The sequence below is a fragment of the Solanum lycopersicum genome, chromosome 11 (assembly GCF_036512215.1).
Source record: "Solanum lycopersicum chromosome 11, SLM_r2.1".
NCBI classification, from domain to species: domain Eukaryota; kingdom Viridiplantae; phylum Streptophyta; class Magnoliopsida; order Solanales; family Solanaceae; genus Solanum; species Solanum lycopersicum.
This window is the reverse complement of record NC_090810.1, coordinates 43,873,193-43,945,281: the sequence shown is the minus strand read 5'-3', so window position 1 is coordinate 43,945,281 and position 72,089 is coordinate 43,873,193. Positions and strand designations below refer to the sequence as shown.

Below are 72,089 nucleotides of genomic sequence, written 5' to 3'. Positions count from 1 at the left end.
ACTTCATTAGTTGAAATAAAATATTTTCCAACAGGAAGCAAGTGTGGTGCTTACTGGATATGAAACTAGCTCTGTCTATTACTATGCTGGAGTCAGGGGTCACCTTCAGTTGAATTATCTAAAAGAAAGAAAGAATGAGTCGGGTTATTCAACCGAGTGAGTGAGTAACAATGGAAGCCAGCCTTGTACTTGGGACATACATATGTACAAAAGAGTGTGTAAACCATAAATCACCATCCAGAACTTCCTAAAACAAATATATTTATTAATGTATGAGAATTATGTTTAAAATATTTTGATAATAAGATCCATCATTTATTTGGGGGATGTAATGCCAGTATCGAGTATACTTTTGACAATACAGATTTACCGTAGATATCTAACCACCCTATCAGGTAGGTTCCCTTCGAGAGGGTGGATGTACCACATTAGTTTTCCTATAACGTCACCCAGGTTTCACGATCCCGAAGTTAGAAAACAATGATATTGACAAAGTTAGCTTTCTGAAAACAGTTTTCTAGAATGCAACATACATTCATGTTCTACTTGTATCAAATTTGAATGCCACCACATATAATAACTCATAAATTCAAGAGTAATAGGTATATAACTCATGATAGAAATTATTCAATACATTTTTAAATACTTGATCATACTACCGCTTCTCTGCGCACAATACATCAATTTTAGATAATTCATTCAGAGCAAGAAAACAAATTCAAAATACAGAATAGTAGAAAATAATCTATGGAAGAATTATCACTCACTATACTCTTGCCAGATAACTTCAATTTGCTCCCAATGATTCCTCCTTTGACGTACAATTATTTAATAAGTCAAGAATGGAGAAAAACAATTGGGTCTTCTATAATATTAGTTTGTTTTAGGTCTTGGAGATGGAACCCTTTACGTGGTGCTGGAATTTGTTGTTGGTTTACTTTCTCCTTAGCTTTTTCCTTCTTTCTATGTTGTCTTTAGCTTTATGATTACTTTTTTTTCTTTTACAAAAGCTGGCGCTCCACTGCTATAAGCTGAAACCAGCACACCTATTTTTAAACCCCTCCCACCTCCTCTTTTATAATTTTATTTACTAATTACCTATTAAAAAGGCAGGTTAAATTAAAAGATAGGGAATAAGTAGCCAATGAGATGGACTAGGTAAATTATTATTTACTTATTCTAAATTAGCCAAGCTCAAAATTTGAAGTCCTCGTTCTCTCCCCCTTAAGAAAATTCAGTTTCCAAATTTTTTAACATATACCAACCTAGAAATGTAAACAACTGAGGATATTTTGCTCACATAACCTCCTCATCTCCCCATGTCGCCTCCTCGCTGGAATGATTTTTCCATACTACTTTTGCTGTCTCCATCTCTTTTAACGTAGCTTTCTTACTTGTCGGTCTATTATAACCATTGGCTCCTCTTCATAAGTTAGGTTCTTGTCCAATTGAACGCTTGATGATTCCAGCACATGTGAGAGGTATGGTATGTATTTCCATAACATATACATATGTAATATTCAATGTATGGAGGATAACTCTAAATGATATGCGATAAGACCAACTGTATCAAGTATCTCATATGGTCGAGTGTATCTCGGACTCAACTTTCCTTTCTTCCCGAATCTTAAAACACCTTTCATTACTGATACACATAAAAAAAAAGATCCCCCACTAAAAACTCCAACTCTCAATCTCTTTTATTAGCATAAGCCTTTTGTCTACTTTCGGTTGATAGCAATCTTTGCTTAGTTAATTGAACATTTGATATCACTGAATTCACCAAATATGGACCCAATACCTTAGACTCACCAACCTCAAACCACCCAATCATAGATCGACACTACCTTCCATATAACACTTTGTAAGGTACCATCTGTATACTTACTTAGAAACTATTGTTGTAGGCAAACTCTATCAATGGTAAACATTTGTCACAACTACCAACAAAATCAAGAACACAAGATCAAAACCTTTCTTCGAATGTCAAAATGGTTCTTTCTAACTTTCCAGTGGTCTACAGATGGAATGTCATACTCAATTCCACTTGCATTCCTAATTCCCCTAGGAATGCTTTCGAGAAGTGAGAAGTGAACTAGGATCCCCTGTCTGATATGAAAGAAATTGGAACTATGTACAACCTAACAATTTCATCAATATTAATTTGTACATGGTGTGCCATTATAGGTAGTTTTGATCGGTAGAAAGTATTCTAAATTTGTTAATCGTTCACTATAACCCATATAGAATCATAACCCTTAAGAGTTCATCGTAATCTGGTGGTAAAATCCATAGTAATTCACTCTCATTTCCGTTTTGGTATCACAAGTTGTAGCATTAATCCTGCAGGTCATTGATGTTTTGTTTTAACTTTTTGAAAAGTCAAACATTGAGTGACATGATTTGCAATGTGTTTCTTCAGACCCTCCCACCAGTACAACTGAGAAGATCTTGGTACATCTTTGTGGATCTAAGACTAACTGAGCACTTGGAGCAATGTGCTTCTTTAAGTAATATTTGTCTCAAACCATTGACATCTGGTACACAAACACGATTGCCAAGTTGTAATACCCCATGACTATTCAGGATGAAATCTTTTTTTTTGTTGAGAACAATGTCATCTCTTATTTTGCACAATCGCATGTCTTGGTATTGGTTTTGCTTTATATCCTCCATTAATGATTTATTCTCTTGAACACACACCTTAATAAATTGGCATGCTTATAATGCCTCAGAATTAGTAGTCTAATATAGAGATAAGTATGAGAGTAAGAGTCAAGGCAAAAGGTCAAGGGCCAAGGGAGTAGGCTAGGGTAGCTAACCTTGGCGTAGACACTACTCCGCCTACCATTCTCACCACCACGGCTCATAATGATGACCACAACCCTTAGTGTGGGTCGTCGTGGGTAGGTAATAGCCTCTCCAAAGCTGCTAAAAACCCCCATCTACATGAGCCACTCCACGGCTAGAACTGAATATCAAGGCTCATGGGAAGGCTCATGGAGGGTTACTTTTATGGGTTAGGAGAAAGTATCTTAGCCACTCTTTTGTAGACACGAGAGGAACCACGGCTCGTGGTTAACACCAAGACTCATAAATCCCTTCATCAATATGTCTCAGAGTTTAGGGTCTTTGAGATGGGGCTGCCTAGCTACTGTCCCATGGTCCAAAGAGGGTACCATGTATCGTGGTTAAGACCACAGCTCATGGTACATTAAGTGGTCCTTGGGTAGTGCACTATAAGTTTTGGGCTAATTAGTGTTTTCCAGTTTTGATCCAACTAATGCTGGGGTTTTGTCTAAGTCTAGGACCACTAAAATAAGTCATTATAACTCTACAACTCACTCAATTAAGCCATATCTTCCAAAACCCAAAATAAATCCTCAAAGTTCATCCTCTCAAATATTTCATTCTAGAAAACTTAAAGTACAATAAGATAAAAAAGAAGAAGGGGATTCAACCTAGAGTTTCAAGAACAAGATTTAATACATCAATTTCTATGGATTTCGATAGTAAGGTACGATATCTTTTATCCATGGAGTTCCTTAAAAATCATCAATTTCAAAAAGATAGAAATCCTCAATTGTTATGGTTTAATTCAAAAGTCATGAGTTCCTTTAAAACTTGATTTAATTGATTGAGTTGAGTTATATTAAGTATAAATTGATTATTTCCTATGATTTTTATAATGTTTGCCCCTGAACCCATGTAATTCCCACATTTCTTAAAGTTGATGATATGATATGGGTCTTTGTTGATGAAAGAGGAATTTATGAATAAATGTATAAAGTGATAAAATCATATGAATTATGATTAAATCCATATCTAGTGCTTGAATTCTAGATGTAGTGGATGAAAGTAGGTTTTAAACCTCAAGGAGGTGAAGTATGAGATTTTTTTATGAAATCTATGTAATTCTTTCGAGGATACTTTTTGAGTAAAGTACTAATGTTGTTGTTGTTGAATTGTGAAAGGACATTCTCACATATCAAGGATTCCTAGGACAAAAGGCTTTCTCATCTAATTGAATCAATGGCTAAAGATCCATTATAAATAGATTATGCATGGTGATAGTTGCCCACATGGTCTAAAAACCTATTTTAAGAAAGTTAAGTCAAGAATTAATACCTATCTTGTAAAATTTATGCTTAACAACGAGTGGATATTGAATATGAGATGGAGGATTTTACGTATTTCCTTCCAAATGTGAACCTTTTACACTACTAGAGTCTGGGTTTCCCAAGTATATCTCATGAGATTGAAACCTTTTATTTAGTGGAGTCCGGTCTTCTAGTAAAAATACCCTTATCCCATAACTATATTACCACATAGGTTGATAAGCTAGTGCATCCACATAAGCTAAGATATACCGGTTCTACCTTAGGTAAGTATAGCAACCTTTTTGGTGTAGGAGACACCAGGGGATCATGTGATAGCTCACATGGTCTCAATGTCAGTTAAGTCATATTTACACAACATTATTAATAATCAATTAAGACTTTCTTAAAAAAAGAATCTCGTAGTGTTCAAAGGCTTTAAAGATGATGCTAATTTTCATTGAAGATGATATTATGATTTATGTTTTTTGACTTTATCATATGATGTTTTAATTTGGTGATTACATGTTATGAAATAAAATGTCCCTTTAAGCATGTTTTAATTGCTCATGTATAGTTATTATTTTTAGTGCATTTTTTGCTAATGCATACTCTTGCCTACATTTTTCCCAAATGTAGGGTCCGATATTCGAGGTAGTCAATTTTGTGGCAGATCTTGGATTTGATTATTTCCTGAGCTTGGTGAGTCCTCGTGGTTCAAGGAAGGATATTCTATGTTTACTTTCTTTCATGTACTTTCCCTTCTCTAGATATTGTATGGGTAAGGCCATATTTCATTCGGTATTATAATAGATGGCTATGATGAGACAAAGTATATAGACTTCCGCTCTCTTTTATGAAAAAACTCTTTAGACTTGGAATGTGTCTTACTTTTATTATTCTTTTTCTTATGTTTTGAGGGATAAGTGGCTTTTATGGAGTCCTTCGGGGTTCTATACACCATGTTACATCTAGGCATACCACTGGATCGTGACAAACTTGGTAATCAGACCACAAGGTTTAGAATGGTCCTAGGATGATGTCTCATTAGTCACAACTAGTAGAGTCTTGTTCATGAGTGTTAATCGCTCCACATTTATGAATGAGAATCTACAATATGTTTAGGAAATCCCACTTATTTCATTACTCTTAAGTCGTGCAATAGAGTTTAACTCTATAAGGTCTCTCTCTTAATCGTTGCACAATTGTATACATGATATGACTACTCGAAGGGCTTTCACTATAAGGAATGAGGAAGATAATGTGAATCAAGGAGCTCCTCCTCAAGATACTAAAGCCCTCCAAGCTCTAGCTCATCTTTTGGATAAGAAAGTAACAACAACGGAGTTTTAGGTTGTTTTTAAATTGTTGGCTCAAGCCATGACAGCTTAAGTCAATAGAGAGATTGTAACTCCCATGAACCGAAATATGGGTACCGCGTATTCAAGAGTGAGGTACTTTTCAAGGATGAACCCTCTGGAATTTTATGGCTCCAAAGTTGAGGGAGATATTCCAGAGTTTATTTATGTGGTCTACAAGGTACTTGCTATAAAATTGAAAGATGTTGGTCAAGTGTGGTATAACCAATGTAAGGAAGGGAGGCCGGTGGGAGAGGGTCCAATAGAGTGAGAAATGTTTAAATCTTCTTTTCTTTATATATAGGTTCTTTCCCCTTGAAATGAGGGAAGTAAAGGTGAAATGAGGGAGTATGAGTATGAGGGAGTATGTTATAAAGTTCACCCAATCGTCCAAAAATGCTCCAAAAATGGATGCATACTCAAGGGATAGGATGAGTAAGTTTATGAAGGGTGTGGCCAAAATGGTGGATACAAAGTGCCACACCCTATGTTAATTAATGACATGGACATCTCTCGTTTTATGTTCCATGCACAATAAATTGATAAGGAGAAACACAAGAAAAATTCAAAGGAGGCAAAAAGGTCTAGGATCAATGATGGATATTTCTCTAATACAAGGTTTGATGGATAAGGTCGACCTACATTTCAATTAAGGTTTTCCGGTCAAGGTTCCTCCAATGCTCCCCCTAAGTTCAACAAAGATAGGGTGTCTGACCTTAAGACTCAATGAGGGAATGCTGGTGGATCTTCATAGCCTATGACTAATTGCATTAGGAGTGGAAGGAAACAAGATGGAAAGTGACTATCCGACATGAATAATTGTTATGTTTGTGGAAAGATTGGTCACAAAATGAGGGATTACCCGATGCTTAAGGTTAAAGAAGAGAGGGAAATCCAGCTCCTCCTATTGGTTCAAATTTCAATGCTTCTAAGTAAAACCGCTTCTAAGCTCTCCAAAATTGAGGTGAACAAGAGAGTTCTCAGGACATGGTCACCAGTATGTTAAAAGTATTACATATAGATGTGTATGCCTTGATTGATACCGGTGCTACTTTTTCCATTGTAACGTCATATGTGGCAATGAGATTTGATGTTCTCCCTGATGTATTGTTAGAACCTTTTTTTGTCTCTACTCTGATTGGTGATTATATGGTGTCTAAGAAGGTCGATAATAGATGTATTATTTCCCTACCCCATAGAGTTACTCTTGTTGATTTGGTAGAGCCTGATTTGTTGTATTTTAATGTGATTCTTGGTATAGATTGGTTGCACTATTGTTATGCTTCTATTGGTTGTACAACTCATGTGGCCAACTTTCAGTTCCTGAATGATCCTTTCCTTGAGTGGAAGGCAGGAAATTCAATGCCTAAGGGTCATTTCGTCTCATGTAGTAAATCTTGAAAAATGATCTCTAAGGGATGTATTTGCCATCTTGTTAGTGTGAGTGATGTAGGTTTTGAAAACCTACTCTTAAGTCGATCCCCATTGTCAATGAGTTTTGGAAGTGTTCGCAAATGATCTACAAGGATTCCGCCTCAACGGGAAATAAACTTTGGTATTGACCTTTTCCCAGATGCGCAGCCCATTTCTATACCTCCTTATAGAATGGCCCTGGTTGAGTTAAAAGAGTTTAAGGACTTGTTGGATAAGGTCTTCATCATATCGAGTATCTCTCCAAGAGGTGCTCTAATTTTGTTCGTTAGAGAGAAAGTTGGGTCTCCCATATTTGTATTAATTATCTCTAGTTGAACATAGTGAGCATTAAGAATAAGTATCCTCTTCCAAAGATAGATGATTTGTTTGACCAACTATATGGGGCAAGTTACTTCTCTAAAATTGACCTTAGGTAGGGTTATCACCAATTGAGTATGACGGGTGTTGATATTCTAAAGTAGTACTTTTAAAACACAATATGATCATTATGAATTCTTGCTGATGTTATTTGGGTTGACTAATGCTCTGATGGCGTTTATGAATTTGATGAATATGGTGTTTAGACAATACCTTGACACATTTGTGATTGTGTTCATTAATGATATTTTGATCTATTCAAGGAGTGAGAATGAGCATGTTGATCATTTGAGGATTTTATTTCAAGTTCTTAAGGCCTATCAATTTTTTTCAAAATTTGGCAAGTGTGAATTTATATTAAGGTCTGTAGGTTTCCTTGGTCATGTCGTATCAAGTAAGGGTATTGAGGTAGATTCTAAAAAGACCAAGAGTTGGCATAGACTTCTATCACCTTAAGACAATAGAAGTTTTTTGGGTTTGGCCAATTATTACTGAAGATTTATTGATAGTTCTCTTCCATTGACCCTCCATTGATGGTTTTGACTCAAAATAAGGCTAAGTTCATTTGGCCGGAAGCTTGTCAGAAAAGCTTCCAAGAGTTGAAAGATAGACTTACTTCTGCTTTGAGGTTGAGTTTACAAGAAGGTGCGGATGTTTTTGTGGTGAGTTGTGATTCCTATAGAGTGGGGTTGGAATGTGTGCTTATGAAAAGTGGTGAAGGGATTGCCTTTGCTTCAATTCAACTTAAAGTCCATGAGAAGAATTATCCTACACGTGACCTTGAGTTAGCGGTGGTTGTCTTTACCTTAAAGATTTGAAGCATTATTAATATAAGGTTCATTTTGATGTGCTTACAGATCACAAGAGTTTGCAGTCAAAATGATTTGAATCTTCACCAAAGGAGGTGGCTTGAATTGTTGAAGGATTATCAGATGAGTGTTCTTTATCACCCTGGTAAGGCAAATATGGTAGAGGATGCTCTTAGTCGATTGTCTATGGGTAGTGTTTCTCATATTAAGGATGAAAAGAAGGATTTGGTTTGAGTTTTCAAAAGTTGGCCCGACTAGGTGTCAATTAGTTGACTCCACCAAGGAAGGCATTATGGTTCACAATGGTTCCGAATCATCTTTTGTGGTAGATGTGAAATATAAGAAAGTTCTTGATCCTATAATGGTTCAGTTATAAGAGGCAGTGCTTAAGAAATTTGTTGAGGCTTTCTCCTAATGGGGAGATGATGTACTTAGATACCAAGGTCATTTATGTGTTCCTAATGTTGTTGACTTGACAGAGTAGATTTTATCAGAAGCTCATAGTTCTCGATATTCCATTCACCTGGGAGCCACCAAGATGTACCATTAATTGAGGAGGTGTATTAGTGGAATGAGATGAATATAAATATTGTGGGATTTGTGTCTAAATGTCCTAATTTCTAAAAAGTTAAAGTTGAGCATCAAAGAGCTGGAGGTTTATCCCAAGAAATTGGTATTCCTACTTTGAAGTGGGAAGAGGTGAACATGGACTTTATTATGGGTTTGCCTCGCACCCGGAGACAACATGACTCTATCTTGTTTATTGTATATCAGATGAAAAAATTGGCTCACTTTATTCCTGTTAAGGTTTTCTATTTGATGGAAGATTATGGTAAATTTTACATAAGAGAAATTGTAAAGTTGCATGGACTGTCTTTATCCATTATTTCTGTTGTGGTGCTCAATTCACTTGTCACTTTTGGAAGTAGTTCCAAAAGGGTCTTGGCACTAAGGTTAATCTTAACACGACTTTTTGTCCTCAAATTGACGAGAAAGCAGAGGGTACCATCCAAACTTTGGAAGATATGTTAAGGGATTGCGTGATTGATTTTAAGGGTTATTATGATGACCATTTGCCATTGATAGAGTTTTCTCAAATAATAGTTATCATTCGAGTATTGGTATGGATCCATTTGAGGCCTTGTATGGTAGAATATTTAGAACTCATGTTGGTTGGTTTAAGGTGGGTTAAGTTTCCCTATTAGGTACCAAATTAGTTTATGAGTCCATTGAGAAAGTTCGACTCATTAGAGAGAGATTGAAAATGACTCAAAGTTAGCAAAAGTCTAATGTTGATGTAAGGATAAGGGATCTAGAGTTTGTTGTTAACGATTGGGTTTATTTGAAAATCTCACCCATGAAGGGTGTGATAATGATTAAGAAGGGTAAGATTAGTCCCTGGTATGTTGGACCATACAAAATCATTAGTTGTATTGGTAAGGTTGCCTATGAGTTAGATTTGCAAAGTGATTTGACATCGGTGCATCTAGTTTTTCCATTGAGGAACATCGAGATAGATTTTGTGAAGGTCTTGTGGAGGACTATACTAGTTGAGGGTGCTACTTGGGAGGCCGAGGTCGATATGTTGTCTAGTTATCCTCATATTTTTCCTTCTACTCCTATCCTAGCTTGACGTAATTAGTTCCTCTTGATTTGTCCTTGTATTGTAAGTCATGTGTTTTTACATGTTTGAATGATTTCCTTATGTGATGCATGTTCATGAGCAACGTACGTTTAAACAAAAAAATTAGTTTATATGATTGATTTTCCTCATGTTATTGTGCATTAAGTATGAGCTACCTACTGACTTAATGAGATGAATTGATGAACATGCTTTTGATATGATTTTTAGAGAAAATTGCATATAGGCTCCATGACATTGTGTTGAGCATTTTTTTAGCTCGGAGAAGGTAGTTCCTCCTTGACCATGAGAAATATTGAAATTTCATGCATAATGGGTTGTTAAATGTAGTTCTTACTTAATTGTGATGCCTTCGAAAAGGGTTTAGAACGTCATTCGAGGATGAATGTTCCCAAGGTGAAGATATTGTAAGGCATCAAAATCTAGTAGGCTAATTTAGAGCTAAGGTGAGGGTAAGAGTCAAGTAAAAAGGGCAAGGGCCAAGGGAGTGAGCTAGGGCATCCTTCCTTAGGGTAGATATTGTCCCACCTACCACGCCTACCACCAGCACTCGTGGTGAGGACCAGAGAATTCGTGTGGAACATGGTGGACTAGTCAGTAGACTCTCCAAAACTGCCCAAAACAACCCCATCTTCCCAAGCCACTTTGGTGAAGACCAAGGATCGTGCGAAGGCTCGTGGATGGAGTTAGATTTAGGGGTTAAAGAGAAGGTCGCTTAGCTACTATTTTGTATTTACGAGAGGGACCACAGCTATTGGAGCCCTCCGTGAAGGTGCCTTAGTGTCTAGGGGCTTTGGGAGGGGCTTCCTAGCTACTGTCCCGTGGTCCACGGGGGGGACCACGACTCGTAGTGAAGACCACGGCTCGTGGGACCTCTCTTGGGTAGTGCACTATAAGTTGAGGGCTAATTGGCCTTTACCAGTTTTAATCGAACCAAATCTAAGTCATTTAGTCTAATTCTAGGTTCACTATATAAGTAATTTTAATTCTATAACTCACCCAATTAAGCCATATTTTCCAAAACCCAAAAGAAATCCCATAAGTTCATCCTCTGAAATAATTCTCTTAAGAAAACTTGAAGAAGGAGATTCAAGCTAGCGTTTCAAGAAAAAGCATTCATACATCAATCTCTTTGGGATTTGATAGTAAGGTACAATAGCTTTCATCCACAGACATTTCATTCATGGATTTACTTCAAAATCTCATATTTCAAAAAGATATAAATCCCTGATTGTTAGGGTTTGATTCAAAAGTCATGGGTTCCTTTCAAACTTGATTTAATTGATTGAATTGATTTATATTAAGCATAAATCTATTATTTCCTGTGATTTTTTATGATATTTTCCCATGAACCCATGTAATTTCCATAATTCTCAAAGTTAATGATATGATGTGGTCTTTGTTGATAAAAGACAAATTTTATAAAGTAATACATGAGGAGATAGAATCACATGAATTATGATGAAATCCATATCTAATGTTTGAATTCAAGATGTGGTGGATGAAAATAGGATTTGAACCTCAAGAATGTAAAGAATGAGATTATGTATTTTCTATGATATTTATGCATTTGTTTTGAGGATGATTTCATAGTAAATGATGAATGTTGTTATTGTTGTTGAATTGTGAAAGGAAATTCTAAGATTGCAAGGATTCCTAGATTAAAAGGCTTTCACACCTAATTGAATCAAGGTCTAAAGAGCCATTATAAATATATCATGGATGGTGATGGTTGCTCATGTGGTCTAAGAAGTTATTTTAAGAAAAGTTAAGTCAAGACCTAATAACTATCTTGTGTAATTTATGCTTAGCAACGATTGGATATTGAATATGAGATGGACGCTTTTATGTAGTAGAGTTCAGCTTCCAAATGGGAACCTTTTAGGCTAGTAGAGTCCGGGTTTGCCAAGTATATCTCATGAGATTGAAACCTTTTACATAGTAGAGTCCAAATTTCTAATAGCAATCTTTTTATTCCATAACTATGTTCCCAGAGGTTGATTAGCTAGTGGATACACCTAAGCTAAGATTTACCGTTTCTACCTTATGCAAGTAGAGTAACCCTTTTCGGTGTGGGAGACACCGGGAAATCATGTGATAGATCACATGGTCTCAATGCCGGTTAAGGCTTATTTCCGCAACAAGATTAATAATGAACTAAGACTTGATTAAAAAAAAATCTAGTAATGTTCAATGGCTTTAAAGATGATGCTAGCTTGAATTGAAGGTGATATTATGAAATATGTTTTCCAACTCTCTCATGTAATGTTTTAACTTGGTAAAATGCATGTTATGAAATGAACTGTACATTTTGACTACATTTTTTTAAATGTTGGGTTCGATATTCAAGGTGGTCAATTTTGTGGCTAGAGCTTGGATTTGATTATTCATTTAGCTTGGTGAGTCCTCATGTTTTGAGGATGGATTTTCAATATTTAGTTTCTTTCATGAAGTTTCCCTTTTGAACTGTTGTATGGTCTAAGATCAATTTCATTTGTTATTGTAATAGATGTCTATGATGAGACAAAGTGTCTAGACTTCCGCTTTATTTTATGAAAAAGTTGTTAGACTTAAATGTGTTTTACTGTTATTGTTATTTTACTTATTTTATGAGAAATAATTGACTTGTATGGATTGCTTAGAATTTTATACTCCATGTTACATCTAGGGATACCCCTGGGTCGTGGAAATTCCTTAAAGTGAAGGTGCTCATTTTTCTTTAAATTTGTGAAGTTCTTTTGCAAGTGGTCTCCTTGTTAAGGTAAGGTGGGCCAAATCCCCGTTGACTTTTGTATCAGCACATCAACAATTACATTTTCGGATGTTACAAAATTGCACATTAATCAATAACTCCACCCATCTTTGTTGTCGAAGGGCAAAATCTTTTTGTTGAAATATATAATGGAGGCTATTGTGATCAGTATATATCTCGCATTTCTCTCCATATAGATAATGTTGCATAATCTTCAAAGAAAAGACAAATACAACCATTTCTAGGTCATGTATTGGATAATTTTTCTCGTGATTTTTCAATTTCTTCGAAGCATAAACTATGACTCGTCTATTTTGCATAAGCACATCAAATCCCACCCAAGAGGCATCACAATAAACTTCATATTTTCCGGTTCTCGATGGAAGTACTATTAGTGGGATAGTTGTCAAACGTTCCATAACTTTTGAAAACTCTATTCCCAAGCCTCAGATCACTGGAATTTCAATTTATTTTTTGTTAGATTTGTCAAAGGTGCAACTATCTTGGACAAATCCTTCACAAAACGCCTATAATACCTTGCAAGGCCCAAAAAGTTTCGTATCTCTCCCACGGTGGTTGGTCTTGGCTATTTCTTTACTTCTTTCACTTTCTTAGAGTGAACTAAGATCTTTCTTCATATACTACATGACCTAGGAAGGAGAATTGGCTCAACCAAAATTCGCACTTGGAGAACTTAAAATATAACTTGTGTTTCGAAAGTGCCAGCAATACCATGCCCAAGTGTTTTTCATGATATTCATATGTCCTTGAATACACAAGGATACAATCGATAAACACAATCACAAATCTATCTAAATAGAGCTTGAACAAGCTATTCATCATGTCCTCAAATGGTGCAGGTGCATTTGTTAGACCAAAACGCATTACTAGAAACTCGTACTGCACTTACCTGGTCTAAAAGGAAGTCTTAAGTGTGTCCTCTCCCATATATATAGTTGATGGTATTTAGAAAATTTCTTTGCACCGTGAAGTTGGTCAAATAGTTCATCAATCCGATGTAAGGGTACTTATTGAGCACTATGACATTATTTAATTGTCAATAATCTAATCTCATGGATCCATCTTTATTCTTTACGAATAAGATTGGTGCACCCCATGGAGAAGTTTTTGGTCTAATGAACCGTTTGTTTAATATGTGTTGCAATTGTTCGTTTAATTCTTTCAGCTACTTCAATGACATTCGATATGGAGGTATCGATATTGGTTGCATTCCAGGTACTAAATCAATTTCTCTAACCGAAGGTAATCCACCACAATCTCCGTATTTTTAAAAAATGCCAAAAAGCCTTTAAAACTTTTGCTTAGCATTCTCTTGGTCGCCTTGTAACATGAAACTAGGATCACCCGTTATGTTGAAGTAACCTATTTTAGAATGGCAATCCATAAGTGTGTGGCATGATGATAACCAGTTCATGCCCATGATTAGATCAAAAATCCACCATACAAAGCTCAAGTAAATCTACTAATGTGCCTTTCCATTGAAGTGTAAGTTGATAAGAATGATACACTCGCTTGACGAGTGAAGATTCTCCAACCGGCGTAGCAACTAAAAAGGGATCGTTCAACAATTTAGGCAACCTATCAAACATCATTGCAAAATATGAGGAGATATACGAATGGGTTAATCCAGGATCAACTAAGAAATAACATCCGATGAACATACTGAAAGTTTACCTGCAATGACAACATTTGATGCCTCAACATCTAGCCTAGAAATAGCAAACAAGGATTGACTTCTTCCAACCACTCCTAATCCTCTCTCTTTAGTATTTTTTTTTCTCTATGTCTCTACAGGCTTCAAAAAATCATACTTATTCGTATAATTGACAAAAAATTATTGATGCACTATTCATTGATATTGATTCCTCTAGAATAACGTGGACAATCCCTCTTGTAATGTCCAATATCTCTCCAACACTGGCCTAAATGAGCCTTGTAACAACTAGGGCATATAGTTGTAGTGCTATTAGTTTGTCCAATAGATGCTACGGGGCTTCTATGCCTTTGTTTTAAGGTGGAAGCATTGTAGGATGACTGGATGATAGAAGCACCTACAGATTCTACGGGGCTTCTATGGCTTCTATTCTTGTACCCATATCCCCTTCAAAGAACCTTGTGGTCCTTGTTATTTTATTTTGTACTTTAACTACTCTTTCATCTCTCCATCTAGACTCTAATTCTTTTGCAACATCTATTGTGGCACTTTATGTCTGCCTTTGCCAAATGTGAGGCAAGTTGTTTGAATAATGGATCAATCAGACCTCGTATGATCTCTTAGCCAGTATAGAATCATTCATCTTATATAACGTGTGTTGGGACAAATGGGTGAGCTGAATGTCATAATAATTTACGAATATATGTGAGGTTTGTCTCAATTCAAACTCTATTGACAAAGCATCCCTCATACTCATGGGAAGAATTGATTAGTAAATGCATTAGAAAACTTTTTCCACACCAAGGGATAAAAATTATTTGGTCGCCTTATCTTAAAAGATTTAAGCCATTCTTCAGCAATATCTTGAAAATAGTAGGAAACCAACTCAACCAACCTCGTACTACAACATTCAAGTGCATCTAAGGCATTCCGAATTCAATCCAAAAACAATAAGGGGTTTTTGGCTTTACTAGCCCCCATAAACATATGAGGATTTAAATCAAGAAACTCTCGAATTGACCCGTGATAAGTCCATAAATTGGACTCATTTAGGGATAGATTTTAATATAAATAGTTTTCTCAAATTCTCATTTTATCTTAATATATGATTAAAAACTCTTAAATTTAATGTATTTGAAGTTTTAGTGGAAGCACGGCCACTTAGGTGCAAAAAGAAACAAAAAAGAATGAAAAGAACGTAAAAGTTGAAGCATGACCTTTGCTGATCGAACTTGGCGAGTCGCCGAAAGAACGAACTTTGCCCTTTGTACTAGTACGACGAAGCTTTAAAGGAAGAAGATCAAAAGGCGATGAAAAGAGCAGTTGGCATATCGCCGATCAGTTCTACAAAGCAAATATATACCGCCCAATGATTAAGAAAACAAATTTGTTGAAAGCAAAGCACAAAAGGCAATGAACTAAAAGAAGGGTGATTCGCCGAGTCGCTCAGCGATTGCGACTAATCTCGCTGAATGGTCCACCACAAAAATTAATCTGAAAGCTATAAATAATAGTTATATGTGTTATTTTTAGAGTATACAAACATTATTGTTAATTTTCACTCTTAGAATATTACTTTTTGTATTTTCCTCTCATGTTTAGACAGGCTTTTGTGGGAGACTTGAAGAAAGCAATTCATCTTCCCTAAGTTGGAAGTGGGTCTTCTATATTCTTATTCCTTTGCTTAAATCAAGGTTTAATTTATTATATCCACTTGATTTCACAATCATTTTAGGTGTAATTTGTTATTATTTGATGTGTGGCTTAAAATCTCCATTCTTAGGGTGTGATTTAGCAAATAAGTGTTGATATATTGTTGGGTCTTGATTGAAGATAGGTTTGATGTATTTTAACTGTGATTTCACCTAGTGGTTATGGTTTAATTTAATGGATTTGTATTGACAAATACAGAACCACCCATGTGTTTTCGACTTGCCCGAGAGCAAGGTTGTGAAACCACCGGTAGACTGATGGCCTAAGGAGTGGGTCAACATAGGGGCGGATCTACGTGGCAAAGTGGGGGTGCCACGGCACCCATTGATCTCGGAAAAAATGTTGAATCTATATTCATATATGTTTATTAATTAAATATGTATTAGTTTTGTCACCCAGTAACCGTACTACAGAAGAGCTCAATTGGCGAAGGAGAGGATCTTCCACCTAGCTAACGCAAGTTAGAACCTGGCCAACAACACTTTATTTTTTGCTTGCTCCTTTTTTTCTTTTCTTTTCTTTTTCTCCATTTATTTTGTTTATTTATTACAATTTTTTATTAATTTGAAATTAACCCATTTTTTTCTTTCCTTTTCTTTTTTTTTCTACATTCATTCTTATTTATGAGTACTATTCTTTATTAATTCAAGTTGACCCCTTTTCATAATTAATTTGTGTTTTTTTAACCTTCTCTTGCACTAATTATTAATATCTTGATATGAGTATAACATGTTTATTTTTTTTATCAATTAGTGAGTACTGAATTATGAGCGTCAAATAAGTATTATTAAAAATATATTTAAATAGTAGTTCTAAAATAACATAAGTTTCAAAACAAAATTAATTTAAAGGTGCTTTCGATCTTAATCGACGTTTTTCATATGTAAGATGACTAGGCTGAAACTACAATTTAATTTCTTTCTCAATTATATATGTCCAACAACACATAAAGTCAATCGAAGATGAATATATTATCTTAATACTATAAGATGGTTTATACAAGCTCAAATTTTAATGTGAATTTTTTTCCTGAATGTTTCAACGAATAAGACATCTAATTCCAAAAAGGAAATAAAAATTGAATTGTTTAGTTATCGCTACTTACATAATATCCAAAAGAAAATATTACTACATGCATATTTGATCGATTTGTTTTAAAAAAAAATTGATAACCTGAATTGCAACCCAAACTTAAAGCAATCGATCCTTTTATCTTACTTGAACGTTGTGGCACCCCTAACCTCCAAATCCTAGATCCTCCCCTGGGTCGACATGAGGTTCAGCCTGAGAGGCTGAACCCTAATCTCATATCCTAACACGTACTTCAAGAGAGTGAGTGGGGTAAGGCGTAGACTGGCCTTTATGCGGCAAAGGGTGTCCGAGAGGAATCCATTTAAAACGGGGTAAGTTGCCCTTGAGGGAACTTATTTACATCTAAAGCTTAGCCTAGTCACTATTATCGTGCAAATTTCCTATTAAAAGCATGTACCCAACTACTTATCTTAACTTGTATTGCGGTCATAACCTAAGAACTTTTCCCCATACTTGATTCCCTTTTGCATTTTTATCCTTTTTACTTTACTTATGGAAAAAACCCCTTTTAATATTTGACACCTTCATGTCACCCCTTTGATTTAATATGTTTTTATTCATAAATCTCTATATCTAAGAATAATTAGAATGAAATTCTAATTAGTCGTAGTCTTTTCACTACCACTCCCTTCGGACACAACCCCTACCCTAGGTTGAGTTACTATATAATCGATGATCGTAGACACTCAAACTGTAGGTTAGTGTGATTGGTCATGATAAGCATCAAAACGGTGCCACTGCCGAGGAGTGGTGTCAAGTAGAAATGTAGTTAAAAAGAGTTTTTGTTCCTTTTTAGTTGTAGTTTTTACTAACTTCATTTTTTAGTTTTGTTACCCTTTAGTAGATTAGTTTAAGTAAACAATGGCTGAAACAAGCAAGCGAATTTCGTTTTAGCTAAACCGAGAAGTTGAGCAGGACTTCTACATAGCCGCACTAGCCACTCAACTTAAAAACTTAGCCACGAAGGTGGCGGAACTGGAAATCAGTTGCATCAACAAGGAGATGTACATACCCGTACGAGAGAACATAGTTTACAGACAATGAAATTAAACGTGTTGAAATATGTTGATGATTATTCTCTGAAAGCTCTACATGCAGTATAGAACCATCGAATAGATGAAGGAGAATGTCGAGGTATTAAAATAGATGGTTGACTCACATTAGAGATCCATCCACCTGATTGAGACACTCTTAGAGCATGTGTTGCCTCATTCCACTCAGCTGTTCGCCTATTAACCCTATATCGCCTTTAATTCCATATCTTTAGTGTTGTGGGTTTCGTAACAATTGGCGTACATAATTATGATTGCCAAAAAATAACGGGGACACACTAATAGTAAATTTAATCACCCATTTTCATCCCCTATTTAACTCCCTTTGTTCTCTGAATTTCGGCAAACAGATACATGATCGCCAAAAATGATCGACAATTCACTGGGTCATGTCACCACCGATTTGCATAAATCTTAAGTCAAACCTTCAGGTGAGGCCGACCTTTCTCACCAAAGAGGTTTGGCAATTTGCAGATTATATCGGCGAGCCTATCTACGATTCGGTGTTTTAATATAATCATTAACTATTCTCTCTACCATTTTGCAGGTATGAAAAACCAACCAACCTGAGGAAAGGAAAAGGGGATCGTATTGAATGATAATGCACCCCTATAAAGGGGAAAAGTCACCGGACATTCAAAAGGCAAAGGAAAGGGCAAAGCTCTCGAATTACCATATGCAAGCTCTGACAATACGGGACCCTACGCTTTTGACGCCATTAATTATAACACAGATTCTGAGAATGAGGAACGCGCAGAGGCACATAGGATAGAGCGAAGGACTAAAAGGCAACACATTTTGTCTCAGATCAAAAACCCTCAATATGCATTATTGACCCCTCCAAATGCTGAGCAAGCAATGGTGTTGGCACCACTAGTACAAGGCCTTCGAACGTAAGTCAACAAATCGATCAATGTCTGAGGGGCTGAGGACGATTATTGAGGAAAAGTTGTTTTCGATAAATGGGGTCATTTATAGATATCCGGAAGTGATGGAATGCCTGAAATATCATAAATTCCAAATCTTCACAAGGCCCCGTCCCCCATACATCTCGAGCTGGTCAGGGAATTCTATGATGCATATAGTGCAATGATACCTCAGAGAAAGAGTATGGTGCCATCTTCTGACCAGTGGGTTACGTGGTAGTCAGAGAAAGAAAGGTAGCTTGCGATAGTGGGGCCATCACTCCAGTACTGGGTTTATCCACCCATACTCATGATAGATATCAAAGCCTAATTAAGAATGAAAAATTGGATGAGATGAAAAAGTGGATAGCTCTATTAGTTTCAAACGATGATATTTTGGAATGACTGGCTGAAAAATGTTCCGATTGAGAAGAAGGAACTAAAAGTGGCTACAAGATACTGGTTCAGATTTATCAGTATAACAATTATGCCTTCTCAGAATTAATCAGTTCTTCGCCATGCTAAAATTTCTTGCCTTGGGTGCATCATGGGTCACAGTAGGACAAATTCGGGGAAGATCATGCTTTAAAAATCAACATGCGAGCAAAAAAGCACCACACATCTCTCCCATTCCTAATTCTGATAACTGAATTGTGCAGAAGAGATAAAGCTCCTACACATGCAAGGAAGGATGTGGATGTAGCTCCCGTGTCCTCTACCGATTTTCGAAAGATTGAAGTTGAGTTCCTCAAGAACAAAGAAGATACGAAGTATAAGGAAGCTACAGACACTTGATTCGTACCTACAGAGATATCATTGCATACTCCGACCCTTGGTCTTTCAGTTACAACTAGATCCACTACCTCTTTCACTAACACCTCAGGTTCTTTCTGATGTTGCACCACTATCCAGACCTACTCTGTACATTATATCATACACTCTTATCACTCCAATTTCTTTGATATGGATGGGACAACATGACAATATGTTAATTGTCAAGCTGCCAACATAGAAAACGCTCTTCCAACCATGATTCAGACTGCCCTAGATGATCTTGTGGCACCCTTAAATGCCACCATTGAGACGTAGCAGTAAGTATTGCAATTTGTGAACAGGACCAACAGAATACAGAGGAGGTCATGGCCCTAAAAGTGGAAATTGAAAGCTGTGAGGTAAGTTATTTGAAGTCCATAGAAATGTCAGAAGTCTTTGGAACTATGAAACTCCCACACGTGCCAAAAATACCTCGGCCTATAACTGTCATGGTGATAGAGGAGAACAGGCATCCAAATCAGAATTACAGGCAAAAACTGATGAAGAATTATACGAAGATACTAAGGAAGCCGCCGAAACAGATTGGGACGAGAGTGAGCCAGTCATCATGGATGGGGCTTTGCAAGCTTCCGGGCACTCGCACCCCCTGTTGGATCTAGTGGAGCTAGTCCTTCTAGTGACCCCTTATTATTTCCCTTTCATTGATTGCACCTTTTGGATAATTCCTTTAATTGTATTTGAGTACAAACACATTTCTTTTGTGGTGGGGTGAGGACCACACACATGGGCGGATATACAAAAAGGTCAGGGGGGTCACCCGAACCCCCTTGTTAGAAAATTACATTGTATATATAAAGGTCAATTTCAATATTATATATATATATATATATAGTAAAATGAACCCCCTCAACACAAGCAAAAATGCTAGCTCAACGGTTATGGGGGTTCAAGAATTTGGCTTGATGTCTTGGTCTCGATTTTGTGCAACAACATTTACTTTTCTTCTTTTTTTTGGAGTAACAAAGTTGATATGGGTTCAACATTTGGGCTCGAATCTCATTCCAGTGAAAAATTTATTATTTTGGGGCTCAAACATAATTATATTTTTTCATTATTTTTTTCCTATATTGTATGGTATTTCTGCATTTCAATTTCAATTGTTCAAATTTACTAGGCGAACTATTTTCATTTTTTTATCTCTAGTGTTCATTTTATTTTAAAGTAACTCTCTTTTTATATAATAATTTAAAGGACCTCTTTCAAAATTGTAAATTGTTCTTAAACTTAAAATTCAGATAGAGATAAAATAATTTAAAGATTGGATAAACTAAATTTAATCGAACGAAGAAATTTGAAAGGAATGATTATTCATGATATTTCTTTCGTATTTTTTCAATTTTATTCTAGTATGTAAATTAAATTTATAACAGTAGTAAATCAACTAGTACACATTTTAAAGAGTAATAAACAATTTTTGAAGTAATTTACGATCGAATGAACAATAATTTAATCATTTCAAAAAATCCAAATGAAGTAGAAAAATACAATATAGAAGAATAAATAATTCATAATTTTTTAAAGAAAAATCACTAAAGTGGGGTAAAAGTAGGAAGATACGCTAAATGCGGTATGATAATGCATGTCCAATTTAGCGGATTAAGGATATTTTTTTTGGGGGGGGGGGGGTTGCTCCTTTTTTTTATTTACTTTTTGTATGTTGAACGGCCTCCACAAAAATCCTAGTTCCGTCACTGCCCACACCTTCTGTGTTGATACCTTTTTGTGTATATAGTTGGGTCGTTGTTTTTAACTTGTGTTTTAAACTGCTTTACGATTGTTTCAGCTTATAGATCTTTTGTATTTTTAAATTGCAAAACAATTTTGACCCTTTCAGAAAATCTTTATTTTTCAATAAGAAAACACCATCTCTTCTGTTGAAAGTGATTATTCTCGTACAAATTTAAGTCTCGATTTTGGTCAATACTAATAATTTAAATAGTGCTCTCAATCGAACAAATATGGATGTACAGTGACGACAAAATCAAATGGAGTTGAACAAAAAATATGTGAACTCTTAGCATCTCGTTGTGATTAGTCATGTATCAAATTAATTTCTCTTGTGATGATCATTGCACATTAGCGAAAGTGTGTAGTCTTGTTTGACTTTAGTATTGATGTCTTGTGTGATGAGCTTACTTTGAACCATGCATGAATAAACCTAGAATTTGCACCCGTTAGTTTGACTGATTTAGTAAGGTGTTCTCTTGAAATGATCTTAGGCAACTTTAAAGAGAGTGATCGAATTTGACATATACCTCTTTTGGGATCTAACTGTGAGCTTGTGAAACTCTTTTGAACACCCCTTGAGCCTAACCCTTCTTTGGAAGAAAAATTGTGAAAATCTAGTCCTTTATTCAACCACCACCTATAATCCTCATGACTTGTGATTTAGTGAATAGCCAACTTAATCCAAAAGCTTAAGTTGGGGGTATGGTGAAAAGGAAAAGGAAAAGTCAAGAAGTTCAAGAAAAATCGCCTCAACTCATGGTGTTGCGTAAAAATGGAAACCCTCCATATAAAAAAGGAAAGAAAAGGAAAAGAAAACAAAAGATTAAAAAAATTCGGTGGAATAAAAGTCCAACAGAAAAGGGATTTTAAAGCAATCCATAGAGTGAATAAGAAGATAACTTTAAAGCTCTTGAAAAGAAACTAATTGAAGAAGGTGAAGAAAAATAAGTGTTGTGATCTCCACAATTCATGAGGATTTTTAGTCACTAAGACTAAAATGACCATACATTTGCACTTAGCCTCATTACAAGCCTTGAAAATACCTTTTTGATCTTGAGCAAGTTGAATTGAAGGTTGAGTGGAAAATAAGGGCAAACCTATGGTTCAAAATATGCATTGTGTTTCTCTTTTCGAGTGTAATCGTTGCATTTGATTATTGATCCTAAATTGATTACCCCCTTTGCATGAATATGGAATCATTCTTTGTGTGAGGGCATTCTGATATTGTTGTTGAGCTTGAACTTGTAATAGTAGCAAGTATTGGAGAGGATTTTGTGGGAGACTTGAAGAAAGTAGATCATCTTCCCTAAGTTGGAACTAAGCCTTATCTATTCTTCTTCCATTTCTTAAATCAAGGTTTAATTTCTCGTACCCACTTGATTTCAAAATTATTTTAGGTATATTTTGTTATTGCTTAATGTGTGGCTAAATGTCACCATTTTTCGGGTGTGATTTATCAAATATGTGTTGATATTATTGTTGTTTCTTGCTTGATGATAGTTTAGATGTATTTTAATGGTGGTTTCACCTAGTGGTTATGGTTTAATGTAATGGGTTTGTAGTTTCAAATACAAAATCACCCATGTATTTTTGGCTTGCCCGAGAGGGAGGTCGTGAAACCACGATCGCTAGACTAGTGGCCTAAGGAGTGGGTCGACATGAGGTTCAGCCTGAGAGGGTGAAACCTAGTCCCATATACTAATACTCATTTTGAGAGAGTGATTAGGGTAAGGCGTAGGTTGGCCTTCATGCGGAAAATGGGTGTCCGAGAGGAACCCCTTTGAAATGGGGTAAGTTACCCGAGAGAAAACTTATTTCCATCTAAAACTTAGCCTAGTCACTATAGTATTGAAAATCTCCTATCGAAAGCATGTACCCAACTATTTATCTCAACTTGTATTGCGGTCACACCCCAAGAACTTTTCCCCGTACTTGATTCCCATTGCTGCAAGCTCGAGGTCATGAGTTGGATAGTTCTTCTCATGCGCCTTAAGCAGCCTAGAGTTATAAGCTATCACCTTACCTCGCTGCATCAACACACAACCTAGGCTAACTCTGGATGCATCACAGTAGATCACATAACCATCTGAACCCTCTGGTAGAGTCAAGACAGGAGTTGTAGTCAATCTAGTTTTCAATTCTGCGAAGCTTTTCTCACAATCATCTGACCATAGGAACTTGACCATCTTCTAAGTCAACCTAGTCAATGGTGAGGCTATGGATGAAAATCATTCCACAAAACTTCTATAATAACCTACTAGGATAGAAGCAGTGAAACATTGGTGCACCCGATGGTGAAATACTAGGTCTAATGAAGCCCTTATCTAGAAGGTCTTTCAACTGCTCTTTCAATTCCTTAAGCTCTATTGGATCCATTTTGTAAGGAAGAATAGAAATAGGTTGGGCATCTGGAAGGTGATCAATTCCAAAGTCGATTTCCCTTTTGGGAGGGACTTCGGAAAGATCTTCTAGAAACACATCTGGAAATTCACAGACTACTAGAACTGAATAAAGAGTTGGGGTTTCAAGTCTAGAATCCTTAACCCGAACTAGATGATAGATATTAACCCATAAAGATCATGTTTCTGGCCTAAAGGTAAGAAATAAATCGACCCATAGGTGCTAAGCTACTACCCTTCCATTCTAAGATTGGTTCGTCTGGAAACTGAAAAGGAACAATCCTAGTTCTATAATCGACTGAGGCATAACATGAGTGTAATCAATCCATACCTAGAATGACATCAAAGTCTACCATTTCTAAATCTACTAGATCTGCTGAGGTGACTTTCTAAGAGACTGTGACAGGGCAATTTCTGTATACCCGTCTAGAGATAACTGGGTCACTGACTGAAGTAGAGATTGAGAAAGTTTCTGAGAGAGTTTCTGGACTGACATTGAATTGGACTGCTATACTGAGTTACAAAATATAAAGTGTCTATTGTCTTTCCATTGAGTGAACCATATGTGAGTCACATCCTTGAGTTTGTAAGATGCCAATATCACCTATCACTACCAGTTACTGACTTCACACCAAATATTTTCTTGACCTCGTCAATGAACTTCTGTGGGTCCTTAAAAACTTGTGACCTTAAAAACTTAGGTGAATTCATCCTAACAAAATCACAAACTCTGGCTGCCACTAATCGGTCATTTCTATTAATAGGAACTAGAAGTTGCTGATTGTTCTGGTTGGTCATACTCTAAGCCAAAAGTTGAATTGGTGTTCTGAAACTCTGCATTTGAACTTCCTTATCTGGTACTAGAGGAACTGCGTTAGCATTGCGTGCATTAGAATTCCATTCTTAAGCTCTACAAGAAGGCATGATCTTAAACGCACAATGTTAAGTTAGAATGGAATTCGATCATACCTTACGCACGATAAGAGTAAAAAGAAAGTGAAGTTTTTCCTATAACACGTTATAGCCTTCCTCTCTTTAGATGTGGTGCACTTCACACCCATGAAAAGGAATCTACTTAGTGCGGCTCTTTTAGACATCCTAGGAATCTTGAACCTAGTGCTCTGATACCACGTTTTGTCACGCCCCGAGCTATCCCTGAGACGCAGACACGAAACCTAGGACCACAAGTGATCCAAAGCTAACTCTGATGGCATGATCATGAGCATACTAAAGATAATAAACTAATGCGGAAGCTAAGTCATAATTAAATCTAAAAAGATGGGAAATATCATATTTCTATAACTGAGATATTTTAAAGCTATGAGTTTAATACAAAGGAAATATTAACTCAATACTAAACTGAATCTAACTATAACTGAAATAAGCCTCTAAACTAGATTAGAAATACTGGGACAAGCCCCCAGCTAAATCTAGTAAAAACTGAAGACACTCATGACTGTTGTCCTCAGAGAATGAGGACTCACCACTGAATCTGCTGAACTGGAGATCGAAAATCGATCTATACGTGATCTGGATGCTGAGAACCTGAATATACATCATGAGAAGATGTAGCACATGTATGCGTCATTACTTGAAAGGTACTAAGCATGTCGGATAGAGTAAAGCTGAAATAAACATAACTGAACGAGCATAAAAACAAGTAAATAATATGACATGATAAACTGAATTATGAGCTAACTGAATGCAATGACCAATTTATTACATGCTGAAACTGAATACTGAATATACTGATAAATAGTCAATGCAGAGAGTCTGACTTATCTGTAGGAGCTACTAATAACCTATAATAAAATCACATGAGCTAAATGTGGAGTCCGGTGTATACGCCCCATCAAGAGGACCCAATATACCTTGCCAAAGGTATAAAGGTTGTTGACGTGACCACTAAACTGATTGCCCACAGAGGGGACTTACTACCTACTTGGCTAGTAGTTCTGGGACTATTGGGTATGCTAAACCCTAGTAGAACTCGGTATTATGCTACTCCCATGAATTCTGTAAATTTACTTATTATGTTTGAGTTTTCATAAATACTGAATAGCTAGAAACTGAACATGCAAACTCAAAATGCAACAATTAATCTGGTAATTATACATTTATAACTAAGGCATGTATATCTAAAGTGTCTAAAATATCTGACCTAACATGTGTATTTTAAGAACTAAAAAAGTACAAAAGTAGGGTTCTTGAAATTTATGCGATAATCTGAGTAATAACATGATAATCTGATTTGGAACATATATTTAATAGGTTCATTATATATGTTCCAAATCAGATTATCAACTTTACGTTTGACTTCTAATTCACCTAATACTTTAGACACTGCCTCAATACCACCTTATAAGCCATTTTAGAACCTTAGACCCTCATGAAAACCATGTTAGGATCTAGTTCACCTAAGTCATTTTTGGGATCTTACACCAACTCATCAAAGAAATAAAAAATCTAAACATAGTCATTTTTAAGGCATGGCTGATATGTTGTGAGGTGGCATGAATAATTTGGCTCAGGCCATTAATCCAATTTCAACTATCCACCTATTTTTGAAAGCGAGATATGAGAAATGATAAAACAGATGAATTTGGAATCTCATATGAACTCAAAGGCTTATAAATTTATTTGTCAAGATGCAAATATGCGTCACACATTGATGGGATGTCCACATGAAGAACACGTCTTTCTTTTGTTGACCTTGATGCTAGCACATTGTCAAATTTAAATTAATCTATTGAATTTTAAGTATTTTTGATTTATAAAACATATAAATATTTTAGTTTTGACAATCATTTTACTATGTATTTTAAGCTACAGATTATTTGAATTATTTTTTTTGTTATGAATATTAATAGCATACATATTATCAGTATAATATAAGTTATGAATCAAGTGATATACATAGTTAGCCATCTACATTGTTGTAAGTTGATGTGGATGATTGATTTAACAATATGTGAGCGAATTAAAATTTATAGTTAACGATTTAGAGTTACACATGGTGAACGAATGAATATATTAATGGAAAAAGGATCAAAATTACCCTTCAACTTTGTTTTATTGGTTGACTTTACCCCTACAGTTAAAAGCAAGTTATTTTTATTCATGTCATCAATAAACTTAACAATATACCTCTCCTTGGATGGAAAAGCCCAAAATTAATTAAAATTACCCAATTTTAAACCGACCCAACTTAGTTAATAATATGACCCATTTTTTTTTATGAATGGTAAAAATTGAGTTTCTTTGATTAATAATGATATGGTAAAACTAAGGTTTGTAATAAAAAGACAATGTGTCTCACAAAGTTGGGATGAACTAGAAAGTATCTTAGATGCACCACTTTACAGTGAAATTAGCTGCAAATAAATTGGTTGATTTATTACTAGTTGTTTGTGTTGTTCTTATTGTACTTCAGGCAATTCACGACTAACATCAAGTTTTTCCATCCACAACAAACCAACACAACCGACATATTGGAAGAAGCAGTCGAATACGTCAAGTTTCTGCTGAGGTAAATTAGGTAATTCATGAATTCACTCTAGTAATTCAATATTCGAAACTCATTGGAAAAAGAAGTGAGTTATCCAAAAGAAATGGATTATATTATTTAGTGGGTCGGATCGGGTTAAATTGGGTTATCTTAATTGAATTAGGCTTTTCCATCCAAGGATGAGTATATTTGTTAAGTTTATTGACAGCGCAGTTAAAAATAACTTGCTTTTAACGACAGGGGTAAAGTCAACCAATAAAACAAAGTTGAGAATAATTTTGACCATTTTCCCTATATTCATTAGTTAATGTACAAAGCAATATCTTCTGACCTTTTCATTCAATTCCAAATTTTCTTAATAAATGTGGTACGTGATAATTTTTAGAATTGAATATTAAGTTTTATTTTATTTTATCAACTTTAGTTAAATCAATCTAGATACAAACATGATAATAATGTTTGATAATATTATTTATGTTATTTTCATATGACATTAAAGAATATGCATAATTGACGAACAATTTTGTTATTTTATTAGTAATTACTGATAAATTTAATATTTAAAATAAAATATAATATAGTATATTATGAAATAATGAGTAATAATGATTCAAACAGAATGTAAGAGACCCGCCTAATTAAAATTTGGGCAACTTTCATATATAGCAAACATAAAATTCATATTTGTATTCTATAGCAAAGTTTGCATAATTACGCTCCATAACAAACTTATATGTGTATAATTCGCTTTACATATACAATTGAAGCGAATTATATAAAACGAGAAAGACAGAAATTATATACAAATTGAATTGTATAAAACGAAAAAGCGAAAAAGGTAGAATTAAATTGTATAAAACGAGAAAGAGAGAATTACATATAATTTGAATTTGTATAAAACGAGAAAAAGAGAAAGGCAAAAAGAGACTTGTGCAGGGAATATACAATTCAATCGAATGATATAAAACTAGAAAGAGAAAAAAGTATGTACAATTTGAATTTGTATAAAACGAGAAAGGCAAAAGAGACTTGGGTAGGGAAATATTTGTATAGGACGAAGATACATGTATTTGAATGCGTTAATACAATTTTCTCTCGCTTTATACAATTAGAAACACAATTTACACAATTCTATTGTATAAAGCGAGAGAGGCGAGCGACAGGAAGCGAGCGAGAGAGGGAGAGTAGCAAGCGAGAATATGAGGGAGAGAGAGAGACTGACAAACAGTTTGCTCTGGAACACAAATAAATCAAAGTATCTACTATATTTATTTGAGTTAATTACTTGGGTGAGTCCCTTTTAATTAATAATTACTATTTTTAGACATATTCTTTAAATATTACCATCTATAGCAATATATAGCAATATTATGTATATTTATTTTATTAGATTTAACTTCTCTTTTGCGTTCTTTCTCCCTTTCTTTCTACCTCTCGCTTCTTCTTCTCTTTATGTTCTTTTTCTCTGCATCGTCTCTCTATATGCTCTTTCTATCTTTCCTTTTCTCCCTGCAACTCTTCTCTCTATGCTCTTCCTTGATCATTTAATGTTATATAAAAAAAAAGTTTTTATCAAAGGAAATATTTATAAAAAAGTTAGGGATTCATAAATCGAATAATTGGGGCTGCTTAGTTTGTAGAAGAAGTCGATTAATTATTTATTTATTGTTTTGGCGTGTCGACAATTTCCATTATAATGAAGATTATATAAATAATTGTGTTCATACTTGATGAGAATTTGTAGATTTTAGTATATATGAAGATATGAAAGTTTAAATAAATGGAGATTTGAAGATATGATGTCATCTTTATGGTCTATACTTCCTCAAATATAAAGATCAATTTGTAAGAGAAAAGTGATATTTAAAGGTATGGTTCATCTTTGTATCAAATGAAGATATATAATAAATAATAAAATGAATTAAACTTGATTTAAGAATATATTACATAAATATTAAAGTTGTATTAGAATAGAATCAAACATGAGTACAAAATCTATCAATCAATAACATGCAAAATGAATTAAACTTGTACTAAAAGTGTATTACACAAATATTAAAGTTGAATTAGAAGAGAGAATTAAGCATGAAAAAAAATCACTAATAAACTAGTTAATGATCTATATAGTGAATTAAACGTATATCAATAATGAATTAAACAAGTAATCTCATAGTAACAAATCAACAAATAAACTACAAAATGAATTAAACTTGTATTACACAAATATTAAAGTTGAATTAGAAGAAAAAATCAAGCATAAATAAAGGACGTAACTAATAAAAGACTACATTGGATATAGAAGTGAATTAAACTTGTATCAACAATGAACTTAACAAGTAATCCAATAGTAACAAATCAACCAATAAACTTCAAAATGAATTAAATTTTCATTAAAAGTGTATTACATAATATTAAAGTTGAATAAGAAGAGAAAATTAAGAAGGATTGAAAATACCGAATTTAACTTATATTATTCATGAATAAAACATGAAGTATATGTGTCTTACAAATTATTTTGATTTGTATCACTACGAACGTGAGTAATGTTTGCAATATGTATTAAAAATGTATCGTTCACGAATAAAATTTATATTATATGTCTTGTAAATTATTTTAATTTATATCATTAAAAAATAAGTGACGACTGCAATAACTATTAAAAATGTATTGTGTGTGTCTTATAAATGTATTAACAGTATGTTACCTAAATTATTTTTGATGGTATCACTAAGAAAGAAGTGAAGTGTGCATATGTATTATAAATGTACTATTCATAATAAAACATGTACTGTATATATTATAAATTATTTTGATTTGTATCACAAAAAAAAAGAGCGATGTATGCAATATTTTGTTACAAATGTATTGTGCCTGTGTTATAAATGTTACTTAAATTATTTTAATGCAAATTTAATACAATTATGAAACATATCTAATACAACTTTAATGCAATTGCCACACAGTTTCGTAAACTTCACCTTTTTCGAGTTTTAATATAATATTTCTTATAAAATCAATTGTATAAACTTAACCAAACCTTGTTAAAATTGAGATAGAAACTCCAAACGTCATTTTCAATTATTTGTAGAACAACCTATCGAAACTATAAATTCGTAAAATTCAAATAATGAATTCAAAATTTGAAACTTTATAATGATCATCAATGGTGAACTCTTTCTGTTGTGATTTTAGAGATTTGAAATTTCTGCTTGAAAATATAATTTTGTATAAATTTTTGGTCTTTCTGTTCCTCTACTCGTCATGATTTTGAAAAAAATAGTGAAATATGAATATAAATTGATTTGAGGAAAGTTCTTTAAATGAAAATTTCAATAAAAAGAAGAAGAGGAGGAGAAAGATAAAGAATGACATAAAGAGAAAAAGAAGAAATAAAATGAAAAGAAATAGAGTAGAAAGAGAAACAAGGGCACACAAGCAAATTGAAAAAAAATATTATAATTAGTTAGAAAAATTATGCTGTCATAAATAATAAATATTTCGTTGAGATAACATATTTATATAATTTACGCTATTTATTTTATATTATCAAATTTTTATTCTATACATTCAATTTAATTTCGACCCTTAATGTCAACTTTATTCAAAATGTCTATTAAGATAAAAGAAAGAAAGTAGAAAAAAAGAAAAGGTTTATCAAGTGGGTATTGAAAAATTGGTGGTTTGTTGTATCTGAGTCGATAATGGCTCTTTCATCACCTTCATTCTTTTGTGGTTTGGCAACTCTTTCCAACAGAAACAGACGCAGTCACAAGTTTCGGTGTTCGACCTCTGTCGTAACTACAAATTGTTGTAAGCAAGGCGAATTTCAGTATGTGCTCACGGATTATGTCTCTCCAAATCAGTTTCCTGCTTCCCGTACTGATAGACAGTCAACAATTCTTCATATTCAGGACTCATCTGACTTGGCTTCTGCTCTTGCAAGGTTTCGAATTAACAAGCTCTAATCCTCAATTATTCGATTCCTTGAAATGGCTATTTTCGAAATTCATGGTTGAAATTGTAGTTGCTTTTAGTATCTAAGTGGTGTTGGTTTTTGTATGTGCTTCGACTCTGAAAGTGGATACCTCATTTTCTGGGTATTTACAACCTTCTTTCGGAACCTTTAGAACATCCATGGTTCATTTGTACTAGCTCCTTTCAGGCATGGTGATACACTTAAAGTACAAGATATGAATGTGATTTTGCGCTATTTTGGGAAGCTAAATAGAAGACCGGAGCTTTGTCAGGTTCTGTCAGCAAACCTATCAAGTTTTTTTTTCTTTGCTAATAATGATGTCCCAATGTACAAGCAGCCAAGGGTGAATTCTTTGTATTTTGTTGTATTAATCAATGTGTGCACAAGATGGTCTGAACATCCCCGTTATAAAAAATGATATTTTATTGTACAATCCGTCTCATGGTTAGGTCATCTAATCAGTAATATCAGCTATTAGCTTTTTTGTTTGCGCATCTTGCAACGTTTCTATCTGATAGGCAGCATTAAAGTGCAGTTGGTATGTGGAATTGTTGGGACACTAGAGAAAAGCTTGAGAAACTTATATCTACCATGTAGGAACTTGATGTCTTGATCACATATATTTGAAGAGTATCGTTCATGATCTCAATCAAAGTATGTCAGTTCATCGATGGTTGGCAAGTATGATGGTCCTAATGATGATCCTGCATGTATTTCGTGAGTATCTCACGATGGATAAACCTCGTGTATCGACTTGGGTTACAAGTGTGGTCTTGACCAATTAGAAACAAAGGTAAATAAAAACATAGGGCAATAATGGAACCCAGGGCCCATATTCTTCTCCAATTTGAGTTCTACTCATATCTCGTATGAATTCAAGAACATATTCAAAGAAAGTCTCACTGCCGCTCGGAATGGTTTGTGGGTTCCGAACAACTATAATGGTCGAACCTAATAAGATAGCAATTACAACCCAAGAGGTAACAAGTACTTGGTCATTGTACTTGGAAACCCCCTATTTGCCAATAGAAATGTTGGCCTACTTCCACACTGGGAATATTGTATAACCCCTTTTAGTACTGATGGAACATGATAGAACATTCATATTGCCTTGTCCTATGAATATATGATTGAAAGGATAACTGGGAGCATAACTAATTGAGTTTACAGTCATAGAGGGAAACAGGATAACTTGGCCTACAGCAAGTGCCATGGTTTTTTGAACCATTGGTCAATATGACAATAGGCAGAGATTGATGATAAGAAATGAAAGAGTAAAGAGATCTTTTATGAAACATGATTGGAGGATCTTGATCCAATGACTCAAGGTCCAAGGGACTGAATGGGAAACATAAGTTATGAGATTATCAGTTTGATAACAGTTGTGGCCCAAGACTCCATGAATGCGACACCTTGACTCGCGAAAGCGAAGAAAAAACACTGCTGGAAAAAAGAAAATAAAATTTGGTGATGTTGAAATGGGATTTCGCATCTGAAACTCATCTGACCCCCCTCAGGTCCCAGTCCCCGAATATAGGTCGAAGTCCAAAATCATCATACGTCCATAAGAACCTTTAAACCACAAATCTAAGTCCGATAAATACAAATTTTGGCTTTGGTCAACTCTATGAACGGTAAACCTCTAGTTTAGATTCAAGTGCTCCAAAATCTCCCAAGCCCCTTGGGGACCTGTGCCACACAAATCTGCAAGTCATAAATCACCACAAGAACCCACAAAAAGTGTCAAATAGGGAAAAAGGGTTCTAAAACTCAGAACGACTGGCTGGTCGTCAGAAATCCAGTCCTTCTGACGGTGTTGGTTTGTGCGCAACACCTAGGAAAGGCAAGATCTTTGGATGGGCAGTTGGCACGCTGACTAGTTTCTTAATAATGCTGATACCATTTGAAAGATTTATTACAAAAAAAATGCAGAATGTATTCTCCAATGGGGTGTTTAAATAGTGCATACACCTATTCAGAACTAGGACAGAAATCTACACAATATCTCCCTAATTGAATACAATATTCTTAATGCCAATTTTTTAACATTTTTATTATTTGAATGTCCTAGTATTATGTATCCTTTTGTGTTTAAATAGACATGAAATCGTTCAGATTTGGCATATGATATTTGCCTACATGAAAGTTATTTCAATTTATTGTTCTATTTCATATTTGTGGTATTACACAGGTGTTTGAATGGATGCAGCAGAATCAGAAGATCAATGTTGCATCATACAGTAGTTATGTAAAGTTCATGGGGAAGAGCCTCAGTTGTGTTGATGCTGTAGAAATGTACAGAGACATCAAAGACAGGTCGATAAAGTTTAATGTCTCAGTCTGTAATGCATTTCTTAGTTCCCTGATAAAAAACGGAAAATCGGAGAGCAGTCTCAAACTGTTTACTCAAATGAAGCGAGATGGTTTAGTACCAGATGTATTCACATATAGCACGGTACGCTGGTTCCAAATAGAAATCATTCCTACTTCTAGCAGTTATAGTCACCTAGTTATGTTAAATAGAGTTGTTGAATCAAAGAATTGGCATAGAAAACATACAACTGTTTGGGTGTGTTTGGTATGAAGGAAAATGTTTTCCTAGAAAATGTTTTCGTGGAAAACAAGTAGATTTTGAACTTATTTTTTCTCATGTTTGGTTGGTGTTTAGAAAATATTTTCCGGGAATGATTTTGTGTTTGATGTATGAATGAAAAATGTTTTTGAGGAACATCTTTTATTTTTACTAGAGTAGAAAATAATTTATGAAATTGAAAATATTTTTTAAAAATAATTTTTTTTGTGGTGGTGGTGGTGGTTGGGGGGGCGGGGAGTGTGGGGGGGGGGGCAGGGGGAGGGTGTAGGAGTGAAAAAATAAAAATTTGAAGTTGATAGTATTTTTAAAAAGCTAAATTAATTATTTAGGAAGTTGGGGGTGGGGGTGGGGGGGCTGGTAGGGGTGGGTAGGGGGGCTGGCCGGGGGAGGGGGGAGGTAGGAGTTTAAAAATAAAAATTTGAAGTTGAAAAAAGCAAAATTAATTTTTTGGCGAGGTGGTGGGGTTGGGGGAGGGGGGTGGTCAGGGATCAGGTGAAAAAATAAAATTTTGAAATTGAAAATATATTTTTTTTAAATTGATGTTTTTCCCAAAAGAAAATCTAATTTGAAATTAGAGGAGAGCTTTGAAAAATGTTTTCCTTAATTTTTGAAGGGAAGTCATTTTCCTTAATTTTGAGGAAAATGAGTTGATTTGAAAAACATTTTCGAAAACTTTTGCCCCAACCAAACATGAGAAAATTGGAAAACATTTTTCAGAAAATGTTTTCCTTCATACCAAACACACTCTTTATCATGTTGCGTATTCCCAAAAGTACACTTGTTGATTACACAAACTCTAGTATAATTTAGTGTTTAGCCCCTTTTTAACTTTCGTCTACTATGCTTAGCTTCTTGCAGGCTGTGCCAAAGTAAACGGTGGATACTATAAGGCACTAGAGCTGGTTCAGGAGATGATGTCTAATGGACTGGAAATGGATAGTGTGACTTATGGGTCACTCCTTTCTGTCTGTGCTTCACATAAAGAGTGCAATGAAGCTGCAAAGTACTTTCAGAAGATGAAAGATGAAGGTCATTCTCCTAATGTCTATCACTATAGCTCTTTGCTTAATGCTTACTCTGCTGACAGAAATTACGAGAAGGCTGAGGCATTGATTGAAGAGATGAGATCTGCAGGCTTAGTATTAAATAAGGTTTGTCATTAAGCGTTCTTACCTGTGAAGTGATCAAAATATCAATATACACATCTTTGCTTTTATGTATGTTTACTGATTTTAAGATAGCAGATTTGAGAGCAACATTGGAATAACTGTTTCCAGTAGGCCTTCCAAGAGCCTCTGGTTATTGTTTTTGTCAGTACCTTTGTTGACAGGGTTGCGTTCATTTCCTTTTTCCTGGTCATTGTGAAAATAAGATAGGAAAGAACTGCGCGCTAGGAACCATAGAGAGGCCATAATGCATATGGCATGAACATAACTCCTTCCTCACATGCGGGCCTAATTTTTTTTTCTCATGGCCAAGCATGTGAAAATTATTTTGACGAAGGTTGACAGTGAGACTTGAACTCTAGACCTCTTGTAGCTCTGGTACAATATTAAAATGCGTGAGCATTTCATTTAAAAACAACATACCTAGTGAAATCCCACAAAGTGGGGTCTTAGGAAGGTAGAGTTTACGCTGTTCTTACCACTACCTCTTCGAGGTGGGATACTATTTTCGAAAAACCCCAACTCAAGCAACTCAAAATAATAATCAGATGAAAAAGGTAGTGGAGAGAAACATGACAACTAGTAGCAAAACAACGGAGTATATATGCAAGGAACCGTAACAACAAAGTGTGATCACCTAAACACCCTAAGCCACATGATATCATCCATTCCTCCTCGTCTTTGCTATCTACCACTAATCCCTTCGATGGCCATCAAATTTGCCCCTCGAAACCCCTAACACCTCTCTAACTGCTTCCTTAATGCAACATGTTGTCTTATCCCACATTCTATTTATATCTCCACTACTACCCCAAATCTCCTTCCCTATCTCCTAGAAAAGGCAGGGGTCTAGCCATCCCATTTGATCCTCAGTCGGGCATACAAAGTCTTGTTTCCCCTCCCTCTTAATCCCCAAGTCCATTGTCAGGAGTTTATGCTGGGTAGTTAGGCTCACTCGAGATAACCTTGCAGTCCTTACAAAGGCCTTTCACCCTTTCGAAAGTAAATAATCTGTTTGAGTATTGGCCACCGCACTACGGAGGTACCCAAGTGGTCCACTTTTTTTCGGAAAGCATGAATTAGCTATCACCAACGCAAAAGCTCCAGCACAATCTAGAAGCAATGCTCTTCCTTCATTTCTCACCCCAAAACAAAAACCTCACACACCTTGTCATACATGGTTAACCCGTTGTGACCATTGATCTCTCCGCCGAAATGAATAGCTTCTCAGAAAGTTGTTTTTTCCCTTACCACCTTGTTCAAATCCTTCTAGAACTTAGAAGCGCTTCTTGACCTCGTTATTTTAAAGTTTAAGCTATTAGATAAAACACTCTTTCATTTATTTAATTGTGTTTGTAAACACTTCTCATTTGTCTGAAAGCACCTTGCAACACTTCTTTCTTATATACCAGTGGAAAAATTTGGAAAATTCTTCGATAATTAAAAAGTGAAAAACTTAATTAGTTAGTTGGTCGGGGTTTTTGATACGGCGAGGGAGGTTTGATACTGTGAGTAGATTCAAGCATTGTGTGAGAAATATTGGAAAATAATATTATTGAATTGTTGTTGTGTCTACATTATTGCATTCAGACCTTATTTAGACACTAGAATACAATCATTTACCAAGTAGGATACTATTTAGTGTTCCTATTTTCTATTGTAATAGGATTGTATAAACCTATTATTATTCTAACACTCCCCCTCAAGCTAGTGCATACAAATCATATGTATCTAACTTGTTATAAATGCAATTAATATGAGGTGTCCACAAGTTTATCACTCGACGTCACAAAACTGACAGTCAATCTCAATGTGCTTAGTCTTCTCATGAAATACTGGTTTTGATGCATAATGTCTATAAAATACAGAGTGATAAAATTATAGTATTGAACTTCGCAATTAAGCTTGCAAAGACTGTTTTAGACCATAAAGTGATTTACGTAATCGACATATAAGGCTACTAAACTCCCCACGAGCAACAAAATGCTCAAAATCTAGTATAAAATACATGAATCATGTTGAAATCAATAGAAGAGTCGATATTAAACAAAAACTCATGGAAAAATTGGCTGGAACATGCTCATACACTAGAGTATTAGATTTGATGGCTAAAAGTGGTCACAATCTAAAAAATAAAATTATATTGGTAGGGTCGGAATGATGTCATGACCCAACTAGAAAATAGAAATTATATAGGAAAGTTCGAATTGATGGAATGACCCCATTGAAAAAGAGAAATAATATGGGTAAAGTCGGAATGATGGCATGACCCTAATGTAAAAGAGAAATTATATAGGTAGGATTGGAATGATTGCACAACCCTACGCAAATCAGATTTGAGGAGTCACCGGGAAGATGAATGGAACTACACAAATCAAATCGGAGGACTCACCAAAAAGACACATGGTGCTATGCCTATGCAACTTAGATATGAGAAAGTAGTTGGGAAAAAAACCCACGATACTACACAAATTAAATATAAAAAGTAGCCCGGAGAGATGCACGGTGCTACGCAAATAATATATGCTAAAAAGAGGTAGTCACCAGAAGGAATGCATGGTGCTACACAAATTAAACATGAAAAAGTAGTCACCGGAATGATGGAACGGTGCTACAAAAATTAGATATGAGAAAATAGTCCGCAGAATGATACACGGTGACCCAACTTTTGCTAACATAATTCATATATGAGTAATAGCCGCCCACCGGCTGTGGAAACTCTTTGATTTTCTACCAAGATCGTAGAGGCTCTGGTACCATGTGAGATATATAGGAAAATAATATTATTGAATTGTTGTTGTGTCTACATTATTACATTGAGACCATATTTATAGACCCTAGTACAATCCTTTACCAAGTAGAATACTATTTAGTATTCCTATTCCTATTCTAATAGGATTATATAAACCTATTACTATTCTAACATTTGTACTTGCAATAAACCAAAGAACATTGAAGGTAAGGCTCCACACTTTAGAAAGCCAATCTCCAGCCTGAAAGGTAACATCTCGATGATGAGAATTAACTTGCTGTTTTTTACTGCATTCCAGAAAAAAAAGAAGAAGAAGAATTAACTTGCTGTTCAATTGAAGTTTGAGACTTTAAAAGGTTATCTCCTTTAGAATTTTCAACATGGCATCACAATTCAAAAGTTGTTCTTCAAGTTCAGTGATGCATTTTCTTTATGAATAAAAGGAGAAAAGGATGGAGGATCTCTACCATAAAAACAAAATAGGGTAGTCTCTATGGATGAGTGGAAGCCCGTCTTAAAAAAAAATTCGGCCCGTGTGAAAAGAAAATTTTGCCCATGTTAATTCCATGTATGAGGTGACTCCATAGCAAAAGCATCGTAACTAAGATTCCAAGCATCTATTGATTACCTGAATCTGTCCATCAGATTGTGGATGGTAAGACATTCCCATTCTTAACCTTGTTTTGCTAAGTCGGAAAAGCTCCTGCCAGAAAGCGTTGAGAAAGATAACATCCCGATCAGACAGGATTGACTGTGGAATGCCGTGGAGATGCACAACTTCTCTGCAAAAACGATTAGCTACAATCTTGGCGGTATATGGTGAGATTCTGGGATGAAATGAGAATACTTGCTGAAACAATCTAGAACAACCAACATTGTGCCATAAACTCATAATCACCAGATTTAGAAAGTCCTACAATGAAGTCAAGTGAGATATCTTCTCATGTTCTATCAGGTATAGGCAAGGGTTTTAGAAGCCACAACAGGTGCTAAAGCATTGTAATTGGCCTATTGACTAATCAAACAGTTCTGAACGAAGAGTTTAACATCATGTTTCGTCCTTGGACAGAAAAAGTTGGAGGAGAGGCGCTTCAAGGTTTTCAAATATCCTCTATGTCCGACAGAAGGTGTGAGATTTTAGGGAAGCTTTTTTTATAGAGAAGATTGATATGGAACAACCAACCTTTCCTTGAAATAACGTTTTTGATCCACTGGGTGAAAATTTGGTTCTAAGGAAGGGCCTTGGCGGATGGCTTGAATAATCTCACGAGTATATTATCTGCCTGGAGAGTATCTATTCAATTTGAAAAATCCATTGGTACACATCGCAAGAGCTGGAAATTCAACATTTAATTGCCTCCTTGAAAGAGTATCAGCTCCCAAATTATCTTCCCCTACTCTGTAAGCAATTGTGAAGTTGAAGGGAGCCAATTTCTGTAATAATATTTGCTGCTCATTAGTGGTAATACGTTGGGAAAGGAACAACTTGAGGCTGCAATGATCTGTCCGGACATAAAAATGATGGCCCAAGAGGTAGTGTTTTCCATTTTTGCAAAGCCTAAAACAAGAGCAAGCTATTCCTTATCATAAATAGACTTCACACTACTGGGAAAAGGAAAGTGCTTTGCGAAAGACAACTGCACTTACGGATATTGACTATTTCTATATGGTTGAAATACTTCAATTTGAAGTATGCCTGGAGTCGAACTGTTTATGGGAACTTAGATCATCTTTATGTTTTAGATTGCTTTTGTCACTACACCCTTCGGTGTGGCCCAGTGATTTAAGCTTGGGACTTCCATGTTGGAGGTCTCAAGTTCAAAACCCCTTGCCAGCGAAAGCAAGAGATTTGCCTTCTGGGTCGAGCTCGTCGCACAAAACTTGCCTAGTGCGGGTTACCTCTCCTATGTAGTTTGCGAGCTATTGCATAGGAGCGGGGGTTTTACCCTTTGCGCACCGAAAGGGTAGCAGCTGCCGGTTTTCCTTGTCATTAAGAAAAAAGATTGCCATTGTCACTACTAGCTTCAGAAATTTTCTTTAAAAACTCATTGCTGTTCATGGTGTGTTGCAGGTAATCTATACAACTTTGTTGAAGGTATACGTGAAAGGAGGTTTGTTTGAGAAGTCAAAGGAACTGCTAAAGGAGTTAGAAGCTCTTGGCTATGCTAAGGATGAGGTACACTTTTTTTTTTTAAGGATTTCTTGTGTTCAAAATCTTCACAAACATTTCATTTTGCATTCTAGTTCATTGTATATTTTTGACAAGTTTATTGACATAAAGTGATAAAGTCTGGAAGAAGAAGTATACACTTTGAGGTTCTATATTACCCTGTTTCTTGGTTATTGCCAGTGATTAGTGTTGTCATTAAATCCCATTATCGCATACATTATCGATGGTGCACATCTTCAGAATATTGTCCACATGGAGTTGCTGGGTGGAAACATATGAAGAGTCGATGAAATGAGTTTCAAGAAAAAATAAGGTCAAAAGTAGGTGATTGCAGAAAATTAAATTTTGGAGGACCAAAGGTATGGGCGAAATTCTATGGCAGAAACCTTCTCTGATTTGTTTATTATGGTGATTAATAAAAGTGCAGTATAGCTGACTGTTGGGACAGGAGGAACATTAGTGATTGGGAAAATCAAAAGAATAAGCGAGTTACTAGAATCTTCCTGTGTGGCTTCTAAAGTGAAAATGTCAATTGTCTTTAGTAACTTATTATTATTATTGCAAAAGATCTCATGCAAGGATGGTGCATGCTCGGCAAAATCCTATCAGTACTCGTGAGGAATGCTCCCACAAATGGTTTTGAATGATCATGGAAGATGATTTGAAACTAGGAAAACCAAAAAGCTCCGAGCAAGTTAGCATACTTTGCTGGATCTACACATAAAACTTGTTTCCCACAGGCAAACTTAGAGAGGAGGAGCTTCAAATCCTGCAGTTGGTGCTATCTATACAAAGAAAGTTTTGAAACTGTGAATCATTTACAATTACACTGCTAGTATGCTTGGCAGATTTGGTGCATGTTCCTGAACCAACGTGTTATTCAGTGGGTACTGGGTAGTGCCAGGCAACTTAAATCAGCAGTGCTGCTGGCAAGGACAGAAGATAAGGAAGAAGTAGCTGTTGATATAGAAACCATTCCTTTGTGCATGCTGTGGACTGTTTGTCTCGAGAGAACTGTAGATGTTTGTAAAGGAAAGAGGAAATTGTTGCTTTTCTGAAATATAGATATTTCCAGTATCTGAGCCTTTGTTTATGATGTTGATGTAATACTCAATTTCTTCAGATCCTTATAGTTATAAAGCACATAAATCCAACAAACTTTTGTACAATCTTACGAGTTACGACCATCGTGCTACCAAAGTTTCATTAACAAAATTACTTCTTAATTATCAAAAGAAGGTAGTTCTTGATAATGTGTTCCCACTGTTAGAATAATTGGTATATGAATAGAATTTCTATACAGTATGTTACGTGGAAAAGGCTTATCGTAATAATGTAGATAGACAATTCAATAATATTTTCCCCCATTGTTTTTCACATGGTATCAAAGTCATTGTGAGAAATATTGGGGACAGAGAAAGCAGTCACTGTGCGGGTTTCCGGTGATTCCTTGGATTTGATTTGCGTAGTTCCATTTTTCGTCAGTGTTGTGCTAAAACCAACATCACCAAGGTTCAGTATCTCCCTAACCAGCACTGTCGTGATCCCATGTCCCATGTGCCACCCAAAATCTATACAACTTTGTTGAAGGTATACGTGAAAGGAGGCTTGTTTGAGAAGTCAAAGGAACTAAGAAAGGAGTTAGAAACTATTGGCTATGCTAAGGATGAGCTACATTTCTTTCTTTAGAATTTCATTAGTTCGAAAAACCTCCCAAACATTTCATTTTGCATTCTAATTTAGAGTATGTTTTTTGATAAGTTTATTGACATATAGTGATAAACTCGAATTGGAGAAGTATACACTTTGAGGCTTTATGTTACACGGATTCTTGATTATTGGTGTAAACACAAAAAGATTATGATATAGCTGTGGGTCATTAAATTCCAATATGGCATACATATGCATGGTGCACATCAACAGTCAGTGAAATGAGTTTCTAAAGAAAATAAGGTTAAACAGTTGGGGATGGCATAAAATTAAAGTTTGGAGGACAAAAGGTATGGGCAAAATTCTATGGTAGAAACCTTCCCTGATCTTTTTTTAACATAGTCATTAGTAAAAAAAGTGTAGAATCCTGACTGTTGGTGTGAAAATTGAGAAAAATATTATTGAATTGTGTATTTACATTATCACACTGGGTCTTATAGACGCTATACGACTATCCCTTTCCACGTAGGATACTATATACAAATCTATTCTGATTTCTATTCTAACACTCCCCCTCAAATTGGTGCATACAAGATAACTGAGTAGCTCCATAAGACTGTCAATGGTCTGTATTCCATCATTCCTATCTATCCACGAATCATGAACGTCTAAGGCATACTTGCTTTGTGAAATAGCAATGCCTGATTTGGACTGAGCAACCTCAATACCTAGGAAATATTTTAGTCTGTAGAGGTCTTTAGTCTGGAAATGCTGAAAGAGATGTTGGTTTTATTAGTGATACCATTTTGATCATTGTATGAGATAATGATATGTCAACATAAACCCCTAAATAAATACATATATTTGGAATAGAATGTCGATAAAACATAGAGTGATCAACTTCGCTAAGAGTCATGTTTAACTCTTGGAATCTTGTGCTAAATTTTACAAACCAAGCTCGAGGAGATTGTAAAGTGGTCAGCGCAACTGACATACCAGGCTAGACTCCCCCCAAGCAACAAAACCAGAATGGTCGCTCCACTTAGACTTCCTCCTCGAGGTTACCACACGGAGAAGCATCTTTAATGTCCAGCTAATAAAGAGGTCAATGTCAGGCAACAACTATGGATAGACAAAGAGGACATGTGCTACTTTATCCATAGGAGAGGAAGTATCTCCGTAATCAAGTCCAAATATCTGAGTATTCCCCGTGGGAACAGGCGGGCCTTAAGCCTATCAACTTGGCCGTTCAAACCAACTTTGTGTTTTGCTATGTATGGACAACTGACTCTAGAGGTGGGAAATGACATCAAAGTTAAGTTCTGGAAAGGTGTTTGGATCAGTCAGCTCTCTGAGAGAAGTATTTCTAGATTTATACTCAATACGCAATAACCCTAAAGCCAAAATCAGTGATTGCTGGACAGCACAAGGGTGGGACCTTTCCTTTAGGAGGGTTATTGAATGATTGGGAAGTAGACAGAGTAGCCTCCTACTGGAAATGTTGGAGGAAGTCTAATTCTGCAAATGTTCCTGATAGAGTCACCTTGAACCACACCAAAGAGGGTATTTACACAATTAACAGTGCCTACAAGAGAAGGGTGCAAGAATTGAGAGACGGTAGACGATATCACTGGAATAGCATATGGAAATGATTGTCCCTGCCAAGGTAAAATGCTTCACTTGGATAGGTATTAGGAGAGCATGTCTCACTCAAAAAGTGTTGCAGAAGAAATGAAGGCCACTAGTTCCCAGGTGTACTTTGTGTAACTTGACAGGAGAAACAAACGGTCATCTATTCTTACATTGCAAGTACACCTCTCAACTATGGGAACTCTTCCTAAACATTTCTGGCCAAACCTGGTCCCTGCCAGAAGATACAGGAGAAACAAACGGTCATCTATTTTTACATTGCAAGTACACCTCTCAACTATGGGATCGCTTCCTAAACATTTCTGGCCAAAGCTGGTCCATGCCAGAACATACTTCTGACCTCCTAAGCTGCTGGATTAGAAGAGGGGCAGCAAAACTCAAAAAAGATTGTGGAAACTGATTCCTTCATGTATTTGGTGGTCAGTCTGGAGAGAAAGGAATGATAGATGTTTTGAAGATAAATCCAATTCCATTCACAAAGTCAAATGGAATTGTTTAGTATCTTTACTTTTTTGGTGTAAACAATTATGTATAGATGATGAAGATCAAATCATAGAACTGATAGGAAGCTTGTAAATTTTGTTTTGGTCATGGTTGTAACCATTTTTGATGATGGCCAACATTAACTTAATGCTGAAGAATACTACTTATCAATTGTCAACAAAAAAAGAATCGAACAAAACATATTGAATTCTATCAATCTATCAAAGAAAAAGTTACTAGTGGCATCTTGAATTCGCTTTATGTTACATCAGAAAAACAGCTAGCGAATTTTCTTACCGAACATCATCAACAAAAGAACCTAAGCATACTTCCGTTTGCAAGTTGTGTTAATTAATTAGCATGATTTTAGGAGACTTTTTCCTTCCCTAAGCATAATTAGAGGAATATAATTGATGGTCTTCCCTTAATCAGTTAGGATTTACTTGTATTGAAATCTCTTCTCATGGGATGTTAAGTGGTACTGAAATACAAAGAAATCTTTTCGTCCTTCTCAAATTCTACACCAGAATAGTCATTGGTTTTATTTCCCAAAGTAATGGCACTATAATTGTTTTCCTGATCCCCCCCCCCCCCCCCCTACTATATGGCTTCTAATGTTGAGAAAGTGCTTCTGATTTTTGTCATCAATCTACTGAAATTAGTATACCTGAAGTTTTTCGCTTACAGATTCTTTGCTCTTATTTTAATACATATTGTACTTCTGAGTATTCCGTGGCTTACAAAATATGCTACTTACAGATGCCATTTTGTCTTCTAATGGATGGCCTGGCAAAGTCTGGACATCTTCTTGAAGCAAAATCAGTATTTGATGAGATGATGGAAAAACAGGTGAAAACTGGTATGTATCTTACATACCATGGCCGATTCTTAAATTTCTAATAGAGAATGTTGGAGTTCACTGTGAGAGGCTGTAGTGAAATCAATGAATTTGTTTTCTTGAGCTCTTCAATGTTCTAGTTCAGATTGGAATATACTTGGTGCCTTTCGCTTCATGTGTATGTCCAGTCAAAATATACTTGAGCTGGTTTGAGCTTATTATTTGCGTACGCCTTGACATGTTGAAGCTGGTAAAATTACTTAGTCATACATATGTGCTGATTGCCTATCCTCTCAAACAATGGGCATTGACTATCGCATCTTCTTAATTTTCCTTCACTTTCAGTTTGGTATTTGCAAGGGATGGTTGTAACCTCAGATTACCAACTTAATGTGTTCTTCTTTCCTTGCGCACTATCATTGGCTTGCCTTATTATATTTGAGGGGTTCTTGCGACTAAGTTGCAATTCGCACCCCTAAGTATGCACTCTTTTGTTACTTACACTGTTAGAATAGGAACAGGAAATATACAATCCTATTTGGAATAGGAATAAGAATAAAAATAGAAACAATATATAGAATTCTACTTGGAAAAATGATTGTATTGTACTATTCTTTCTAGTTGGGAAAGGAATCTAATGTAGTCTATAAATAGGGTTTCAATGTAACAGGTAGACACACAATTCAATAATATTCTTTTTCAATATTTCCACACGGTATCAGAGCTTATGGTTCAATAGTCCAATGTTTCAATGATCGAATGAGGTTGAAGATATCTTCAAGATGATTTCAAATCAATTTGCAACAAATTTGATAATAATGAAGATTTTTGTCCAACTACATGTGGAGAAGTTTTAAACGATATACTTGACAATCTTGTTGCTGCAATTTTAAAAATAAAAATAAAATACTTTTAGCCCATAGATTTTAAACCTTAATTTTTAAACATGACAAGTAACAACAATGAAGACACTATGAGATATCATGCATGTAAAAAAGACAAATCAAATTTTGTCGAGAAAATCCAGCCAAAAGAGGAAATTTGTTAGAATTTTGCCTTGATTTTCTTACGAAATTTGAGTTTTACGTTTTTCTTGAAGAAAAATCAAAACATTACCATAATTGGTTTTACTTTTTTTGAAAGAAAATATAATTCTCCTCCATATTTGATTACTCTTTCATGCGGGAAAATAATTGAGGCTCTATTAATTGAAGACCCCTCTTCTCATACTAAGAACACAATAACATCACAATGTAGATGTTTAAGAGTTTTGTTTATGAAGATATTTTCTCTCTATTGTTTTTATGTCTTTTATTAGTTTTCAAATAGTAGGCCAGTTGGCCAAATCATATAATAATATTATGTTTCTTATAGTATAGTTTTATGTGTCATTTGATTTTTCACCGATATGATTTGCAATTTTAAGTTTTCGCATGAGGTTTTGCTTATTTTAAAACCCAACAGGTGGTATCAGAGCCCGTATAATCTTTGTAGAGAATCTAAAAGCTTCTGCTGTTAGCGAGTGACTATTACCCATATATGCTGCCCGTCTGACCAATGATTATATCAACAAAAGTAGGGCCAGTATTTTATGCATGAACCCCATATTCAGGAGAAGAAAACTCAGCCAGACAGGTCATCGTGCATCAATTTTTTGGTGACTTTCTAGGCTTGTTTTGTGTCAACCCCACATTTTTTCAGTGTTTGTGTAGCGCGGTGCCATACTTCCTATGAATACATTCTTATATCTAATTTATGTAGCACCATGCCATCCTTCAAGTGACTAGATTTCCATATTTAATTTGTGTAGCACCTTGCCATCCTCTTAGTGGCTACTTTCTCACATCTAATTTGTGTAGCACCGTACCATCCTTTCGATCTCATATCTAATTTGTATAGCATCGTGCCATCCTTCCGGTGACTACTTTCTCATATTTAATTTGCTTTCCGCCGTTCTTTTCGTTGACTACTTTCTGATTTGCGTAGGTTCGTGCCATCATTCTGACCCTACCCATGTAATTTCTCTTTTTCAGTAGGGTGTCATTTCGACCCTACCCATATAAAGTCTATTTAGTAGGATCATGTCATCATGCCGACTCTACCTATATAATTATAAAACTGAAATTGCAACCACTTTCAGCCTTCAAATCTAATAATCTGGCGCATGAGCATGTTCCGTCCAATTTTATGATGACTTTTACATTAAGAATTGTTTTTTTCCACAATGATCTCGAGGAAGTCTAAATGGAACAACCACCTGGTTTTGTTGCTTAGGTTGAGTCTAGTAGCCTTGTATGATGATTGAGCAAGTCATTTTATGGTTTGAAATAGTCTTCTCAAGTTTGGATTGGGGAGTCCAACACTATAATTCAGGAATTTATTATCCGTGTTTTATCAACATTATGCATTAAATCCCGTATTTCATGAGAAGACTAGCGCATTGAGATTGCCAGTCAATTTAGTGAAGTCAAAGTGACCAAGTTGCAAATATCTCACCAAGCCTTTCATTGGTCCTCGTATTAATTACATTTGTAACAAGCTAGGTACATATCGCTTGGATGCACCAATTTGAGGGGGGAGTATTAGAATAGGACTATAAGCAAGAATACTATGTACAATCCTACTGAGATTAGGAAGAGGAACAAGAATAATCTATACAATCCTACTTAGGATAAGAATAAAAATAGAAATAGTATATAGAATCCTATTTAGAAAAGGATTGTATAGTAGTGTCCTAGTTGAAAAAAGAGACTAATGTAGTGTCTGTAATAGGATGTCAATGTAATAATTTAGATACACAGTTTAATAATATTCTTTTTCAATATTTTTCACACACACCTTATTCTATTTAATTAATGATTTACATTCTAATCTCATTAGTTCCTTGCAAAACCTTGAAAGATACAATTTCTTAATTATTAATGATGAAAAAAATTAGAAAAGTATAATAAGATCATGTAAAACATAATTAAACTTAAAAAAAAAAGGCCATACTGAATAGCAGATAAAATAACATTGAATAATAGATCATGCTCATACTTAGGGGTGTACGTGACCTGGTTGGTTCGGGTTTTTCAAATATCAAACCAAACCATATGTATAAAATTTTTAAATTTATAAACCAAACCAAACTAATAAAATTCAGATTTTTTCGGGTTTTTTAACCTCGGGTTGGTTCGAATTTTTCAAATACCAAACCAAACCATTGTGTTGAATTTTTAAATTTACAAATCAAACCAAATAATAAACCACAATTTTTTTTCCAGATTTTTGGATTTTTTGGTAAAGTTTGCATACAAACATATAATAACTTGTGCTTCAAAAATATTTCTTTAGTCCAACAAAAATATAATTATTTAAGGTTTTTCTTAAAAAAATAACACAAAATATGAGATGAGTATTGATGACACAAAAATATTCAATTAAAAATAATAATGAAATGATCATATAAAATAAATATTGTAAAGTCATAATTTAAAAGTAGTAAATCATGATAAAATAAGTTCAATAAGTATTAGTCAAATTACTAAATATTTAGTAAAATTAAAATTAGAATGTGCATTTGAATTATCTAAATCAATGTAAAACTAGAGAACAAATATTCAATATTATTGTCATTCTTAGTGTTGAATTGATTTTCTTTTTGCATAAGTATTAATTTGATTTTGATTTAAGTTTTATTATAATTATCAACATCTGTGAACTAAAATCTTTATTGGACCATTCCGAATTCTAAGTTTTAAACTTGAAATAATATATTAAAAGAGTAAAAGAAATATTTTAAAATTATATCAAAGTAAATATTTTTATGTATAAAATAAATTTTAAAATAACATATATAATGTCGTGTTGGCTTGGTCTCGGTTGTTTTTTTTTAGTTAAAACCAAACCAACCCAAATATAGTCAGGTTTTTTTTCCAATACCAAACCACTAATCAGTTTTTTTTTTCGGTTGACTCGGTTTGCGGTTTGGTTCAGTTTTCGATTCGGTTTTGTACATTCCTACTGAGTCATACTTATCCGGTCAAAGACACAATCCACATGATTCCATTTATAGCATTACTCCACTCCAAGTTACTTTTGTGTAGTCTCTTCTCATCCGTCAAGATACTCAAGATTCTTTAGACATTTAAGAGAGATGAAGAGATGAAATTAGTCAAACGACACAGTGCAACTATCGATTTCTTACGATCATACTGATACAAGATATGATTCATGCTCTCATTTGGCTCTTTCAAATTTACTTTTATAAAAAATTATAGAAAATTAATCTTACTCTTTAGCTTATTCAGAGTTCCAAGTTTATGGTATTGAGTTAGCTACCAGAACTATCATCTCTATCTACAGCTCATTGCTTGCGAAAGTACTTAAAACCTCCTCTTCCTTGAAATAACTAGGAATACTTCTAAAAGCCATGTCTTCATTGAATTATCTAGGAATACTCTAAGATTTCTGGGTTCTCACTTTTTTTAACTGGTTGTTGTGGTTTACTCGTCTGTCTTTGTAGTACTTGCATAAAAGTTGATGGTTTTAATCATGAACCTGTGAATAACGGGGAAAGAGAGCTCAACAATATTAGTTGTGTATTTTACTATTTTACCCTCATAAGTAATTGAAGAAAATAGAACCTTTTAGGGTTTCGCAAGGATTTTTAGGAGATTAAGGTTCAAGTCAATTAAAAAAAATAGTATAAGGTGTAAATAACAAAAAAGTGCATATTCGAGATGCAAAGTGCAAATTATTCGGTTCCTGCACATGGCTTAGAGTTTTATGCTCTGTGTTATTTTACTTGTAATTTATATTAATTTGATTTGTCCTTTTGGTTAGCAGATGGCTACTCCTATAGCATTATGATTTCTGCATTCTGTCGCCGTGGTCTTCTCGAAGATGCAAAGAAATTGGCTTCTGAATTTGAAGAAAAATATGACAAATATGATATAGTTATTTTGAATGCGATGCTCTCTGCCTATTGCAGAGCAGGAAAAATGGAGAATGTAATGAGCATGATGAAGAAGATGGATGACTCTGCAATTAGTCCTGATTGGAATACTTTTAATATTCTGATAAGATATTTCTGCAAGGAGAAGCTATATTTGCTTGCCTATCGTACCATGGAGGACATGCATAGTAAAGGTCACCAACCAGAGGAGGTAGGCAAAAGTTAAAAACTCACTATTTTTTTGATCAATAAAAGACATGAAAGTGGCACTTGTAGCTGGGTTAACCATTATTGGTCTTCTGTGAGCAGTTTAACTACTTTTTGTTACCTGGGTTTTGTGCCCAGTATTTGAGAAACTAATGTGCTCAACTCAGATGCTTTCTTGTGTTGGTTGATATGAGTCAAAAGTGAACACATACGGGGTTGATCAATGAGACATCAAATCATAGGATGGAACTAAACTGCAGTGGATCAGGTTAGGTAACCATCAAGCAGACATAATTGTTGCGGCGTAGTATTTTATAGTGGCTTGAATTGGAATAAATTTGATTGTGCACTCTGCAGAGAATACATGACATCAAAAGTTCTTTCTGCTTTTATGGTTGATGTGAGTCAAACGTGAACACATATGGGAGTTCCTCAATGATACATCTTATTAAAATTTAACTAAATTGCAGTGCATCAGGATTATATCAACCATCAAGCAGAAGAAAATAGGTGTGTCGGAGTAACTTTAAGTGGCTTGAATTGGAATAGATTTGATTATGCACTCCACAAAGAATACATGGAATCTGAAGTGTTTTTTTTTTTTTTAAATAAAATAGCAAGTCTCAAAGTCCTCTATTTTGGTGACCCAGAATTACAAACGTTCAGCTTTTTAGTTAATTTGTTAGGTGTCCGGCTTTATTTTGCACTATTGCACAACTAACATAAAATTGCTGGATAACTGGTTGAAGGATTTGCCTTTTTTTTTTGTTGCTTTTGAACAGAATATAATTGAGCTCCTATTTCTTTTATTCGTATTCCTTCTTCTACCTTAGAAAAACTAAATTTCAGGTCGCTCTGCTCTTTATCTTCTCGACCCCATTTGTGCTATAAGTTTAACTTTTTCACGGCATTGTTGAACCTATGATGCTTGCAAAATTTGCATGGGATACTAGTTGTTACACTATACATTGCTAAGTATATTGAGAAATATGATCTAAATGTCGTCCTTGTTCTCACACTTTCTCTGTCCAACTTCTTCCTTTTTCAGGGACTATGCTCCTCTTTAATTTATCATCTTGGTAAGACAGGTGCACATTCGGAAGCATTTTCTGTATACAACATGTTGAGATATAGCAAAAGAACCATATCCAACGCCCTTCATGAGAATATTTTGCACATTTTGATTGCTGGGCGGCTACTCAAAGATGCTTATGTGGTAGTCAAGGTACTCCATACCTTTATTGTCTTGCAATTTTCATCTGTATTTTGCTGTTTCTTATGAACAATCATAATCTAATGAACTAGGTATACAGGACAATGCAGGATTCATTTCTCAGCCAGCTATCAAAAAATTTTCTGTCAACTTCATGAGATCTGGCAATGTGAACTTAATCAATGATGTGATGAATGCCATGCATAGCTCTGGCCACAAGATTGATCAGGTAATAATTAGTTTCAATTCTACTCTATGATTATGTACTGGATATCGCCATCCTTTAAAGTATCAGGGAACATGGACTTAGTTAATGATAAGATGAAAGGTACTCCCAACTTTTCTGGAGCAACCGACAAGATTGATTGATTCTAAATCTGTGTTTGACTCGATGCCCATTGATATTACTGTACTAGGTTTATTTTTTGTTCTGCACTCATTTGTGTCATTCTAATATGAATCACGGAACATATCTTAGTTTTTTTTTGAATCATATCTTAGTTGACAATACCTAAGCTCGTTGGGATAAGAAGGTTGCATATGTCTTTTGTCATTTGTGACAATCATGGGAGAAGGACGAAGGTCACCTCACATTATTGCTAGAAGTGTAGAAACTGAAATAACAAAACCAAATAAAGATGGAATCAATTTTATCTTGAAATGATAATAGTACATATTAAAGAAATATGCCGATAGGCCATTAGTATTGGAGAATGCAGTTTTGCTATATGTAGGAAAATAGTTATAACCTGAGGAGCATGCAGAAACGTGTAAAGACATGGGAAGTTCAAAAATTAGGGTGAACAACACAAACATGACAAATTTATATTCGATCTATTTTGCTTCATCTATCATAAAATATTCATAACCATCTAACATAAGGCAGAGAGAATTAAAATATAAATAACTATCAAACATATACCACATAGAACACACTTGTCAATTTCAGATATTCCAACTTTGTATACAATACATTGAATTTGTCAGCATCTCTATAATGATTATGAAAATATCTAAAATAGCACCAACAATTGGTGTAGCTAGGAATTTAGTTCAGGCTGTTCAACCTTTGAAGAAGTAAATAGAGTATTTATGATGAATGGTTGCACCAAAAAAATGTTAAATCAGATTGTGATATTTCACAAAATCATAGATACTTGTAATAGAACTCACAATTGTATAAATTAAAACTAACATAAAGAAATTTTACAAAAGCAAATATAATTTAGATCCATTTGCGGTAGAGGTAAATTTGTATAAATCAATAGTTAGTAAATAGTTTAATAAAGAAATCTCACAAGTGAAAATACCATTGAAACATATTATTACAATTGAACCTGTCAAAGATTTTTCTTTTATTGCTTAGTCAAACTTTATGGAAGTTTTTACGATTTGTGGACTGTTTGTAGCATTAGCACTTTTATTAGCAAATCATTTTTTTTAATCTTAGCTTAGAAACATGAAAAATAAATACATTCTTGATATGTTAATATAGTATTACTCTAAGGTATTATCTGTATTTTAGTTTTTTTTAAAAAAGGAAATGTCGAAGAGGTTTGGTATGATTTTTCATTTTTTTAATTTAAAAAGAGGATTTGCTTATTTCTTACTTAGCTATTCATACTATTGTTCATTTTATAATTTAAAAAAAAAATTGCCTAAGGTTGATACTAACAGAAGGCTAAATGCAATAAATTTAAGTTCTCACGTAAACCATATCGAAAAGTTAACACAAATTGATCCAACTTTCTTTTCCGTTAACAGTAAGGGTAAATTTTGGTATTAGAGATTTGAACTTGCGACTTTATAGACCTATTGAACACTTTTTGTCGTTAGGACTTATCTCATAATGTGTCAAGGGTGTTCAAATTACAAAATATAATCAATATTTTACAATATTTAACCTATATACCTGATAACCACAACGATCATGTGAAGTGAGTGCATAAAGTTACTCAGTAAGTCTCTTTGACTCCCTCCAAAAGGCCGGACAAGTATTTGAGAAAACATGCATGCAATAACTCAAAATCATATATCATAAGATATTCTTTTATAATGAAGTCGTATTCATACTTGAGTAGCATTCATCATGTCATTTCTACATAGACTCAAATTTGGCATGCCATCATAAGTTCGCTTGAAATCATCTTTTGAAAATCATAGCTTTCCTCACAGGCCTTTAACATAACCATTTCCTTGCAGAGGTGTATTCATGATTTCTAAATGATGTGTGCTACGAAAAAGTTGATCTAATATATCAATGTGATCGATCTGACCTTTTGGTTCTTGTCACTGAAAGACGTAAAATATTAAAATTATATGTCCAAAATTAGTTCTTATCTATGCAAATAGTAATTTTTTATATTTATGCATATATATTAATTAAAATGCCAAATAACCACTTAAAGAGGTGTTATCCAATTTTAGAAAGAAAAATAAAACAAGATAGATATAAGATTCAAATTTCTAACTTCACTTAGAGAAGGTGCACCCATTCATCATCGCATTACATCGTACTAAGAGTGTGGGTTCACAAATCTATATTTATATATTTTTAAGAAAATATTATATGATCTCGAGAGGGGAGCATGAACTCACGTGAACCCGGTGGTCCCCCTTTGCATACGACCCTCTTTCCTTGTAGAGTAGTCGTATTAATATTTCAAATACATCCCCAACACACATATGATAGTCCCAATCACATTTCCAACATCACACTCAACCACCAGGACATGATATGTGTTGATTGATATTGATTTCGTGGCATGATTATTGGAGTTAATTGATAGAGATCGATTGTAGGTTGATATAGTATTATTTGTAATCCAACATGTAATATTTCTCTTCTTTTTTTTTTTTGGATGACAAGGGAAACCCGCAATCACTATCCTTTGGGTGCACACAGGATAAAAAAACCCCGCTCCTATGCAATAGCTCGCGAATCACATAGGAGAGATAACCCGCACTAGGTAAGTCTGGTGCACCGAGCTCGACCCAGAAGGCAAACCCCTTGCTTTCGCTGGCAAGGGGTTTCGAACTTGAGACCTCCAACATGGAAGTACCTAGCTCAAACCACTGGGCCACCCCGAAGGGTTTTTCTCTCCTTGTTTAGTTGTAGGACTTATTGTATAACTGCCCATTCTCATTGGATGTAAAATCATCCATAAATACAAGAAGACTCTCTGCTTCTTGGAATCTTCATGGTATCAGAGTCATAGCTTCCTTTTTGAGGCGGGTTTTCTCCCTCGTAGCACCAGGGTTCCATTATTTTTTATAAAAGAGGTTGAGTTTTCTCTTTCTCCGTGTCTGTCCTCAACAAAAACTTCTTCCAGTCAGTTCTTTTTCGAAATTTTGTTTTTCCATTGGGGTCGCTTGAACATTCCGAGCACATATCCCTGGTTTGATTTTGACGGTCATTGGAATTAGCTTTCCAGCGTTGCAGCTTGCTTTCCATCCCAATCTGCAGTTTTCCGACAATGTTTCCGGAATTCTTTTTCCAGATCTCGGGTCGCATGCTTGTTGCGAAAACATCCCCACCAATTTAATTTTTTTTATCACCATAATTAGGGACGTGGCAACTATCTGTTGGACTACTTCTCCCCAAATGTTTTCCAGATCTCGAGTCGTAGGCTATTCCAACCCTTCTTGGCTCCTTCCCATTATCCGGTGAGTTTTTCCCGATAAGATCAGGTAGATTATATCCTTGGAATGTTATTTCTGTATTTTTGGATATTCCTATTTTGACACTGAGGATTATTACTTTTTCAAACTATGGGTGATACATGAACAGAATAATTCTGTCTCAAATTAGTGCTTTAAAGTTAGATTGTGCTGCTACATATCTTTCTTGGTCAAGATCTTGCCCCCCTTTTCTTATTAAGTCTAGGAAATTGATTGGGTATATCACTGGTATAAAGAAGCACTTGCTTTGACAAAGTTTAGGTATGACAGATTCTAGGTATGGTCAATGGGATTCTGATAATTCCCTTTTGATGACATGGCTTCTTGATACTATGCACCCTTGGATATCTAACAATATTACTTGATACTACTGAAAAGATCTGGAAGTCAACCTAGCACACTTACTCTCTCATGAAAAATAATGCCTAGATCTTTGATATTCGAAAAAAAGTCCATGGCACTGGGCTAGGTGAGTTGATTATCACTGATTATTCCGAGCTAAGTGAGTAATGGAAGGAAATCGATTACTAACAAAATTTGCAAGTAACTGGTTGAAAAGGAAAGAGTCTATGATTTTCTGGCCGGCTTGAACCAAGAGTATGATCAAGTCAGGGTTCAAGTACTTGGCCAGATTTCTTTTCCTTGTCTTGAGGATGCATATTCTTATGTTTAGTCGGAAAAGAGCCGATGAGGTGTCATGTTTTATTTTGCACCAACTGAGAAGTCTGCACTCGTTGTGTCTCATGAGCAACCAAAGGCTATCATTTCTTCTGATAAAGATAACTTACATTGTGATTTTTGTGGTAGCTCGAAGCATACAATAGATACATGCTGGAAATTACATGTTAGACCAACTAGAGGTCGTACTGCAAAGCATGTAGTTCCATCAAAGGATTAGGCCGATATTGCAGAAAATGTGGAGACATCCAGAGATACTACTATACTACTTCTGGAGAGACTGTCACCTGATGAAGTTCAACATCTTCATCGTCTTTTGAACAAACTTGACTCTTCCAAGGTTGCTAGTTGCCTAGTTCCAAGTATGTGCAGTCAAGTATTGCTTTTAATGCTAAGCTTAATTCTTGGATGGTTGATTTTGGTGCGAATAGACACATGGCAGGCTCTTCTAAAGGTTTTCAAAACTACTCTCCTAGTTTCAAAAGGGACTTGTGTCAAAATAGCCAATGGCTCCCTAACTCCTGCCTGTGGGACAAATTCAATATCATCCATTCTTCGTGTACCTGGCCTTGAACTGGCTAAAAAGCTTTTTATTTGAACAGAATTCAACAATTGCATAAGCTTCGGTCTCGATTGATTATACTTTTGGTTAATTGGGTAGGTGTCGGTAGCAACAGCCTTCCTTATAGCTACAGGCTTTCCATCCTGCCAAGGAAGGAATATACTTACAAAGGATGTACTTAACTAGCAAATGAGCATTTCATACTTTGTCACACTACTTCCAAGTCCAATAGAGGCCTTTTTAGTAAAAGGAGGTCAGAAAGGTGGTGATACAACATTGGCATTCTCAGCAAATTCATCAGATGTCTTGCCTTGTGTTCGTTTAATGGCCTTGAGTTCCCCATTAACCTGGTATCTGTTAGCTCCATTACCAGAAGAAAAAGCTGTACTCGTGAGGAATGCACCTAGAAGTCAAAGATTCCTTCTATTCACCATAGCATATTGAGGGGATACCGTTTTAGAACTGCTTATCTTATCAATAACATGCCTCTTTAAACTCTTGATTTTTAGGGTCCTTGGGAAGCTTTATAATGAATTTTTTGTTCCTTCAAAGGTAAATGGGGGTGTTTGCTTTGTTCACACTAGAAACTCAAATTATACCCAAATTCTCTAGCTTTGATCCAAATACCTTATTATCTTGTTTCTTGTATTTTGTTTTTGATATTTTTTGGGGAACTCAAAACCCATCAAGCTATTTTGCTAATGGGTGCTCGCGAATACATTATGTCCATTTTTCCGTATTTTCTATATACATGCTTAATATTTCCATCGGGGTCAACGGGTGTTCGCGCACCCATCACGCTTTATGTGGGTTCACCCCTGGCCCCTGACTGTGGTACCTATTTGACGTACATAATTTGCCCTTTTTTTTAGCTGTTGTTAAATTTGAGGCAAGCATAAGTTCGACATTAGCTTTAACATCTAATGTATGACCGTACCTTGTCAGATATTAAATCACCCGTCTCTTGAAACACTCTTCTCAGGAATTATTTGATTTGGCTATAGCACGCTACATTGCAAAACCAGAAAAGAAGGAATTACTTCTCTGGTTACTGAAGTGGATGCCTGTTAAAGGTTATGCTATTGATTCATCAACCAGAAATTTGATCCTGAAGAACTCTCACTTGTTTGGCCATCAACTTATTGCTGAGTCATTGTCCAAGCACCTTGTGATGTCAAAAAGGTGAAACTTCACAAGGAATATGCAAGATAACTGAAGCTATATGGTGAAGTTGGACATTGGTTTGCTGTATAGAGAAGTTCGATATGTTGCAGGTCTTAGGCTGATAATTATGTTGCTGAGGCAGCTCTATTTTCTGGAGCAATTTCCACCACTCTCAAGCTTAAAATTAACAGTAGCAATGCATTTAACAACTTGAACCAGATTTCTGAAGGTGTCACATGAAGCATGCCAATAGATAGCCACAGCAGCTCCATTCATGTTAGGATAAACGTTCAATTTTCTTGTCGTGTTTAATTGAGCTTTGACATTCTCATTGCCTTGTTTAGAGCCATTCGTGCTTGTCACAGACAAGTTTGGAGATGTCAGTTGCATTATTGCATACCTTATACATCTTCAAAGGCACAAACTTTCAGCAAAAGGTATTTCCTTGCAATGTATTTGTTCCTGGATCTTGAGTATAAATATTAATCCTTTTTCAAATAGTATAGCAGTCATGCATATTACCATTTGTCTTTTTTTTTTAGCGAAGGAATATTACGTAAGCGTGCCGTTTAACTTTGATCTTATTTGACATCTATGAGACTGAACTTCTTTGGGTGTGGATAACTAATATTTCAACTTGTATAAAGTTGAACAAGTTGACACACGTCCTACTTAGCGATTTGCATGAGACATACTCAAACTCATTTATACATGTCACATAAGATACATGTATTTATATTCAACTTTATATAAGTTTAAGTATTTATTTATGCACATACATAATTGGAAGGATATAGATCTGTAACGTCCCGTAAGACCATTTTGAGTGTTAAACCGATTGGTCTATTCCCTTAAAATCTAAATGGAAATTTTGAACTATTAGTGTATCTATAATCATTTAATTAGCGAGTAAATTTTAAATAATAAATTTAAGGGAAATGTCGCAAAACAACAATATTTTAACATTTAATAGGATACTCTTATCAATACTTTCAATATTTATTAAAAATGACATATTTTAGTTTGTTATGGATTGATTTATGTAAAAAAAATTCTTTAGTTAACATAATATAATTAAGAAATAACAAACTAGAGAAAATCAAAGTGGAAAAATATTTCAAATTAGATCAAGTTGTTGAAAATCTTAATTAATTTCCTTACAAAAGATTATGAGACCTAAAATAGGTGGTCTCTTCCTTCTTCCTAAAGACCATAATTTGTCCTTATCTTTCAAAAGATTATGAGTTTTATCTAATAATTTTTTTTTAATTTACAAATTTGAACACCTATAGTTTTATATGTTATTTAGCATACTTTTCTCACAATATATTTATTTTATTTACCAAAATTTTGTATCTTTTCTTAAGTCGTATCAGATATGTTATTTGACATACTCTTCTCACAATGTATTTGTTTTACTTACTAGAATTTTGTATCATTTCTTAAATCATATTCATTACAATATGCATGTCATTTGTATTTGTATTCATTCTAGTTTTCATGTTTTATTTTATATGATGAAATTTGTATTTATTTATTAGTTCGTGTTCATTTCAATACGTATGTCAATGAATTTGTAGTTATTTAATAAACATATTTGTATTCATGTACTTTTTTTTCATTGTGTATTTATTTTACTCTTCAAAATTCTGTTTCCTTTCCTAAGTCGTATTCATTCCAGTAGGTATATTATCGATATGTGTATTCATTCTAGTTTTTATATTGTATTTTATACAATGATATATAAAGTACAAAAATAATAGGATGGAAAAGTGAAAATAAAACTTCTGTTGTAATCATTCTTAAATAAAATACCTAATTAGTTGGTATACCTTTGGAACGAATATAAATTATGAACAAATACAAGATCCATAAATTATGCAACATGATAATTTGAATAAATATAAATATTAAAAGCATACATAATGGTTTCAATACAAATTGAGAAATAATACAAAATTCTGAAAAGAAATTATTAATGCAAAACAAATTAATAGGAAATTGTTTTTCACCTTGGTCTTCATGTTTTTCGATATCTTCTGCATCTATTCTTTTAATTATTTATTAATAGTGTGTTTATCCTGACATTGTTATCTTGAACTTGAATACGGATTGAATCATGAAAAAACTTAGATCTTCTTTCTTGAGCCATTTTAATCGTAGAGCCTACATTTTTGGAGTAAAAATATCCAAAAAAAATTGACTGAAAATATAAACAAACTTGCATGAAAATTGAGAATAATGATGAAAAATTCGTAACATGAACAATATGAAATATAAACGGTGACACTAAAAACACATCAAAAGAAATCTCAAAACCTAATCGAAATTACCTTAACTTGATTCAAAATTTGCTGAAATAAGGTATACCTGAGTGTTTATCAACCAAGAAAATCCTTGAATTAATGCATAGATTTTGCTAAAGAATCAAATATTGAATAACTTTGTTTGAAGAATGAAGAAAATCTGTAAACTTGAAAGGTGAGAATTTTTTTTAGAGAATGACATGAAAAAGGGAGAAACAAGATGATGAGAGAATATTATATTTGTTTTCTATTTTAAATTTGTTATCAGTTAGAGTTTGGTCCAATTATGAACTCTTTTAATTAATACAAGGAAATCCCAAAAACAATAAATGTGAATACAAATTATTTTTGAAAATATTGTCATTATTGTTTTAAAATCAAGCTCATAAGAATATAGTCATAAAGAGAAGAAGACAAGAGAAGTAGATAGAAGAAGGGAAATTTTCTTTTTATTCAAGTGTATATTACAATGGTGAATGATATCTCTGTTTATAGGTAGAGAAATCAACCAAAAGGTCACCATGTTTAATGTCACATTAGTAGTACATTTCTATCCCAAAAAGATTCATCACCTTGGGAATACATATCCATGATAAGGATAAGTTTATGATAAGCTTAATGGACAATCCACTTAATTCCATGTATTTATAACACCCCCCCTTGGATGTCCATAGGTAAAGTGCCTCGTTAAAACCTTACTAGGAAAAACCATGTGGGAAAAAAATTCTAGTGAAGGAAAAAGAGTACATATATCTTTTGATACGCACTATTTTGTTGCCTCATTAAAAACCTTGCCAGGAAAACCCAGTGGGAAAAAAAACTCGGTCAAGGGAAAAAGAGTGCAACGCATATTATACTCCCCCTGATTAAAACATCACTGAATCTTCGTACATGTGGTTGATATATTCTTTTTCAAAGAAAAACCACACATTTCTTGAATATGGTGTGTCATTTATCTCACCTAGACGCACTTTCGACTTGCTTCATGGAGGACTTTTGTTTATGCAGAGCAACATTTGCTTCATTGGTCGCCAGGATATTATTGTGCCTCCACATGCAAACACATAGCGTGCTTGAGATAGAGCTTTATGCGGATCAGATAAATATTCTGCATCTGCGTAACCAATCAATTTTGTCTTGGATTCCTCGAAATAGAATAAACCCATAACTATGGTCCTTCGAGGACATTCAATCATGTGCTCAACACCATTTCAATGTTCTTTTATCGGGGAGAAACTGAATATTGCCAGAAAATTTACTGCAAAACAAATATCTGGTCAAATATTGTTAGTAAGATGCACTAGTGCCCAACATATGGAATTTCATCACCAAGAAGTTCTTCATTCTTCTTTTGAGATCAAACTGAATCATCATTTATGTCAAGTGATCTCATAATCATTGGGGTACTCAATGAATGTGATTTATCCATATAACATTGCATCAAAACTATGTGCACTGTTAGACAAATATTTCATTTGTCAAATTATCAATCTGTAGGTCAAGACAAAATTCTGTCTTACCAAGACATTTTCATAAAAATACAAGGACAACTAGGGTCATTCTTTTATACCCTTTTCTTCCTTGACTATTTCAATCCATATAACAATTCTTGAGGCTTTATTGGAAAGTTTCTTTCAAAACTCTTATATGCTTCAGACACCTCGATTGTTTCAAGGATTTTCATATAACCTTCATTGTCTAGCTAAACATAAAAATTATTCATTACATGCATTCAAGTTTTCATATGTTGCCAGATCAAAACAAACCTCATTGCATCCACCAAAGGAGAAAACATCTCCAATAATGTCAGGATTTTTGCGATAAACCTTTATGTCCCAAGGCACAAACCTTATTTGATATCTTACGGTTATACTATCGCATAATAATTTATTTGTACCCCACTGACATTATACCTTGATTTATGGACTACCAGTCCAAAATGTCACTTTTCTAAGTGAAACAAAATATACTTGAATTGTGCATTTACTTGGCCAACCATTTATCTGTCCACACTATATGACAGATTTGAATTCAAGATCCTCGTCACAATTTATATCATTAAGCGCTAACTCATATCAAAGATATCGTCAACGGTTATTTGATATTGATTCCAACAAGACATAACTATCGAGATTTCTTCATTTTTCAGGCACCTGAACCTTTTTCAAGATTTTATGAAGTGTTATGTCAATGTGCTCTTTTATAGCACTTGCCTCGTTATCATGATCATATTGATCATTTGCTCCTTCCTTCTTCAAGAAATTTTATATTTGGAATCGATTGATCTATTACGCTTCTGGCGTATCATAGACTCTGTCCTTCAAGGACTTCACATTGGAGCATTTGCAACTGAATTATATCATAAGGTTAATGCATTCATCTGGCAACTGCTTTGCAACATTATGCAACTGAATTATCCCTTGAACTTTAAGTTCACATATTTATTTAATGAGGATCTAGATAATTCATAATTAACCTCACACATAATTTTCAGCTGTCAACCATCTCTCCCCCTAATGTTAGAAAATCTAACATTCATTCCAACCGTATTTGGAAGTTTATCTTTGTGCGTGGTGGATCAATTAAAATCATAACCGAACATTCAACATTTTAGATGATAATTATATGGTTCCTGCCCTAAACCAATTTTAATGGGGAAACCTTGTTGGTTTGATGCATACATGTGTTGGAACTGTGTATACAATTTTTGCTAAATCAACCAACATTATTAATATAATTTCATAGTTTGGAACTGTGCTCTTAATTTTAACAATTCGAGCAAACAACCTTACAAAAACCAATTTGTAAGTTGACAACAAAATACATGTGACCATCGCATAGATGCATCAATCATATAGTTGCAAATGATCCACATGATAGGTGAACGGGCCCATATTCACCCTTCTATATGTTCCAAAAATTGTAGGGGATTACAATCCAACCTTAGCTGGTACAATGATCATTTTATCAAAAGACTAGCAACACAAGAGAATTCTTTAAGAATCTTTATTTCTTCATCATATAAATCACCTGAATTCTCAATCACGTTTGCATCACATTTAATCGGAATGGTCAACCAGTCATGCAAAGTGATCTTTATTTTAGTACACTTATAATTTACTTTTACATGTGATTTTATCAGCATGTACATGTTTGTATGGAACAAACAAGAGAAAAAGTGAGGTAATCTTTTAGATAAACATTTATAACCCTCTTCGGTTGTAGTGATTATAGTCTCAATATTTATTTTCAATTCATCCAAAACTTAAAAAGTTTCTTTTGAGACTTACTACAATCCCATTATTATTCCTCTGATAATAGCACAACTCGCTAGAGCTTGCAATTAATTTTGTGTACTATCACATATTGCATGACACCATCCCTATGGTGAGCATCTCCTTCAAGGAGGAAATTAAATATTATTGTCATGGTCAAAATCATTAGGAGCAAGACGTCTTTCTTGCTTTACTTTTCTTGTACCATAGATACACAACCAATGACAAATTTGTATTGCCACACAATAATGACCACAACCCTTATAGGCAAGAATTATTTCTTTCTTTTGCCCTTTCGGTAGTTCACAATAAACATACCATATTGACGTATAAAACGTACAATACAATTAGCCATTTCTGCCAAATAAAATTTATTTCCTCTCAAATCTCCCGTAGAGATGAGAAGTGACATATATCATTTTTTTTCTCAAACCTTACATCGAGGTGAGTTGTGGCATATATCCAATCCATAATGATTTTATCACATCTGGACCAATTCTCTTATAGAGTGATCGAGCATTCACGATACTCATCACAAGTCACATTCTCTTCAAGGAATGAACTAATTATTTATATGTATTTCATAAATTTGCATTATAAGCACATTATCATGACTTTAAAATTTATCATATTTCTATGACACACCTCAACTTCACTTTGAATGATCAAGTGTACCATCACTTTATATTCTTGTATCATGATAGAGGATTTATAAACTTGTCAAATTATTGTGTCGACAACATTCACAAGTCTAATGACCTTTCATACTATTTTGATAATAAAAATTGTCTTCACATTTTTAAGGACTATTTGAAGAACTCATAGTGTTCTTCCTTTTATCATTACCACAATGATGACTATTATAATTCTGTCCCTCCACGCCCTTATTCATATCATTAATTATTTTGTCATCTTTCAGACTAATCATTCACTGCTACCACATCATATGATTGAATGGAGCAAGTCAACAGACGGATTTCAGAGTTATCACATGTTGCTACCACATTCTTTTCAAGGAATGAAGCAAATTCAATATTATGAATTTCAAGACATTTCATCAAAAATATATTATTTTTCTTAGTCATAATTTTATCATCGCTATGGTGCATTGACTCAAACTCTATGTCTTACCCATATAAGGCGTGTTACGCCATAATATTATGGGACTTGAACCCAATCATGGTGCATCAAAACTCTAATTGATGTCTTACCCTTTTGGTGCGACAGAACTTGAATCTATCGTCTTATCCTCAAATATTTTTCATTATGGTACATCCGGACTCTAACCTGATGTCTTACCCTTTTGGTGCGATGAAACTTGAATCCATCGTCTTACCCTTAACCAACGGTATATTAAACCGAAGTACAACATGATTTATTCTTTGAGTCTTTCAAAACAATCAAAATAATATTCAAACTCATGCTATTAAAATTTTATACCTTCTTCCATTTAAGAAGTTTTATATAGCATGTCATATTCAACCAATAGTAGTATATGTCTTCGGTTCCTGATAATTGTTAGTGACTGAATACTATTTTATTCTGAATCATAAAATATTTTAGAAAATACATACCTGATTTTATGCATATAATACTTTGATCTTCATAACGAGATCAACCAAAATATGAGCGAAAGAAAAACAAGAACTCACTCTCAATTATATAGAGACTCGTGCTGATAACGTGTTATAAAATCAAGCTCGTAAGAATATAATCATAAAGAGAAGAAGACAAGAGAAGTAGATAGAAGAAGGAGAATTTTCTTCTTATTCAAGTGTATATTACAATGGTGAATGATATCTCTATTTATAGGTAGAGAAATCAACCAAAAGGTCACCATGTTTAATGTCACATTAGTAGATACATTTCTGTCCCAAAAAGATTCATCACCTTAGGAATACATATCCATAATAAAGATAAGTTTATGATAAGCTTAATGGACAACCCACTTAATTCAATGTATTTATAGCAATTATGATATTTTAAACAAATATTTTATAGTGTTGTTCTTTTAACTAAATATGTTATATATTATGACTATATAGCTAATTTTCTCTAAATTTATTTGATGGTAATCGGGCTAAGTCCATAATTCCTTCATTAATTAACACTCAAGTAACTTGGCCCATGTATAGAGATGAATTAAGAGTTATTAGGAGTTGATATTTCTTTTCGACATACTATCATCCACTGCAACTTTTTCCAGTAGGCAATGAAAACCATGATATTACCAAAAGTGAGCACACTAATATTCAAGTAAAATATCAATATTCAACCTTAAATTTTATAGTTAATGTATGTTTTGGATAACTATGAATTTTGTTTGGCATATGGGCTAGTGGAAGTGTTGGGATTGAACAAAATATGGTTGTAAATCTTAGAAGGTAATTGTCGCCAATGATAGTTAATGTATGCGTTGGATATTTATGATCCTATATCTGTTAGAAGATAGAATTGATCCATCTTGATTGATACTTGTGCCATGTGTTATTTATTTCATGTTTTGCATCGTAGTCTAGAACTTGCCCTACATGTTATTGAAGCGAAATAAAAAGCTATGCTTCGTTTAGAAGATAATAATAGACTTTCTTTGATTTGTCTGGTAATTTTAGCCTTTCCAGATATTATATCATTAGTTAGTCTTTTTGAGCCTACAACCTTTTGTTAGTAGCCATATTTTGCCCTTGACTATTTGTTGAATCCCTAATTTTTGCACCTTGCCTCCTTGAGCATTATTGCATAAACTTATTCTAATTATCAATGCTGAGAAAAACGTATGGTTGAGTGAAAAGGTAATCAATGATAGCTACAAAGTGCTTAAAAAACCCTCTTTGAAATAATGTGATGTGAAATTAAAAAAAAAGAAAGAAAACAAAAGAAGTTACCTTGATGATGGCCCTGGTCCTTCCAAGAACATCATGAACCTTAACACAAGTAAAATACGTAAGTCGGGGGTGACAATTATGAAGGAAACTTAAAAAAATGGTTGAAACATTCTTGAGATGATGATAATTACTTGTGAAATACTTGTTGAAGAGGGGGTTGAAAATAAAGAGAAGAAAATAATGGGTGATGAAGTCTTAAATTGCAACGTGTTTAAGGAAGTGTAATTTACTATTATATAGTTTTCCTACCCGTCCCCTAGCCTATATTACAGCTCGTTAAAATCCTATTTGATTCTATTCTTAATTACTGGAGTTGTACATAATGGGCAAGGCTATGGTTCTTTGTGCATACATGTGAATTTTATTTGTGAGTGTGAGAGTTGCTCTTGATATTAAGTCCTTAATTTATATTCAATCTTTTGAATTGTGTAAGTGGACTTTTTCATTTTGTAAGGGCACTTGTTTCATGATGGATAGGTGATTTTATTAATTTTCATTGATGAGAATAGGTTAACAAACTTAAATTTGATGAGTTAAAGTCTTTCCTTGAGGTTAGGAGGTTAGAGATTTGTTGTTTATTTGGATCTCTTGCTTAATGATTGAGAAGTCTACTCAATGTTTTGAAATTTATATAGGACCTAATTATTTGTATCAACCAAAGTGACAACATTCCTATTTTAAATTATTTGTGATGAGCTTTAATGTTGCTCGAGGTATATCTATCTATCTATCTATCTATCTATCTATCTCTCTCTCTCTCTCTCTCTCTCTCTCTCTCTATATATATATATATATATATATATATATATATATATCTATATCTATCTCTCTCTCTCTCTCTCTCTCTCTCTCTCTCTCTCTCTCTTTATATATATATATATATATATATATATATATATATATACATATATATATATATATACATATATATATATATATATATATATATATATAATCATTATTTGACTCATTTATTATTTATATTCTTCCTTTTTTAGCATAGATTTTATGGATTGTGCTAAATAGAGTATTTTATATGTAGGAATATTGAGATAAAGTTGAAGAAATTTGAAGCTAAAATAAATAAAAGATGAAATTGAAGAAGGAATTCAAGCAGACAACTTAATGGAATAAATTTAATGTAATAATGCATAAGGAAAAGATTGACAGAATTCAAGGTGAGTTGAATTGCAAGTTGCTGCCACGTGGCAGATTCTAGAGGAGCAAAGAGTTCACGCGGCGAACTATGGAATTCTTATTCCGCTTGGTTTTAGTTATCTGATTTGGTTTGGAATCAATTAGTTTATTTAGGGTTTTTTCATATCTATAAATAGTCCAGAAAACTAATTATTATTGGGAAGAAAATAGAGGGGGAATCTAGAGGAGGTACTTTGGAAAAGAAAGTAGTGAATAATTTTCAGGGTTCTTTTCTTCTTCTTGTTTTCTTAGAGATTAGTAGCTAGAGCCCTTGTTCTGGGGCTGTAGCTACAGATTCAATGTTGATTAGTAATGGCGTTTTGAATTAATTTTTGGTTGTCAATTTAAATTACTTTCATATTCTTCTTTTACTATTTCTTGACTGACCATCTAGGAATAAATCGAGTGTCTAAATCTTGAATTGACCATAGGAGAGATTAGATAGGCCAGAGAATAAGATCGGTCCGCCCATTAAATTGAGGAGATTAGTGTTCAAGAGTGACGCCCGGAAGACGAACACCTTGCCTGGTTACAACATTGGATGAAATATAAATGCTCGCCAATTAGTCTATTTATCCCCACTCAACGATGTAGGTAGATAGCTAGTTGGGGTATGCGACGAGAGGTGGTTAACCCGAATCACCCTATAAATCAGTAATTTGACAACTAAAGTTAGTTCTAAGCCAAAAATATGATACATGAGATCCAATATATGTTGCAGCCTTGGGGTTTTCCAATTATTATAAGTAATGTTATTATTTTATTCCTTCATTCTTTCCTTTTGTCATTCTTAAATAAATAATTAGACTAGTATAATTTGATAAAAATAGTTATTGACAAGTCATTGGGATCGATAATCTAGTTATTTTAAGAGCCACTATATTACTTGGGCGACCATGCACACTTGCATGTGCAATTGGGAGCAACAGACTTCATCATAGGCTTGCCAAGGTCTTGAAGGCAACATGATTCTATTTGGGTGATTGTCGATAGAATGACAAAGTCAACCCTATTCTTGCCGGTAAATATGCCTATTCGGCAGAGGATAAATGCTAAGTTGTACATTCAAGAAGTGGTGAGACTTCATGTAGTCCCAATTCCAATCATTGCATATAAAGGTGCACAATTTACTGCACAGTTCTGGAAGTCGTTCCAGAAAGTTTGTGTTCAAAGGTAAACTTTAGCACTGCTTTTCATATACAAAAGGATGGACAAGCAGAGCGTACTTTCCAGACCTTAGAAGATATGTTAAGGGATTGTGTGATTTATTTCAAAGGGAATAGGGATGATCACATATCTCTCATTGAGTTCTCTTACAACAATAGCTAGCATTTGAGCATAAGAATGTCTCCATATGAAGCTCTTTATGGAAGAAGATGCAAATATCCTATTGGGTGGTTCGAACTTGGTGAAGCAGGGCTGATAGGACCAGATCTATTTCACCAAGCCATGGACAAAGTGAAAGTTAATAAAGAGAGGTTGAATACGACACAGAATCGCCAAAAGTCCTACACAAATGTTAGGAGAAGGCCGTTAGAGTTTGAGGTGGATGATTGGGTATATCTTAAGGTTTCAACCATGAAGGGTGTTATGAGGTTTGGTAAGAAGGGGAAACTTATCCCCCGGTATATTGGACCTTATAGAATATTCAAGAGGATTGGTAATTTAGTTTATGAGTTGGAGCTACTACAAGATTTAGTAGCGGTTCATCCGATATTTCATATTTTCATGTTGAAGAAGTTCATGGGTGATCCTTCCTTCATAGTACCAACTGAAAATGTTGGAATTAACGATAGCTTTTCATATGAAGCGATTCCGGTTCATATTTTAGATCGCCAAGTTCGCAAGTTGAGAACAAGGAAGTTATATCATTTAAGGTCCTTTGGAGGAACCAATTTGTCGAAGAAGCGACTTGGGAACCTGAGGAGGATATGAAGAAGAGATATACCATCTCTTTGAATCCGGAGAGAATGCAAATCAAGGCGCTAATTCTCTTCTTAGTACTTTATGAACTATAAGTAAGCATGATTGTTATTTGCTTTTGGATTGTTGAGTGTTAAACTTGATGTCACTATTCTTAACATAGTGAAAGAAGTTTCATTCGAGGACGAATATTCCAAGGGGGATATACTGTAACATCTCGTAGTTTGTAATAGTCAAGACAACTAAGAAACTAAAATTAATCCTTTTTAGAAAGAAAAGGAAAAATCTAGAAAATTTTCTAAGTTCAAAAATTGATTTTTGGTCATTTTTAAATGGTCATAACTTCTAGCTCAGGAGGAGTTAGAGTCAGTTCTTTATATTGTTGGAAAACCCTTGCAGAGATCTTTCCAAAGCTGTTAATTTTGCGCATTTTCAATATCGTATGAGGGAGACATGCCTATTGAATTATTGGGATGTTGTATTGAGGAAGGTCTCAATTCGGAATTTCGTAAGAGTAAAGTGGTCTTTACACCCAACTATTTCCTGATATGTTTAAAGGTTTATTAGGTGTAAAACTAAGCCTTACATCAGTTTTCGAAAATTAGAATACGCTTAGGGCTTGAGAGAAAATAGAATAGAAGAAGGAGGAAAAAAGGAAGGGCCAAGGACTCATCAAGAACACCAAGATCTTCGAGTGGAATTCATCGGGGGTGATCTCTATTAAGGTATGTGGGATATTTCATGTTGGGTTAATAATCCCACACATCAATTTGTTTCAATTCAGCAATCTATGAGTTCATGTCATGTTAGAAGTTAAGTTATTGAAGAAAAGTTTTGAATTTTTGTTAATTGAATTGTTGGCTGCCATTGTTGGTTGAATTCTTGTTTCTCCAGATTATTTTTGAGTTGAATTCGATGGTTATGGAGAATAACAATAGTCCCAGGTGTTTGGTGAAAGAATTAGGAAGGTTTGGAGGGTTTGGAGATGAAAAACAAGTTGAAAAACTTGTTAGACGCAAATGGGTAGGGACAGGCCAGGAGCGCCTGTAGTACGCCAATAATTGCCTGAGTCAATTGGGGCCAGGCACGGCACGCCACCAGTGCGCCAGAACAAAGACTCAATCGCGCGGCACGCCACTTGTGCACCCACATCAATGTATTTTGCCCATTTTTCATAGTTTAGCCGTCGTAAGTGCTTCTAAGGTACATTAACATCTTCCGATGATTCTAATTACTTCAAATGATTTCTTAACACCTAGAAATCACTAAAGAACTCAAATCATAACCTTGATTCCATGATCCATTCAATGAAATTTAATATCAAAGTCAAAGAAGTTAAGAGTCAAGTCTAAAGCTAAGAAGCTAGTCTAAAACAAAGTTCTAAAAGGTTTTCAAGAGTCTTTATTAAAAGTTTTAACTTCGTTTTAAGGATCAAGTTTCAAGTTAAAGTGAAGAGTAAAAGTTGACGGTTTTTTTTATTCAAAATGAAATATAAGGGAACTACGTATTCCCTAAGAGTTTGATTTAAGATTCAAGTTCAAGTTAAACAAAGAGTAAAGATTTAAGTTCATTTCTCAACAGTAATAAGGGTACTAATTATTCCCTAAAAGTTTATAAATATTTTCAAATTTAAGGTAAGAGGAAACTAATTTTCCCAAGAGAGTTTTGAATAAGAAAAGGGAACCTTGATTCCAAGAGAGCTTTTTTTAAAAGCTAAAGTGTTGAGCAAATTATCTCAACCCGAAGGAAGGAAGTTATTTTTAAAGCATGAGCTAAAGTGTATTTTGGGAGTAGTATTGAGCACCAGTGTGGAAATGAGAGTTCATATTAACTCAAGTCTCCATGTAAACCATGTAGCCATCATGGGTATTAACGAGTCATACTTTTTAGATGATCACGTAAGTTAAGCTAGATCCACTAAGTTAAGGGGTCTTATTAGACGACAAAGTAAGGACAGTTCTGGCAGCGTGGACAAGACGTTATATCACCACTTAGGCTCATAGTGGTGGTTGTCGGTTAGAAAATCTCCTGCAGAAACTATATTACTTTCATATATAAGTAAAGTTGAGTTTGTTATTGCATTTCCTTAACGAACTAAGTTGTTTTACTGTCTTACAAAGCTTTGTATATATTGCATGTATTTTATTTGCGTTATATATATTGAATTCAGTTTTCATGAGTTGAGTAGAGTCAAGGTAAGTTTCTTCTTATTCCTTTCAAGCTTTAAATTGTTGTTTAGCATTCTAACTTGCATACTCGTACATTAAATGTAGTGATGCCAGTTGGATTGCATCGTCTTATGATGCAGAAGCAGGTAACCAGGATCAGCATCCAACACACCGTTGATCAAGTTTGAGCACTCAGAGTCAGTGGTGAACCTCCTTGCATTCCAAAGGATCCTTGTTTTTGCTTTCCAGTGTTTTCATTATGGAATATTGTGGGGTTGTTTGTCCCAACATTCATCATAGTATGTTTAGAGGCTTCATAGATGGATTGTCAATCTTTAAGTTCAGTTGAGTCTCTTTAATTACTAATATTTTATTTTGAGACTTATATGTCATTTTGACTAATACAATTAAATTAAGTTATTTATGAGGATGTTCTTGTTTTTATCATTGAATAAGTCTTTCGCTAAGTTAAGTAAGATAGGCCAAGGATTCGCTCAAGGCCAGTAATGGTCATTGGGTGCCGGCCACGTCCAGGATGTAGGCTCGATGCGTGACTATATATATATATATATATAAGACATGACTTAATATGGTGAAAAAAATTGCTAAATTATATTAAGAAAATAATTATAAATACGTACCTTTAGTGTTGATTTCATACTCAGAATCTAATCTCCACTTTGTGTTCAACTACACAAACACTAAAATAATATGAAGATTAACACTTAAATTTAATAAAAACACGTAAAACAATGACTATATAGAAGAGGAGAAAAATGAAGAGAGATAAAAAAATGTTGAAAGCAAGATTTGCAATTTGCGTTTTATTTAATTAGAGGAGTATATATAAAACATTTCTTTTAAAATTCTGTAAATGTTTTCCTTTTACAGTGAAACTCTTGTTTTTGTAACTGTTTTTTTTCGTGACAGTTGAAACTCCTATTAAAAATTGTCTCACTATTTATTTATTTTAGAAAGGCGGTTAGCTTTTATTTAGGAACAATTACATTCAATTTTTTTTTTAAAAAAAGAGATCAAACCTTCAGTTTTAAAACGTAAACCATCAGTTTTTTAAAAAAATTTAATGGCATTTTTTTATTTTTTTACATTTGTTTTTTGATTGATTTTTTCAATAATATTTGCTGTTTTTTTTTGTGCTGACACTTACATATAAATAGATTATGGTCTTGGCTCATTATCCATCAATGAAATTAATTATTCAAAATTTACCCGCGAATTAAATTGCTATAGATACAGT

General features: G+C 34.4%; 2 protein-coding genes across 7 annotated transcripts; both read left to right on the top strand.

Annotated features, from left to right (window-relative positions):
• Positions 1-30,947: 30,947 nt before the first annotated feature.
• LOC101261877 (pentatricopeptide repeat-containing protein At1g10910, chloroplastic) lies at positions 30,948-57,575 on the top strand. Of its 6 annotated transcripts, none has more exons than XM_004250656.5 (10): positions 30,948-31,298; positions 31,518-31,602; positions 33,523-33,786; positions 34,773-35,075; positions 39,914-40,018; positions 44,555-44,654; positions 49,464-49,783; positions 50,828-51,004; positions 51,093-51,221; positions 56,896-57,575. In XM_004250656.5, exons 1-10 carry the CDS (start codon positions 31,057-31,059, stop codon positions 57,097-57,099), a joined length of 1,929 nt encoding a protein of 642 aa, XP_004250704.1. In that variant the 5' UTR covers positions 30,948-31,056; the 3' UTR covers positions 57,100-57,575. The 6 variants fall into 6 exon arrangements, 4 of the variants coding, with proteins under 4 accessions (XP_004250704.1, XP_019066594.1, XP_069146852.1 ...); XR_011212246.1 differs by having other exon boundaries at positions 30,955-31,298; positions 51,085-51,221; XR_002026154.3 differs by having other exon boundaries at positions 30,955-31,298; positions 49,461-49,783; positions 51,085-51,221.
• Positions 57,576-68,084: 10,509 nt separating this feature from the next.
• Positions 68,085-68,675, top strand: LOC138339422 (uncharacterized). Its single transcript, XM_069291019.1, has one exon. The coding sequence runs from the start codon at positions 68,085-68,087 to the stop codon at positions 68,673-68,675; it is 591 nt and encodes a 196-aa protein (XP_069147120.1).
• The last annotated feature ends 3,414 nt before the right edge of the window (positions 68,676-72,089 follow it).

Excerpts from the sequence above, each read along its gene's own strand:
- LOC138339422 (XM_069291019.1), top strand. The coding sequence starts at position 68,085 with ATGTCTCCATATGAAGCTCTTTATGGAAGAAGATGCAAATATCCTATT.
- LOC101261877 (XM_019211049.3), top strand. The coding sequence starts at position 31,057 with ATGGCTCTTTCATCACCTTCATTCTTTTGTGGTTTGGCAACTCTTTCC. Across the intron at positions 31,299-31,517 it reads TTGGCTTCTGCTCTTGCAAG|GCATGGTGATACACTTAAAG; the intron begins GTTTCGAATTAA and ends AGCTCCTTTCAG. Across the intron at positions 49,784-50,827 it reads AAGGTCACCAACCAGAGGAG|GGACTATGCTCCTCTTTAAT; the intron begins GTAGGCAAAAGT and ends TTCCTTTTTCAG.